At 48.9% G+C, this 71,302-nt stretch overlaps 3 protein-coding genes across 3 annotated transcripts; all 3 read left to right on the forward strand.

The window, feature by feature from the left end:
* The first annotated feature begins 26,219 nt into the window (after window positions 1-26,219).
* LOC134057242 (olfactory receptor 14J1-like) lies at window positions 26,220-27,152 on the forward strand. The gene has a single exon (XM_062514239.1). It carries the CDS (start codon window positions 26,220-26,222, stop codon window positions 27,150-27,152), a length of 933 nt encoding a protein of 310 aa, XP_062370223.1.
* Window positions 27,153-47,468: 20,316 nt separating this feature from the next.
* Window positions 47,469-48,413, forward strand: LOC134057363 (olfactory receptor 14J1-like). Its single transcript, XM_062514352.1, has one exon. The coding sequence runs from the start codon at window positions 47,484-47,486 to the stop codon at window positions 48,411-48,413; it is 930 nt and encodes a 309-aa protein (XP_062370336.1). The 5' UTR covers window positions 47,469-47,483.
* A 15,682-nt stretch (window positions 48,414-64,095) lies between these two features.
* On the forward strand, window positions 64,096-65,052 carry LOC134057243 (olfactory receptor 14J1-like). Its single transcript, XM_062514240.1, has one exon. It carries the CDS (start codon window positions 64,120-64,122, stop codon window positions 65,050-65,052), a length of 933 nt encoding a protein of 310 aa, XP_062370224.1. The 5' UTR covers window positions 64,096-64,119.
* The last annotated feature ends 6,250 nt before the right edge of the window (window positions 65,053-71,302 follow it).

The raw sequence follows: 71,302 nt of genomic DNA on the forward strand, positions 1-71,302 counted from the left end.
TGATGGACAGCAGGGTGGACATGAGCCAGCAGTGTGCCCAGGTGGGCAATGGCACCTGGCCTGGATCAGGAATGGTGTGGCCAGCTGTGCCATCACTGATCTGTCCCCAGCTTTGCACACAGACATTGCTGCTGCAGCTCCAGAGGAGGGAATACAAGGAGCATCTGCCATGAAAAGACTTTTTGCATATCCTTTATTTCATTTAAAATGATCAAGAGCACAGCTCTGCATTGCCACAATCTGTGTGTCACAGTAAAAAAAAAATTTGGAGAGGAAAAAAGGAGAGATGGCAGAAACAATGGGCTTGGTTTATAGACAATATTAAAAACTGAAAATACAGATAAAAAACAGGGAAAAAAAATCCAAAGAGAACTAGCAAAGATTACTTTTATTACATGAGCTATGCAGAAATTTGCTACAACTTTAATGCTTCTTAAATTGTCCAGTCATCAGTGTCCACAGTGCAGCCTTGAGCTCCTGGTTCCTCAGGCTGTAGATGAGGGGGTTCAGGGCTGGAGGCACCACTGAGTACAGAACTGACAGGGCCAGATCCAGGGATGGGGAGGAGATGGAGGGGGGCTTCAGGTAGGCAAACACTGCTGTGCAGATGAACAGAGAGACCACGGCCAGGTGAGGGAGGAAAAGGGTGGAAAAGGCTTTGTGCCTTCCCTGCTCAGAGGGGATCCTCAGCACAGCCCTGAAGATCTGCACATAGGAGAAAACAATGAACACAAAACAACCAAAAGCTAAACAGACACTAACAGCAAGAAGCCCAAGTTCCCTGAGGTAGGAGTGTGAGCAGGAGAGTTTGAGGATCTGGGGGATTTCACAAAAGAACTGGCCCAGGGCATTGCCATGGCACAGGGGCAGGGAAAATGTATTGGCTGTGTGCAGCAGAGCATTGAGAAAGGCACTGGCCCAGGCAGCTGCTGCCATGTGGGCACAAGCTCTGCTGCCCAGGAGGGTCCCGTAGTGCAGGGGTTTGCAGATGGACACGTAGCGGTCGTAGCACATGATGGTCAGGAGGGACAGCTCTGCTGAAATGAAGAATACCACGAAAAAGAGCTGAGCAGCACATGCAGAGTAGGAGATGTTCCTGGTGTGCCAGAGGGAATTGTGCATGGCTTTGGGGACAGTGGTGCAGATGGAGCCCAGGTCAGTGAGGGCCAGGTTGAGCAGGAAGAAGAACATGGGGGTGTGCAGGTGGTGGCCGCAGGCTACGGCGCTGATGATGAGGCCGTTGGCCAGGAGGGCAGCCAGGGAGATGCCCAGGAAGAGGCAGAAGTGCAGGAGCTGCAGCTGCCGCGTGTCTGCCAATGCCAGCAGGAGGAAGTGCCTGATGGAGCTGCTGTTGGACATTTCTGCACTCTGGGCATTGGGTTCTGTCATGGAGAAAAAGACAGTGAAGTGATAGAGGACACACCTGTAACCAAAATCAAAGCCACTTCCCTGACATCCTCTCCTCTCACACACACTGACACAATTTACATTTTAAGAGTTTAAGAGTAGATTTGTAAACTTCCCTCATATCTCTCCTAGTATTTCTTGATATATGAAATCTCACCATTTCTGCTGCCATCAGGGAGACCAGAGCATGTTCTGTGAGGCAGAGTGATGAATGGAGGGAGTAGGAAGATGATCCAGCATTCTGACCAGTTCAGAGTTTCTCTAGGCTTTAACCTTGTTCAAGTGGAGGGTCATTATCCTCCCATGTTTTCCTTAAAAACTCTCAGCTAGTCCTGAGAGCAGAGGGATCCACCACAACCCAGCACCATAATTGTAGCCAAGGACTCCTATTGCTCATTTTACCAACCCAACAGCTTGTGAGTAGCAGAACAGCTCTGCCTTTTGCCATTCATCTTATAACTCAAAGATGCTTTTGGAAAGGTTGTCATCCATGATTAAAGCTCCAAGTTTGGACTGAAATCTCAGGGAGAGTTCCAAGTGTCCCAGTGATGGCACTGGAGTAAGGGAGCTGCAGCTCCTTCCCTGGCTGCACTGACAGCATTGCCCACAGCCGGGCACTGGGGACAGCGTCACCCTGAGCCAGCTGTGCCCCCTCCCAGAGCCCCCAGTGCCGGGCAGCTGCTCCCAGCCCTGTGCTCTGCAGAGGGAACTGGGCCCGGGGCTGCAGAGCTGCCCCACGGCTCTGCTGCAGCTCTGCCTGCACAGGAGGGGCTTCACGCCTTGGAGCCCCAGCCCTGAGGGCAGAGGCTTGGCTGGGGGACAGGAGGGAGGGGGCTTCTTCAGACCGAGGGGCTGCACTGCTGAGGGGGGCTCCTCTGGACATCTCTAAACTCCCCCTGCCGCAACATTTCTGGTTTTTATTTTCTATCAGTGCCTGATCTTCTCTCTGCTTCCTGCAGGTTTTCCTCCTGGAGATCCTTCCCTGTGCCTGATCCCTCCCTACCAGCACTCACACACCCCAAATCTCTGTGCACTCTCCTTGTCCCTACAGAACCCTGCCTGTCTGCAGGGCACTGGCTGGGGGCAGGTTCTGTTTGCAGGAAGGGGAAAGGACAGGTCAGACTGAGCCTGATGGGTCCAGCACAGGGGATGCTGGTGCTGCCCCAGGGCAGAGCGGCTGAAAGCACATTAGGAAATGCCTGTGATCGTATTGATCACTAAAAATAACAGTTTGCATGTCTCAGGCATTTTTGAAAATTCATATTACCTTTAATATTTATCCCCTCCCTCCCTGCCATTCTCCTATACTAGGAAACCAAATACAATATCTTAGGAATCTTCTCCATTTGTACCAAAACCTTGTCTTGGAAATATTCTATGACATATCAGAACACCTTATCATGTCAGAGCTTCATGAGCATTTCACCTGCCCTGCACCAGAAATACTCAGAGTTGTACTCACAGAGTCTGTGGGCATTGGGATGTTGCAGCTTTAGGAGATCACTGCAGGAGCTGCAGCTGCATTGTCCTGCAGCCAGAGGCTTCCTGTGTCCAGGGCTGGGAGTGATTCTGCCCCAGGCACTTGGGAGCATCTTCCCAGCCCTGACTGATTGAAGCTCTCTGTGCCTCTGTGCTGTGCCTGGGGTGGCTGCAGGCAGTGCCCTCAGCCCTGCTGGGCTGGGAGAAGAGCTGCTCATCAAGAGAAATGGGTTTTTGAAGGTCTTCTTCATTGCCAGGACTGTCCTCTGTGCCAGGATCCCAGCCCAGCCCAGCAGCACAGACACAGCACAAGGACTTTAATGAACCTCTCTGGGATTTTGTGCTGAGACCCTGAACATCAGTCCCTGAGAGAGAGGTGGAGAAACCTCTCAAGAACCCAAAGTCAGAATCAAACTCCAAAGATTCTAAAAGTTTTAATGGGTCCCACTGAGGGACACAACTGAGAAAGTGTGCCCAGGTTGCAGTCAGAGCAGGAAATTGGAGGCAGTGATGACAGGAGGGGACAAAGAGAAGCCAAGTCTTGGTGGCCTGGGGCACAGCAGGGTCTGTGCCACCAAGGGCTGTGAGCAGACACCTTGTCCTGAGCCACTGGGGCCTTCTGGCACAGCCCCAGCAAGGCTGGGCACTGTCAGCCCTTGTCCTGCCCTCAGCATCCCCCCACATGCCAGTGGCCTCAGGGATCTGCTGGGGCCTGTCCCTGGGGAGCCTTGGTCAGGAATGGTCCTGGGGGCTCCTTCATGCTCCCAGGGACTGCAGGTTTTTCAGAGGATTTGGGGTTTTGCTCTTGCCTTGGACTCTCTGAGAGCTTTGTGCAATCATGGCCTCCAATTCTCTGCTGTAATTAGTCTCTTGAGAGACTTTCTCAGTAACAACACTCAGTGGGGCTCATCAATGTTACAAGTTACTTCAGTTTTTTTGAGGTACTTTCCTTTGTCCTTTCTTCTATGAGTCTCTGAGAGTTTTTTGGGCAATCGTGGCCTCCAGTTGTCTCCTCCAAGGAGTCCATGAGGATCCAGTGTTGGGGATGGACCTTAGTGGATCCTGTTAATTCTTTGAGAAACTTTGGCTTTTTCTTATGCCTTGGACTCCCGGAAAATTTTGTGCAATCTCCTGTCTGGCCCTGAGGTTCAAGGCATCAGCACCAAATGCACCACGGGGCTCACTGGGATCAAACAAGTCCTGAAAAACCATGGCTCTGCCTTGATTTCCCTCTGGTCTGGTGCTGTTGATCAGGAAGTTTTTCAAATCCAGTTATAGAGAATTATTTCAATGAACTTCTAAGAAATATGGATTCCTAGTTTAGAGAGTGTATTTTATTGCTGTTCTCTTTAGAGCAGAGGTGATTGCAGCATTCTGTGGTTGAAATGGATCTAGGGTCTCTCTTAAGGAGTTTTATCCTGCTCAGAGAAGCTGTGCCTTGAGATCTGACCCAGTATGGACCAACTTGCTCCACATTTCCCAATGATTTCAGGAATCAGGACTTGACACCAAAATTCTAGAGAGTATGTTTTATGTTTGTCCAGCTGGGACACGTGGAGGGGATAACTCCTCCAAACCATGCATACCTGGTCAAGACAGGTTCCAGGTAGAAATACACATTGATCCCACCAGCCCACACCTCCCTGCCCACCCATCTCCACCTTCTCTCCCTTTGTATTATAATTAGCTGCCACACCTCCTGGAGGTCGTGTCCGGCAGTGGTTCCAACTCTATTACCTCATGGCAGGTGGTGATGGCATATCCTGCATGCCTTTTGCCATTCAGGACATAGCTGCTTCTGTCCGTGAACCAGCCCTCTGCATCTCCCATAGGAACATCCTTCAAATCCAGGCAGCTTGGGTATGTTGCTTTGATGGTTTCCAAGCAGTCATGGTGTACTGGTTCCACTGTGTTCCCAGTGAGGAAAGAAGCTGGATTGACAATGTTAGTGACCACAATCTCCACATCATCCTGTTCCACCAGTATGGACTGGTATGTCAGGAACCTCTGTGGAGAAAGCCAGTACCTGCCCTTCACTTGTAATACTGCAGACACTCTATGGGACACCAACACAGTCATCTTTTTGTCCCAAGGTGAATTTTCAATATTTAGCACTGGATATTTAGCACTACTGCTGCTACCACACACAAAGGCATCCTGGCTACCCTTTTGCAGTCCCATCCAATTGCTTGGAGATGTAGGTGACTGCTCTGTGATATGAACCTGAATCTTGTGCCAATATTCCCAGGGTGATTCCCTGTTCCTCATGAGAAAACAAAAAGAAAGGCTGACTCACATCAGGGAGTCCCAGAGCTGGAGCTGACCTCAGGGCCTTTTTCATTTGTTCAAAGGCTCCCATGTCCTTTTTGTCCCATTGCAGATGCTTCTGTCTGGAGTTGATTACTGCATACAGGGGTTTAACATGCAGCTCCTACTTACAGATCCAAAGGCAACACTACCTGGTCGTTTTGAGAAAAGTTCTCAGTTTCTTCCAATCTGTAGTTTTGTTGTCTGGCATAAAGCCTTCTTTTTGGGCTTGCCCCTTTGCCTCACACTGATTTTATACCCCAAGTAAGTGTCTTCTTGCTGCATTGTCCGGGCTTTCTTTTTAGAAACTGGGTACCCTTGGAGCCTCAAAATTTTAAGAGACTTATAGTCCAAGCCATGCAAGTATCTTCTGTCTCAGTGGCAATCAGGATGTCATCTACGTATTGTAGCAGTCTCCCCTTCCTGCGTGGTGTTTCCCAAGACTCGAGATCCTTGGTGAGTTGGTTACCAAATATGATGGGGGAATTCTTGAATCCTTGAGGCAGCACAGTCCCAGTGAGCTGGGTCTTTCATCCACTTTTAGGATTTTCCCATTCAAAGGCAAATACCTTTTGTCTGGCTTCACAGAGAGGGAGGCAAAAGAAAGCATCTTTGAAATCTAAACCAGTAAACCAGGTTAGTTCTGGTGTCAATGCTGTTAACAAAGTATATGGGTTTGCTGCTGAAGGATATAAATCCTCTACTATTCTACTGAGTGCTCTTAAATCCTGGACTACTCTGTATGTTCCATCAGGTTTATGAACCAGTAATATGGGAGTGTTGAAATCAGATTTGCATTCCCTTAACAGACCCCATTGCAAGATTTTTTTTGTCACCGTCTGGATTCCCTCCCTATCCTCTCTTCTCAAGGGATATTGTTTTGTCTTTACTGCTCATTGTCCCTCTTTAAGCTTTACCCTTACTGGTGATGCATTTTTAGCTCTTCCTGGCTTCTCAGTGACCCACACACCAGGGCTCACCTGCTCGGTGAGATCTTCACCCATTTTTAATTCGATGGGAGCATCAACTAAAAGTCAACTCATTATTTGAATATATTGTTGAGTATACACTTCCAGAGCAATCCCCCCTTTTCCAAATCTGATTGTTGCATCCAATTATTCAAGCAAATCCTTTCCAAGGAGTGGTGAATTAGGCATGTATAAGAATTTATGCAAGCTTAAATGTTTTCCCAATTTATATTTTAGTGACTCACAAAAATAAGCCTTTTCAGCTTGGCTGGTGGCTCCCTTAATTATATTGTGATCTTCTCCCACTTGAGTTAGAGCTGTGTTTAAAAGTGAATGTGTTGCCCTTGTATCAATCAGAAATTCTATTGCTTTTGATTTTCTCTTTCCCCTAGCTTTGTTATAACTGGATCATAAGCTAGGGAAGACCACGCTGGTTCTTGTCAGTCTTTATTTACATTTGCTACCACTCATGCCCCTTTGTTTCCCTTCTCCCAGCTTTCTGGGCATTCATTTGTTCGGTGGCCTCATTGCTTAGAGATTGCACATTGGTTTCTCCCCAGGTGGGGAGGGGAAGCCCCTTTTAAAAATTGTTGTCTTCCCTTTTAACTGCTGCAATCACCCTTTCTCGTTTCCCTTTATTCCCTTCTTCTCAATTGCTAAACACCCTCCAGTCTTCATCCAGTAATATTTCTAAGTTTCTTCCTTCAGTGGGTTTTAATTTTTTATGTCTTGTATCAGTGGCGGATTGACCTAAAACTAAAATTAAAACTAAAATAAAAAGCTAACTGCTGTACTCCAGTGTCTGATTCTGGGTCCAAAGGTGTACTGTGACACATTGTGTCTCTCAGCCTGTCTAAGAACTCAGATGGTGACTCAAAGGGACCTTGTTTAATGGCACACAAAGCTGACCAGTTAATAGATTTGGGGATGGCTTTCTCTATTCCCTTTGCAATCCACTCCTGATATTCTTGTAACTTCTGTCTTTCTGCCATTCTATTCACATCACCCTTTGGATCCTGGAGGGAAAAAAATTCCTTTACATCCTCCCCCCATGTCTTATAGTGCTCCTCGGCCAAATCCCCAAATACCTTTAGAATCAGCTGTTTCTCTGTTTCTGTCATTCTATGTAACAGTAACTGTAAAATCATTTCAATCCAGGTTATTTTTTTTACTATTAAACAGAAGTGTCCAGCTATACTTGCAGGGTCCATTTTTCAGTCCTTTAAATTCTTTATCCAAATTTCCAAATCATTGGTATTGAAGGGAACCTTCAGTAACATCATGGCTCCATCTGGTCCCACTGCTTCTCTAAGAGGTGTTTGCAAAAGTATTGGTTGTTCCCTAGGTTTGCCCTTGTATGGGAGGACACTGGACTGCCTGGGAGCGTTGGAGTTTGATCTGGTGCCCTTCCTGGGCTCCCACCCAACTCCAGTGATTGAGGAGGGGACATCATCCAGATCAGACTCTTCTTCATCATACACCTTGTTATATTTTTAGTGCATGTCTGACCAAGACTACAGGCTGAGCAGCATTGTTTGAATTTATGCAGGACCCTTCTGCTTTCTCTTTCCATTGCTAGGATCAGTAGGTCTTGTAGAAGATTAATACCACAATCCTTTTGCCATTCTGGGTGGTTTTATAAGGTGAAAAACATTTCTGCATATGATGCCTCATCTCATTTTCCTTCCCACCTTAAAAAATAACATTAAGTGCAACATGGTGTTATAGTTTGTGCATCCATTTAATGGCCCCTTTGCCTCATCTTCTAATGTATGCAGAGGCCACCACTGATGACAATATTTTATTAAAACCCCTTTGCTCTCCATTCCTCTTTTCCCCACAACTTCCTTCCAATGGGGTAGTATGCATCCTAAAGGGCTCCTCCTTGGCACTTTTTTGCTTTGCTGGGTCCTCCTGATTTATCTCCTTATTTCCCTTATCTCCTCTCCCAAAACTCTGCTGGTAATGTTCTTTCACTTCCTCCCAGTGGTCCTCAAAAACATGCCAACCCTCGGGGATTGAATTACTCTTTCCACAGATCAACTCCACAGTCTCACACTCCACATGAATGAATTCCTGAATATGATGCCCTGGGTCCAGGGTACACCTGGGCCATGTAGGCACCCACCTCCTAGATGTGCATTACCACTTCCTTTTACACCAATGGCACCGTAGGAGGACCCAGGCTGGAGGCCACCTTGGTGCCCAAATTGCTAGTCCACATGCAAGGCAAGGAACTCGTCTAACCCTTCTAGGTTCCCTTTTGATTAGAGGTTGCTCCCAATCAAAAGCCAGATAACTCTCTCTTGAATCTGAGACTATTCCTCCTGAAGATACCTGCTCTAACTGCTCCATCCTCCTGTACCACCCGTACAAGTTTCCCTTGGTCCCTCAAGAAATCCAGGGGCTCAAGCTGAAACCACCTGAAAAGGGCTTCCTCGCTTGGTCGAGCCTTCATCCCTCTCTCCCTAGTGTCCCAAAAAATCACTTCCCTGTCATTGAGAGTTATAGACACAAGAGGGCAGAAATACCTCCAAAACAACAGAGTCCTCAGAAAAGAACAGAAATCCTAACCCACTGCAATTACAGTCAATCACACAAGAGGGTAGTGTGACATCAAAGGTATTGCAAAAGTCCACCTTCGAAAACATAGAAAACGTTACCCAAAATCCAAAATCTCCACCACCAAAATTAGAGTGATGCAAACACAAAACACCAATCACCATGAGCAGGTGTCCCTAGTGTCTTAGTGGCCTCCTTACCTTGGTGCCCCCCCCACCAAAAGAATTAATAAAACGTACTTCTAGGGCGTATAGGAGGTTGGCTGTTTGCTTCCACAGTGAGGGAGCAGGGAGTGGAGATCCCCTCCAGAAAAAAGTCCAGGGCACACTGGGATGTCCATGTCCAATGCACTCAGCAGCCAGACAAAGAGCTCCTGGCTGGCCTTGCCAATTGATTTCAGGAATCAGGAGCTGACAAACAAAATTGTGGAGAGTATGTTTTATTTCCAGCTGGGACACGTGGAGGGGATATCTCCTCCAAACCATGCATACCTGGTCAAGACAGGTTCCAGGTAGAAATACACATTGATCCCACCAGCCCACACCTCCCTGCCCACCCATCTCCACCTTCTCTCCCTTTGTATTATAATTAGCTGCCACACCTCCTGGAGGTCGTGTCCGGTGGTTTTTGGGATGAAGGCCGGGTGTCTTCCTCAGTGATCAGTGTTTGACCTCTCCTTCTGGGCAGGTGCAGTGCAGGTTTGACTCTCCCTCAGGTCAGCTTGTCCTGCTCAAAACCACCCGTCTGCTCCTGGCTGGTTTCTGGAGCCACAGGTTTCTGCTTTGTTGGGTTTGTGCAATAGCCAGGTCTTGCTTTGCTGAGTTTCCACAATATATCTTATCTTAATGTTTTTTTTTCCTGGCAATTAAATTCCTGTGTGGTTTGTTCCATACTGTTTCTGCCATGTGTTCTATTTCCCCTCCACCAGCTTAAGCATCTTATAGGCTTCTAAAATTCTGAATTTTCAAAATCATATATATTCCCCATCTCAATTCCTTATTTTTCTTCTAAATGATGAAAATTCTTTTGCTTTCTAAGATACCTATCGCACTCTCTACGACTGTCTTTAACTAGTTGATTAGATAACACCATAGGCAGCCATTCTTTGGGACAGTTTCAAATTCCAGAAAATCATAACCAAGAACAAAAAAAAACCTAGTATTTAAGCAAACCAGAACTAAAACCTTCTATGGGTTGACACAATCAATTTATAAACCTGGCTGCAGTAGGAGACCACCCAAAAAGTACATCCCACCAGTGGTGAGATGTGTCTCCCTCCAACCTTCTAAGGCCTCCTTATAGTCTGTGTCATGGTGTATTTCAATCAAGGTCTTCTTGCCCATATTTTTAATTTCTTTAAGAATTTCCTGAAGATCTCTCTGTTTTAGTAGCTCTTTAACTAGAGTGAGATTCATTCCTATGGGCACAGGCAATACATCCTGCTCAGCTGTCTGGTTTGCCTTTATATACTGATGTGATAATACAGGTACCCACTAGGAGAAATTGCATCCCTCAATTTTGACAAAGTTACAAATGCACAAATTAGATTGTGTTTCATTTATAACGAGCTTGTCCACTATTATGGTGGGGCACGTTGTTCTGAGGCATACACAACCCTATACATAATCCTGTATATAATCCTATGTGTAAGAACCAGGTTGTTGGGTTGACTGAATGGATTTCCAAGTGACAGATGCTTTGTTCTGTACCCAGGCAGATATCTCAGTCATCGTTTACATTTCCTCCACATATAAACCCCAGTTGTTTTCTTGTGGCACACAGCCCTGTGTTAATAGTCTTCCACTTCCCTTTAACCTCTTGTGCCCACATTCTGTGTTCAGGAGGATGTAGCACAGTTCCCTCATGGTTTAATTCTAAAAGCCTTGGTTTCACATCCCTCTATTTTAAGCCTGAATTCAGAACAGTTATTTAAGCATGTGTCACGCCATTCCTTACCAATTTGAATGGGTTTTAGAGGTCCCTGATGGAATGCATCCTGAACAAATGCAAATTTGCATCCCCAGACATCTCTCCCAGAGATGTTGCATTTGTGACTTTTAGCACCTGCCACGGAGAGCTGTGAGAGTCAAAGTCAGAAGCCTTTCCCTGACACATAGAAATGCCAGTCACAATGTATAGAGGAGGTCTTGCACTGATGTCTGCTGTAGCTGTAGCCGTGACTGTGATCCTGAGAGCCACAGCTTCCCAGGGTGCACCTGCTTGATTCTCCACGGTGACTGTGAAGCCTTTTTAATCCCAGTGTGATGTACCTATGCCGCTTGTTCTCTGACCTTGATGGTGGTGAAGGAGGTGAGGAGCACCTGGTAGGGTCCTCTCCACTGTGGTTCCAAAGTCTTTTCTGTAAGAGACTTCACATACACATAATCTCCAGGTTGCACATTATGGGCTGGTCCATCCAATCCCCTACACCGGCTTCCTTATACATGATTCCTGATATTATTGACTTGTTTCCCTAGGGCCACCATATATTCTGTTTTACTTTCTTCCCCTATGTGTGCTGATATTTCCTTCTGTATTGCATAAGGTCACCCATACAGGATCTCAAAAGGACTCAGCCTTTTCTTTGTCCTTGGTTTAGTTCATTTGTGTAAAAGGGTTAAAGGAAGGGATTGAGGCCAAGGCAGATTGACCTCCTGTCCTAATTTAAGAATTTGCTGTTTGATGAAATGATTCATCTTTTCCACTTGTCCACTTGACCGGTGATGACATGGGGTATGTAGTGTCCAATCTATACCTAAAGTACAACTAACCTGCTGTACCACCTTTGTGATAAAATGGGGTCCTCTATCTGAGGAAATGGCAGCTGGAAACCCCAAATTGTGGTACTATCTGCTTAACTAATACTTTGACCACTTCTTGGGCCTTAGCAGTTCTAGTAGGGAAAGCCTCAGGCCATCCTGAAAAGGTATCAGTTAATACCAGAAAATAACAAACCCTTCTTTTCTTGGGAGTTCTGTGAAGTCTCTTTGCCATAATAGGCCAGGTACATTCCCCTCCCCAATTTCACCCATTTCTGGTTTTGGAGAGCTTTTAGGATTAGTCTGGAGGCAGAGGTCACACTGTTGATTTACCTGCTATACCATAGTGTATACATTTCTAGCCATGATGTTCTGACTGAAGTGTTCATACAAGTCCTCTGCTCCCCAGTGCCTTTTCCTGTGCTCTTCCCTTATTACAGACCATATTGGATGGCTAGGTATGATTACCCTTTCTTCTGGAGAATGGACCCAACCACCTTTACTCTATGTCCCATCCAAATTTGTAATTAACTTCAGATCCTCTTTGTCAGAATTTGGTTTACACGCAAGGGAGTTTTTCCCATTTGGGATTAGAGCTCTTTCCAATTTTACCTCTCTTTTTGCTGCTTCTTTTGCCTCCCTGTCTGCCAGCTCGTTTCCTTTTCTAATTCTGAGTTTGCTTTTTCATGTGCTCTGATGTGCATAACTGCTGTTCTCTTTGGGAGCTGTACTGCCTCCAGCAATTTCAGAATTTCTTCTGCATCTTCAGTGTTCTTCCCTTGAGAGTTCAATAGTCACCTTTCCTTCCAGATTGCTCCATCAGCATGCACAACTCCAAAAGTGTACTTTGAATCCATGTCTATGTTCACATTCTTACCTTGGGCCAATTCCAAGGCTCAGGTCAAGGCGATTTTTTCCCCCTTTTGTGCAGAGGTATTGACAGGCAGTGGTTCCAACTCTGTTACCTCATGGCTGGTGGTGATGGCATATCCTGCATGCCTTTTGCCATTCAGGCCATAGCTGCTTCTGTCCCTGAACCAGCCCTCTGCATCTCCCATAGGAACATCCTTCAAATCCGGGCAGCTTGGGTATGTTGCTTTGATGGTTTCCAAGCAGTCATGGTGTACTGGTTCCACTGTGTTCCCAGTGAGGAAAGAAGCTGGATTGACAATGTTAGTGACCACAATCTCCACATCATCCTGTTCCACCAGTATGGACTGGTATGTCAGGAACCTCTGTGGAGAAAGCCAGTACCTGCCCTTCACTTGTAATACTGCAGACACTCTATGGGACACCAACACAGTCATCTTTTTGTCCCAAGGTGAATTTTCAATATTTAGCACTGGATATTTAGCACTACTGCTGCTACCACACACAAAGGCATCCTGGCCACCCTTTTGCAGTCACATCCAATTGCTTGGAGATGTAGGTGACTGCTCTGTGATATGAACCTGAATCTTGTGCCAATATTCCCAGGGTGATTCCCTGTTTCCCATGAGAAAACAAAAAGAAAGGCTGACTCACGTCAGGGAGTCCCAGAGCTGGAGCTGACCTCAGGGCCTTTTTCATTTGTTCAAAGGCTCCTATGCCCTGTTTGTCCCATTGCAGATGCTTCTGTCTGGAGTTGATTACTGCATACAGGGGTTTAGCATGCAGCTCCTACTTACAGATCCAAAGGCAACACTACCTGGTCGTTTTGAGAAAAGTTCTCAGTTTCTTCCAATCTGTAGTTTTGTTGTCTGGCATAAAGCCTTCTTTTTGGGCTTGCCCCTTTGCCTCACACTGATTTTATACCCCAAGTAAGTGTCTTCTTGCTGCATTGTCCGGGCTTTCTTTTTAGAAACTGGGTACCCTTGGAGCCTCAAAATTTTAAGAGACTTATAGTCCAAGCCATGCAAGTATCTTCTGTCTCAGTGGCAATCAGGATGTCATCTACGTATTGTAGCAGTCTCCCCTTCTTGCGTGCTGTTTCCCAAGACTCGAGATCCTTGGTGAGTTGGTTACCAAATATGATGGGGGAATTCTTGAATCCTTGAGGCAGCACAGTCCCAGTGAGCTGGGTCTTTCATCCACTTTTAGGATTTTCCCATTCAAAGGCAAATACCTTTTGTCTGGCTTCACAGAGAGGGAGGCAAAAGAAAGCATCTTTGAAATCTAAACCAGTAAACCAGGTTAGTTCTGGTGTCAATGCTGTTAACAAAGTATATGGGTTTGCTGCTGAAGGATATAAATCCTCTACTATTCTACTGAGTGCTCTTAAATCCTGGACTACTCTGTATGTTCCATCAGGTTTATGAACCAGTAATATGGGAGTGTTGAGATCAGATTTGCATTCCCTTAACAGACCCCATTGCAAGATTTTTTTTGTCACCGTCTGGATTCCCTCCCTATCCTCTCTTCTCAAGGGATATTGTTTTGTCTTTACTGCTCATTGTCCCTCTTTAAGCTTTACCCTTACTGGTGATGTTTTTTTAGCTCTTCCTGGCTTCTCAGTGGCCCACACACCAGGGCTCACCTGGCCAGTGAGATCTTCACCCATTTTTAATTCGATGGGAGCATCAACTAAAAGTCAACTCATTATTTGAATATATTGTTGAGTATACACCTCCAGAGCAATCTCCCCTTTTCCAAATCTGATTGTTGCATCCAATTGTTCAAGCAAATCCCTTCCAAGGAGTGCATGTGGTGAATTAGGCATGTATAAGAATTTATGCAAGCTTAATTGTTTTCCCAATTTATATTTTAGTGACTCACAAAAATAAGCCTTTTCTGCTTGGCTGGTGGCTCCCTTAACTATATTGTGATCTTCTCCCACTTGAGTAAGAGCTGTGTTTAAAAGTGAATGTGTTGCCCTTGTATCAATCAGAAATTCTACTGCTTTTGATTTTCTCTTTCCCCTAGCTTTGTTATAACTGGAGCACAATCTAGGGAAGACCACGCTGGTTCTTGTCAGTCTTTATTTACATTTGCTACCACTCATGTCCCTTTGTTTCCCTTCTCCCAGCTTTCTGGGCATTCATTTGTTCGGTGGCTTCATTGCTTAGAGATTGCACATTGGTTTCTCCCCAGGTGGGGAGGGGAAGCCCCTTTTAAAAATTGTTGCCTTCCCTTTTAACTGCTGCAATCACCCTTTCTTGTTTCCCTTTATTCCCTTCTTCTCAATTGCTAAACACCCTCCAGTCTTTATCCAGTAACATTTCGAAGTTTCTTCCTTCAGTGGGTTTTAATTTTTTATGTCTTGTATCAGTGGCGGATTGACCTAAAACTAAAATTAAAACTAAAATAAAAAGCTAACTGCTGTATTCCAATGTCTGATTCTGGGTCCAAAGGTGTACTGTGACACATTGTGTCAGCCTGTCTAAGAACTCAGATGGTGACTCAAAGGGACCTTGTTTAATGGCACACAAAGCTGACCAGTTAATAGATTTGGGGATGGCTTTCTCTATTCCCTTTGCAATCCACTCCTGATATTCTTGTAACTTCTGTCTTTCTGCCATTCTATTCACATCCCCCTTTGGATCCTGGAGGGAAAAAAATTCCTTTCCATCCTCCCCCCATGTCTTATAGTGCTCCTCGGCCAAATCCCCAAATACCTTTAGAATCAGCTGTTTCTCTGTTTCTGTCATTCTATGTAACAGTAACTGTAAAATCATTTCAATCCAGGTTATTTTTTTTACTATTCGACAGAAGTGTCCAGCTATACTTGCAGGGTCCATTTTTCAATCCTTTAAATTCTTTATCCAAATTTCCAAATCATTGGTATTGAAGGGAACCTTCAGTAACATCATGGCTCCATCTGGTCCCACTGCTTCTCTAAGAGGTGTTTGCAAAAGTATTGGTTGTTCCCTAGGTTTGCCCTTGTATGGGAGGACACTGGACTGCCTGGGAGCGTTGGAGTTTGATCTGGTGCCCTTCCTGGGCTCCCACCCAACTCCAGTGATTGAGGAGGGGACATCATCCAGATCAGACTCTTCTTCATCATACACCTTGTTATATTTTTAGTGCATGTCTGACCAAGACTACAGGCTGAGCAGCATTGTTTTAATTTATGCAGGACCCTTCTGTTTTCTCTTTCCATTGCTAGGATCAGTAGGTCTTGTAGAAGATTAATACCACAATCCTTTTGCCATTCTGGGTGGTTTTATAAGGTGAAAAACATTTCTGCATATGATGCCTCATCTCATTTTCCTTCCCACCTTAAAAAATAACATTAACTGCAACATGGTGTTATAGTTTGTGCATCCATTTAATGGCCCCTTTGCCTCATCTTCTAATGTATGCAGAGGCCACCACTGATGACAATATTTTATTAAAACCCCTTTGCTCTCCATTCCTCTTTTCCCCACAACTTCCTTCCAATGGGGGAGTATGCATCCTAAAGGGCTCCTCCTTGGCACTTTTTTGCTTTGCTGGGTCCTCCTGATTTATCTCCTTATTTCCCTTATCTCCTCTCCCAAAACTCTGCTGGCAATGTTCTTTCACTTCCTCCCAGTGGTCCTCAAAAACATGCCAACCCTTGGGGATTGAATTACTCTTTCCACAGATCAACTCCACAGTCTCACACTCCACATGAATGAATTCCTGAATATGATGCCCTGGGTCCAGGGTACACCTGGGCCATGTAGGCACCCACCTCCTAGATGTGCATTACCACTTCCTTCTACACCAATGGCACCATAGGAGGACCCAGGCTGGAGGCCACCTTGGTGCCCAAATTGCTAGTCCACATGCAAGGCAAGGAACTCGTCTAACCCTTCTAGGTTCCCTTTTGATTAGAGGTTGCTCCCAATCAAAAGCCAGATAACTCTCTCTTGAATCTGAGACTATTCCTCCTGAATATACCTGCTCTAACTGCTCCATCCTCCTGTACCACCCGTACAAGTTTCCCTTGGTCCCTCAAGAAATCCAGGGGCTCAAGCTGAAACCACCTGAAAAGGGCTTCCTCGCTTGGTCGAGCCTACATCCCTCTCTCCCTAGTGTCCCAAAAAATCACTTCCCTGTCATTGAGACTTAGAGACACAAGAGGGCAGAAATACCTCCAAAACAACAGAGTCCTCAGAAAAGAACAGAAATCCTAACCCACTGCAATTACAGTTAATCACACAAGAGGGTAGTGTGACATCAAATGTATTGCAAAAGTCCACCTTAGAAAACATAGAAAACGTTACCCAAAATCCAAAATCTCCACCACCAAAATTAGAGTGATGCAAACACAAAACACCAATCACCATGAGCAGGTGTCCCTGGTGTCTTAGTGACCTCCTTACCTTGGTCCCCCCCTCCAAAAGAATTAATAAAACGTACTTCTAGGGCATATAGGAGGTTGGCTGTTTGCTTCCACAGTGAGGGAGCAGGGAGTGGAGATCCCCTCCAGAAAAAAGTCCAGGGCACACTGGGATGTCCATGTCCAATGCACTCAGCAGCCAGACAAAGAGCTCCTGGCTGGCCTTGCCAATTGATTTCAGGAATCAGGAGCTGACAAACAAAATTCTAGAGAGTATGTTTTATGTTTGTCCAGCTGGGACACGTGGAGGGGATATCTCCTCCAAACCATGCATACCTGGTCAAGACAGGTTCCAGGTAGAAATACACATTGATCCACCAGCCCACACCTCCCTGCCCACCCATCTCCACCTTCTCTCCCTTTGTATTATAATTAGCTGCCACACCTCCTGGAGGTCGTGTCCGGTGGTTTTTGGGATGAAGGCCGTGTGTCTTCCTCAGTGATCAGCGTTTGACGTCTCCTTCTGGGCAGGTGCAGTGCAGGTTTGTCTCTGCCTCAGGTCAGCTTGTCCTGCTCAAAACCACCTGTCTGCTCCTGGCTGGTTTCTGGAGCCACAGGTTTCTGCTCTGTTGGGTCTTGCTTTGCTGAGTTTTCACAATATATCTTATTTTAATGGATTTTTTTTCCTGGCAACTAAGTTCCTGTGTGGTTTGTTCCATACTGTTCCTGCCATGTGCTCTATTTCCCCTCCACCTGCTTAAGCATCTTATAGGCTTCTAAAATTCTGAATTTTCAAACCCATATATACCATGTATTTCAAAACCATACCCTGTCTCACTAGACCACACTTGGAGCCTCTAGACCACACTGGAAGCAGGTTTGGGCACATCAGTCCTTACTGGTTTCTACTGGGAGCTGCTGCCAAAGGACTCAGGGGCTCAGGGGTGGCTCCCAGTACTTACTGGTTTATACTGGTGCCCTCCCAGTCCATGCCTGGGAACAACAGCAGGCACTGGCAGCCGGGCAGGACCCCGAGGCCCAGCTAGCCTTCACTGGAGCCCTGCTGAGCCGCTGCTTCTCCAACTTCTCAGCCTGGAACCTGCACTCGCCAGGAGCTCCAGCAAGGGTGAGGCCAGTGCTAAAGGAAGGAGAGGGATTCCCTGTAAAAATTCCCAGAACTTTATGGGGAAATCCAAAAGCACCACATTTTCCAGCCTGTCCCTCACCTAAAGTGGGAGGTGGTGGGCTCTGTTGGGTTCAATGCATAGACCTGGTGCCCCTAAATCCCCATTGACTTTAATGGGTAGACCTGAACTCCTGGGTATTCACATATTGGTGTGTCCCCCACTGCCCCCCTGAGATTTTGGGGTGCCCCCTTTGCCACCCCAGAGCTGGAGCTGGTGCAGAACTCTGTCTTCACCAACCCCACAGACCAAAGCACCTCAGTGTACCTGTGCTGCATCCTCTCCTGAGGTAACTCAGGCCTCCCTCCCACCCCCGGGGCCCTCACCTGGAGTTTTGGGCTGCCTTCTGAATACTGGGGTCCCTTTTGGCACTCCCCCACTGCTGAGGGTCATCTGTGTCCACACTGACTGGGCTGTCATCTTCCCCCAGCCCATCAGGGTAAGTTGGGACACTTGAGTGCCCCAGAAGTTCCCTGGATATCCCCAAAAATTATCTGGGTACACCTGGGTACTACCCAAAAGCTCTTGGATCCCCCCGGTAATCACCTGGGTACACCTAGATCCACCAAAAATCACCTGGATACACTTGGGTACCCCCAGAAATATTCTGGATCATCTCAAAGAACACCTGGATCCACCTGGTTACCCCTTGGAAACCTGGATCACTGAAAAACCCCCAAAACTGGTGATGCAAACATCCTCATGGCTTTGACTGGGTGGACTTGATGCCCCTGAATCCCCAATGACTTTCATGGACAGATCAGGTGTCCCTAAATCCCTTTTGATTTCAATGGGGTAGATCTGGAGTCCTGTTCATCCTCATTTATCTCTCCTAATCCCTCCCAGTGGTCCCACTTCTGCCCCAGTGCTCCCAGTAATCCCAGTGCCCTGCCTTAGCTGCTCCCAGTGCTCCCAGTTTAACCATGAACCTTCCCAATCAAATGCTATTATGGGGTAGACCTGGTGTCCCTCAATCTCCAATGACTTCAGCCAGTCAACCTGATTTGCCATAGATTTTGGTGCTCAAAATCCCATTTTTGGGGTGAAAATGGAGAGTTTTGGGCTTGCCTGGAGGCACAACTCCAGAAAAGGCTGCAGACATGAAATAAGGCATTTGGGATTGGCTTCCAGGAATTCATCCAGGACTTCTTCAGTCTCAGCACCATGATTCTGGAGTGGAAATTCCTGCAATTCAGCCCTAGATTTCCCCCAAATTTACCCAGTTTTCCAAATTTTACCACTAAATTTCAAAAAAAATCCCCACTGACTTCAATGGATAGACCTGGTCTCCCTAAAATCTTCATTAATTTCAATAGGGCAAATGTGATGTCCCTAAATCCATATTGACTTCAACAGGATAGACCTGGTGTCCCTACATCCCTATTCAATTCAATGGAGCACTGCTGATGTCTGAAAAATCTCTATCAGGAGATTAAAATTACAACAGATGGGGCAACTGAGACATGTTGAAAAAATGCTTTATTGCTTTATTGCATCAGTCTCATTGAAGGGTGAGATATTAAAGGTGTTACATCCAACACCAAAATATCAGAAGCCATCTAATTCTTAGTTACAATGCCATATGTCAGGTTTTTAGCCAATCCAATACTTCTATGAACTTTGCTAGTGTCTTTTGACACCAGACATTAATTGCTTTCCTTCCCATGGCTTTGCTGCAGTGTGTCATTTTTCAACTAATCATAAAACACTTCACAAACCTTCACTGATGCATCTTAAGCTTTTAGCTTTATAACAGGTTCTATTGCTAATCTTTATAATCTTTTACTATCTTACTTAACATACTGCTTTGCTTACATAATACATATCTCTATTTGCTTAAAACACATTTCTACTTAAACTACAAACTTATATTCTGGTTTTGTGTCTATTTTATTTAAATGCTCTAACTCTCCAATTCTTCTCCAAGGTCTTAGGTCAAACCTTGGATCCATCTCTATCTCTCAGCCTGTATGCACAAGGCTCTGGGAGCTCTCCATGCCTGCATTTCCCACACCACCTGTCATCTCTGCCTCCAATTTCCTGCTCTGACTGGAACCTGGGCACACTTTCTCAGTTGTGTCCCTCAGTGGAACCCATGAACGATATCATAAACTTTGGATTTTGATTATGACTGAATTCATGAGAGGTTTCCTATCAAACCACGGTTCTGCCTTGATTTCCCTCTGCTCTGGTGCAGTTCATCAGGAAAGTTTTCAACTCCATTTATTGAGAAATATGTCAAAGAACTTAGAAATCTCCATTGGTATTATCAAGGCTGCATTTTATTACTGTTGTCTCTAGAGCAGAGGTCATTGTAGCATTTTGTGATTGATACTTGTGAGAAATGGATTTGTAAAGGATTCTCAAAGCCTGACTGAAAGCTCTCACAGTCTTGTTCATGTGCATGCAAACTCTGAGATAAGGTGTGCTGACTTAGAAAGGCCATGGAATAGAGAAGGCATTGTAGAGAGAGAGATTGAACTAGAAACAAATTTCAAATGATGGCCCTGCAAAAAGACCAGATATTTTGGAGGATTTAAACTGTAAAAGATGCATTGTGGCAAGACCACATGGGATACAATAATATTTGATTTATGTTAGAAATATCAGCTCTACTGTCTGGCAAAAGTTAATAGGTTGAAAAATATTTATTTATTGCATTGCAATCAGGAAATACATTGGCTTCTGATAGACTGGCATGTAGTTTTACCTCTCTTATATTTCACCCTTTACAAGACTGATAATGTAATAATATCTTTCAGAAGAATTCCTCACACTTGCCTTGTCTGTAGAGCTGGGGTGTTCCAAGAGTGCTGAGTCCCTGGACATCAGTCACTGAGAGGGAGCAGAAAGAAAACTTGTCAAGAACTCAAAGTCTTACTCAAACTCCAAAGTTTCATGAAGTTTTAATGGATTCCACCGAGGGATATGACTGTGAAAGTGTCCACAGGTTCCAGTTAGAGCAGAACACTGGAGGCAGTGATGACAGGTGGGGACAAACAAGGGAAAGGTGTCTGTGATGCTGAGCAAACCTGGATGTGTCTCAGCAATGCCAAGGGCCAAGGGCTGAGCCCCAGCCCCTGGCAAGGCAGATCCTGTCCCTCCCTCCTTGCTCAGGGCTCTTCCCGGGGCACTGGGCTCTGGGGATGTGCAATGCCAAGGGCAGCACCATGGGGCGGCCCCTGCCAGGCTGCTGAGCAGGGACAAGGAGGCAATGAGGCCCCAGCTCTGCCATGGGATGGAAATTCCTTTCTCCTCGTGTCCTGTCTGTGCTCTCCTCTGCTCTCTTCAGTCTCCACTCCTCTGGGCACAAAGCTCATTTGTCCCTACATAGTGGTCGTTTGCTTGTAGCCTCCAAACACCATCTTGAGAGATTTTTGGACCCTCTCCACACTGCTGGCAAATTAAAACATTCTTCTCATAATCTAACCAAATCAACAGAGGGCAAGGCAGCCAAATAGTTGTGTCCTGGATACTTTTGTCTGGGCACAATTCTTGGCTAGTGCCTACATACAAAAATGATGGTCCCCATTAAATTTTAAAAAAATTGTAAGTTTGGTCTGTCTCAATATCAGTGGTTAATTCTCCCTTTGCAGCTTCAGGGAATGAAGCCATGTTACCCCAGTTCGCTCCCCCAAATTCACGTTTATTTATATTTTCAGACCCTGTGGCTGTAGGGTGTCCTTGAGTTTCAGGCCAGGAGGAATTGTTTTGCCTGATCAAAATGTGAAGATGGTAAACTGACATTTTCTATGGCATTTAGAGATATTCACTGATGCAGTACAGGATTTGAAAAATACCAAGGCTAAAACCTTAAGGCATCACAGTTGTCACTGAACCAAGGGGCCACTGTGACACTTTGCAGCCCCACGAAACCAAGGAGTCCATTGTGACACTGCAGGGCCCCATGGAACTAAGGATTCATGGAACAGTGTGGGACCCCATGGAACCAAAGGTCCATTGTGACACTGGGGCCTCATGGAATCCTGGAGGCCATGAGGACACTTTGAGGCCTCGTTGAATCGAGGGGCTCTGAAGGGATTCATGGAACCAAGGAGACCCTTGTGACACTGTGAGTCCCCATGGAACCAAGGGTCCATTTTGGTGGCACAAGGCACCAAGGAGACCCCTGTGACACTGCAAGGCCACATGGGAGCAAAGAACCACTGTGACACTGTGGAACCTCTTGGAAACAAGAGGCCAGTGTGACACAGCTGGGCCTCATGGAACCAAGGATCCAATATGACACAGCCATTGTGACACTTCAGGGCCCCGTGGATCCAAGGGAACAGGGAACAGGTCAGGTTGGATTGGCCTGACTGCTCCAACTGCCCTTGGCATGTCAAGGGTCTCTTCTCATGTTGCCCTGAAACACTGGGGCTCTGGGATTTCCTTCAAATGGAAAAGAACTGTCCTTCCCATTCAAGAATCCATGGCCAAAATGAGATTCCCCCTCCAAAATTCTCAATATGCAGGGATTGCTCCCATACAAAAGCTGCCATTACCAACAAGTCTGGCTGCCCTTGTCTTCCTTAGAGCCAGCTCTCACCTTCCTTCAAACCCTGGGGCTCGGTGCTTTCCTTCCTAAGGAAAAGAACCATCCCTCCTGTACAAGCACCCAAGGCCAAAATGGGAACTTTTCCTCCCAGATTTCTATCCTCAAGGGTTTCTCCCACAAAATGCTCCAAGGACAGATAGGTCTGTCTGGTCTTGACCTCTGCAGTTTCTCAGCCCCTGAAACACTGGGGCTCTGTGGTTTCCTTTCTGTGCAGACCATTGTGATATTGAGGGGCCCCATGGAACCATGGAGACAAATGTGACACTTTCAGGAGTTGTGAAATGACACTTTGTGACACCATCAAAACCCCTTGGAACCAAGTTCATCACTGAGGCACTGCTGGGCTGCATGGTGCCAAGGGGCCGGTGTGAAGCAGCAGGGCTGTGTGGAACCAAGAGGCCATTGTTGCATTACAGGGCCTCGTGCAGCCAAAGGGGAACTGTGATCCTGCAGGGCACCGTGGATCCATGGAGAACATTGTGGCATTGCAAGGCCCCATGGAATCATGGAGACAATTGTGACACATGGAACCAAGGGGACATGGAACAGCTCTGGCTGGCCTTGGCCTCCTGGGGGCCACCTGGCCGGTCTGGCTCATCCTGGCATGTTGAGAGCTGCCTCTCATCAGTCCCTGGAACACTGGGGCTCTGGGCTTTCCTTTTGATGTGAAAGAACCATCCACCTTTCCAGGTGCGCAAGGATAGAATTGGCACTGCCCATAAAAAGTTCTCCATAGACAAGGGCTACTCCCAGCCAAAATCTGCCAGGACAGACAGCTCAGGCTGGCCTTGGCCTCCTGAGGGCTGTCTCTCATCTACCACCACACACTGGGACTCAGTGCTTTCCTTCCAGTGGAAAAGAACTGCCCTCCTTACCAAGCTGCCAATGCCCAAAACTGGGATTCTACCTCCAAAATTGCATCTGTCCAAGAACTGGGTCCAGACAAAAGTAGCTGGGACAGACAGGTTCTCTGGTGATTTCCTTAGAGCAGAATGTTTTCATTTGCCAACACCTTGGAGAGGGCCCAGAGATCACCAGGCAGCAACTCACAGAACAAGAGGACACAGCCTCAAATTGTGTCTAGGGAAAATTTGGCTGGATACTAGGAAAAAAGATTTTGATGGAAAGAGTGATAAAAGTACTGGAATGATCTGCCTGGTGAGGTGGTGGAGTCACCATCCATGGATGTGTTAAAACAAAGACTGGATGTGGCAATTTGGGCCAGGGTCAAGTTGAGGTGTTAGGGCATGGGTTGGATTTGATGTTCTTGAAGGTCTCTTCCAACTTTCTCAATTTGTGAAATCTCTAAATTCTGTGAATTCTGTGAATCTCCCAAGTTTGGGTTTGGAGGCAGCAAGAACATGACCTCTGTATCAGGACAAAACAGCTCTGTGTTTAGTGGAGTGGAGACTGGGGACAGAAGAAGAGAGCCCAGGGAGTGATTCAAGGGAGGTTTCATAGATGGAGGATCCTTTAGACATAGCTGAAAACAGGGTGAGAAAAAAAGAAAGAATTAATGCCAAGAGCAGCTGGGATGGTCCAGACTGGACCCAAGGTTAAAGAAATTTCTCTCTCAGTGCAGGTCATTGGTGCAGCACATCCCCCAGAAGGAGTCTGGAGCAGCCCAAGGCTTTGTGTGTGCAGGCAGAGGCAGGCAGGACGCAGAGCTGTCAGCAAAGGAAGGGGCCAGCCAGGTGGGGCAGCCGGGGGATGAGGACAGCCTGCAGGGACAGAGGGGCAGGGCATGGACACCGTAGGACAGCCTGGGCTGCAGAGGGCACAGGGATGGGCAGCAGCTGAAAGGCCCTGCCAGAGCCAAGTGCTGCAGCACTTTGGCCATGGCTGCTGGCCCTGGGCCCTTGGCCAGCAGGGGACAAGTGAGCCTTGCTGTGCTGGGGCCTCATTGCCTCCTTGTCCCTGCTCAGCAGCCTGGCAGGGGCCGCCCCATGGTGCTGCCCTTGGCATTGCACATCCCCAGAGCCCAGTGCCCCGGGAAGAGCCCTGAGCAAGGAGGGAGGGACAGGATCTGCCTTGCCAGGGGCTGGGGCTCAGCCCTTGGTCCTTGGCATTGCTGAGACACATCCAGGTTTGCTCAGCATCACAGACACCTTTCCCTACTTTGTCCACTCCTGTCATCACTATGCCACCAGTGTTCTCCTCTAACTGGAACATGAGGACACTTTCACAGTCATACCCCTCAGTGGAATCCATTAAAACTTCAAGAAACATTTATAGTTGTATTTTAACTTTGAGTTCTTGAGAAGTTTTTGGAACACTCTCGAAGAGACTGAGTCTGATGTAAGTAGAACCAAATTCCCAAGAGGGTCATTAAAGTCCTTGTGCTGTGTCTGTGCTGCTGAGCTGGGCCAAGCTCCTAGCACAGAAGCATCTCCCAAGGCAAAACAAGGAAAGCTTCAAAAAGGGCATTTCTGCTGATTTGCAGCTCCTGTCCCAGCCCAGCAGGGCTGAGGGCACTGCCTGCAGGCACTGAGGGGACAGGAGCCAGGCACAGACAGGCTAAAGGCAATCAGGACTGGGAAGACATTGAGCTGAGACTTCACTTGGGGAAACATCTTCACAGGCCTGGACATGGTGAGTCTGTGGGCGCAGGGCAATGTCCCCTGTGCTCCTGGAGGGATCTCCTGCAGCCAGCACAGCCCACAGCCTGGGGGATGTGTCAGGAGGACTCTGCCAGTGCTGCTGCCAGGGACGGCTGCAGGGGCTGAAGCTGGGGCTGCAGCCAGGGCTGCCCAGGGCTGTCCTGCAGAGCAGCTCCTGCAGCCCTCAGGGCTCTTGGCCAGCCCAGGGCATGTGCCACCTGCCAGGGACAGCTCTCAGCCTGCCTGGCAGCTCCCCATGGACTGTGGGCAGAAGTTGGAGGTGGAAGGAGCCACCCCCATCAGGGCAGATTCCTCCTGCTCTGGAGATGCTGCTGCATGGCCAGGGCTGCTCTCAGCTCTCTCCTCAAGGCAAGGCAAAGGGGCTGTCAGGTGTGTCTGTGTCCCTGGGACACCTGCACTGTCCCACGGGGCATCAGCAGATGTGCCTCAGATCTGCCTCACAAAGTGCCTCCTCCTCAGCCTGCTCTGCCTACAGACAGCAGCAGCAGCACCTTGGCTTGCAGCATCTCAGTTTGTCTGAGCTGCCCTTCAGGCCCTGCTGCCAGGGAGATGCCCCTGGGCAGTGCCCTGTGCTGGGAGGGTTCTGCAGGGCAGAGCTGAGCCCCCAGGGCTGGGCTGGGCTCTGGCAGCACTGGCAGGGACAAGCCTTGGATAGAGGGAAACAGCTCCCAGTGGGCAGATATCCATGATAGCAGAGAGCCAGACCAACCCTGGATACCCTCCCTGGCCGTCTGCACAGGGAATGGGAGAAGGATTAAATAGACTGACTTCTAAAGTGGAGGCTTTCGAAATCCACTTTTTTTGTCCTGCACACTTTTAGTGTGATTGCCCTGAATTAGAGCAAGGTGAAAAGAACAAAGGTCAGCTGTGGGGGACCAGCAGTTCTGAGTGCACGGGGGCACAGGGAGCCCTGTTTTGTCTTTGCGCTCTGCAGTGTTCTGGCTGAAAGTGATGCTGAAGATGATGCAGTAACTCAGCAGCACAATCCAGCAGTAAATAAAAATAAATAATTGTTTAGTGAAATTTCCCCAGAGGAAATGAAGTAGTTAAAAGGGGATTCCAAATAAAATGCCATAGGACTGACCCAAAGTGGTGGGTCCCAGGCTGTCAATGTCTTCTTTCAACAGTCCCTGATGCCCAGAGTGCAGAAATGTCCAACAGCAGCTCCATCAGGCACTTCCTCCTGCTGGCATTGGCAGACACGCGGCAGCTGCAGCTCCTGCACTTCTGCCTCTTCCTGGGCATCTCCCTGGCTACCCTCCTGGCCAACGGCCTCATCATCAGCGCCGTAGCCTGCGGCCACCACCTGCACACCCCCATGTTCTTCTTCCTGCTCAACCTGGCCCTCACTGACCTGGGCTCCATCTGCACCACTGTCCCCAAAGCCATGCACAATTCCCTCTGGCACACCAACAACATCTCCTACTCTGCATGTGCTGCTCAGGTGTTTTTTCTTATGCTATTTCTTGCAGCGGAGTATTTCCTCCTGACCATCATGTGCTACGACCGCTACGTGTCCATCTGCAAACCCCTGCACTACGGGACCCTCCTGGGCAGCAGAGCTTGTGCCCACATGGCAGCAGCTGCCTGGGCCAGTGCCTTTCTCAATGCTCTGCTGCACACAGCCAATACATTTTCCCTGCCCCTGTGCCAGGGCAATGCCCTGGGCCAGTTCTTCTGTGAAATCCCCCAGATCCTCAAACTCTCCTGCTCACACTCCTACCTCAGGGAACTTGGGCTCATTGCTCTTAGTGTCTGTTTAGGACTTGGCTGTTTTGTGTTCATTGTTTTCTCCTATGTGCAGATCTTCAGGGCTGTGCTGAGGATCCCCTCTGAGCAGGGAAGGCACAAAGCCTTTTCCACCTGCCTCCCTCACCTGGCCGTGGTCTCTCTGTTCCTCAGCACTGGGGTTTTTGCCTACCTGAAGCCCCCCTCCATCTCCTCCCCATCCCTGGATCTGGCCCTGTCAGTTCTGTACTCGGTGGTGCCTCCAGCCCTGAACCCCCTCATCTACAGCCTGAGGAACCAGGAGCTAAAGGCTGCATTGAGAAAATTGATGAGTCGGTATTTTCAGAAGCATTAAACTCTCTTCTGCTGCAGAACTTTCAGAATTTAACTCTCTAAAATCTCAGCCTTTTTTTTCCCTGTATTTGTCCATTTTTTCTATGATATTTTTTTTCTATTGTAATGTTTCTTACAAAATACTATATTATTAATCTTTGCATTTGTACATTACTATCTACCCTTCTTTGGAAACACAAATCTTGCAGGAGGTCTGTTCCCTTTGCCTTTAAATAAAAACTGGCCCTGTCCTCTGAGTCCAAGATGCTTCCCCAGCCTTTCTCTGTCTGCACAGGGGCAGTGCCTGTGAGCAGAGGTGGAGGGATCAGACTCCCAGCACAGCAGCACAGCCAGGGACAATGGCCCTGGCTCTTCCCACACCTGCTCTCCCCAACTCCACCCTCTCCTTCCCAGCCCTTCTGTGGCTGTAAGGCCGCAGTGCTCCGGCAGCTTGGGCACTGTCCTGCTGTGTGTCCGTGCTGTGACCGCAGGCAGGGACAGCCCATGGGCACAGCTGGGACACAGCTGGGCTGCAGCACAGCAGCTCCATCAGCAAAGGGCATCTCCTGAGGGCAGGCCAGGAAGGCTTTGCCCTCCTCCAGAGCTGCTGTCAGCAATGTGCTCCAGGAATGCCCTGGCAAAGCAGAGCCCAGTGCCTGGGCCAGAGGGGCAGTGTGCAGGGGGCACACAGCAGTGTCCTGGCACAGCCAGAGCTCCTGGGATGGACCTGAGGGAGCAGCAGAGCAGGGCCTGGGCTGTGTCTTTCTTCTGGGCACAGCCTGGGAAGGTGCCCCAGGGCAATTGTCCCACACCAGCCCCTGCCACCACCAAACCCAGCACTGGACTCTGCCCCACCTGCAGGAGGCTGTTTGTCCCTGCATGGAGGGACACCAAGTGAGCAGGCCAGCAGGCCATGTTTGCTCTGTACTGAGGAGATTTCAGCAGAGTGCTGTGTTTGTGTGGGGAGATGAACCTGAGTGAGCACAAACACCATCATCAGCACTCGGGGGTGGCACAGTTCTGGGGACACAAACAGTGCCTTGACGCCACTTCACTCTAGAAAAACACCTGAACTCAGTATTGGGCCATGGTTAGGACTGTATAAAGACAGAGAAACATCCAGGGCAGGGAAGCTCCAGGAAAGAATGCCCAGAACAGCCAAGGACTGCACAGAGAGACCATTGGGGTGGGGAGAAATCAGAGCTGCCTCCCTTCTGAACCACCCCAAGGACCTGGACAGAGCTGTGCTGTGTTCTGGGCACTGACCTGGAACTGAGGGATGTGGAAAAGGCCTCTGGTGTCAGGGATGTTGACAAGGCTGGGCAGTGTCACTGTGAGACCTCTCTCAAACCCCTTGGAAAGGGCAGAGCCATCCCAGAGGGTCCTGGGCACTTGGGAAGGGCAGACATGGAACCAGTCTGCAAACAGGGCAGGGAGGGACACTGGGACAGTCACAGACTGGTCAGGCTCAGCAGGGAAGGGCATGTGGCAAATCCTCCTGCAGCCATTGCAGGCACTGGCAGCACAAGGCAGGGATTGCAGAGCCCCCGTGGGAGGGAAAAGAAGGGGATGTTGTGTGCCCAGACTTCAGCCAGGCCTGTGACATGGTCTGCTGTGCTCTCCTCAGAGCCAGACTGGAGAGAGCTGGGCTGCAGGAGTGGGACATGGGGTGTCTGGGAATTTGGCTGAACAGTCAGGGTCAAATGTCACCCATGGGACAGAGTCCTCTTGGAGCCACTCCCTGGTGACATCCCTCAGTGACCAGCCCTTGACCACCACCGTGGAACATTTCTTTTATCGCTACAATGGCATGAAATGCACTTTCAATTCCTTTGTTTGTGGATATTCCCATGCTACAGGGAGCCTGTGACCAAACTCATCCAGTTAATGGTGACAGCGGAACATAATTGGGCAAGATGATTGAGTTGGGTAAATTTGTCTTGATGTCAGGTATCAACCAATCCAGTAGAAAAGGCAGAAAAAAACTTATGCATCTAAAGAAAGGCAGTTTGAAGTGGAAAAACCCAAATCCAACAAAAAAACCCTACCAAAAAATGCTGTCCAAATGTACGCACAGCAAGACAAAAATCCCACAAACAAACCAACCACATAAAGCAAAGGCCAAACAGAAGGTAAGCAAATCCAGGGGAAATCTCCTATCAGTGGAAAATGTTTAAACACCTTGTGACAGGAGAGGATTTTGTCTATATCAGTGCTGTTTGGAAAGAAAAATGTCTCTAAATAGAAATCAATCCCCTACAGCCCTTGCCCCCCATTTCTCTCAGTTTATTTCTGATCATGGTGTGACATGGAATGGAACATCCCTTGGGTCAGTCCAGCCCAGCTGTCCCATCCCTGTTCCCTCAGGAACACTTACCCACCCCAAGCCCAGAGGTTGGAGGGGGTTGCAGACACCCCTCATGCAGGGTGAGCACTGTGACAAGGACAGGAGAACAGAACAACATTTACTCTTATCAAGGACAGTAGAACAGAACAGCACAGCCTTGGAGAAATGGATAAAGGATGTAGCTGAGGCAAACAGAAGCCACACAAAATTGCAAGCAGGATGCCAGCTTATCTCTACAAGGCTGATAAAGCAGAAATTATGCAAAACAAGGAAATTGCCATTTTTCAAAAGCAGGGATTGAGGAACAGCCCCCTCACAAGGACACCAGATGTTGAATACAGACCTCACAGAAACATATAAGGACTTGTGATAAGGGGTATAAATATGTCAGCTAAAGTCAGAGGAGTTGGGGATAGCTCATGAATACATTATCAGTGTGTCTGATATAATCTCTCTTCATTTGATGCTCAGTGCACTTGAATGGATGAATAATTGCCCCTGAGTGACCACCATGGTATAATAAAGAATATCTGTTTCCAAATACTCAAAACTGTGTTCAGGAGTTTCTATCCCGTGGGTTTCACTATAAGTGATTTCCTTGACTCCATTATGGCCCTTGCACGTTTTCACAATGGCCCCTTGGTTCCATGAGGTCCTGCTGTATGACCATGGACCCTTGGTTCCATTAGGGTCCTTATTGTCAAAATGGCCTCCTTGGTTCTGCACTGCCACAATGCTCTCCTTGGTTCCACGAGGCCTTGGTGTGTCACAACATCCCCTTGGTTCCATGAACTGCCATGGTGTCTCCACGGTCTCTTGGATCTGCAGTATCACAAAGGACAGTTGGTTACAAGCAGCCCCACAGTGTCACAATGAATATTTGGTTCCATGGGTCCCCACAGTGTCACAATGGCCCCTTGGTTCCCCAAAGCCTCACTGCATAACAATGGCCCCTCAGTTCCACGAGGTTTTGTGCTGTCAAAAATGGTCTACTTGGTTCTGCAGTGTGAAAATGGCTGCTTGGTTCCATGAGGCTCCTCAGTGTCACAGTGTTCTCCTTGGTTCCATGAAGTTCCTCAGTGTCACAGTGGTCTCCTTGGTTCCATGAGGTTCCTCAGTGCCACAGTGGTCTCCTTGGTTCCATGAGGTTCCTCAGTGTCACAGAGGTCTATTTGGTTCCATCAGGCTCTGCAGTGTCACAATGTCCCATGGTTTCCATGAGCTTCTGTCCTATCAACCGCGTCCTTTGTTCCAGTGAGACCCTGCAGTGTCACAATGGCCCCTTGGTTCCATGAGGTTCCGTGGTATTGCCATGGTCTCCTGGGATCTGCATTGTCACAATGAACAATTGGCTCCATGGGACCCTGCTGTGTCACAATAAACCCTCAGTGCCATGAGGTTCTGGAGTGTCTCAATGATCTCCCTGGTTCAACGAGGCCATGGAGTGTCACAATGGCTGCTTGGTTCCATTGCTTCCATAGTGTCAACAATGGTCTCCTTGTTTCTGCAGTGTCACAGTGGACCCTCGGTTCCATAAGGTTCCCAAATGTCACAGGTCTCCATGGTTCCATGTGGCCCTGCTGTGTCACCACGACCCCTTGGCTCCATGAGTTTCTGTGCTGCCAACAATGGTTCCTTTGTTCCAATGAGGTGCTGCTGTGTCACACTGGACCCTGGGTTCCATGAAGTTCTTCAGTGTCACAAGCGCCCCTTGGATCCATGAGGTCCCACAGTGTCACCATGGTCTCCTTGGATCTGCATTGTCACCATGGACCATTGGTTCCATGTGGCCTCGCTGTGTCACAAGGGTCTCCTTGATCCCCTAATTCCCCTCAGTGTCACAATGGAGCCTTGTTTCTGGGAGGCTCCGAGCTGTCACCATTGTCTCCTTGGTTCCATGAGCCCCTGCTGTGTCACAAGGGTCTCCTTGGTTCCACGAGGATACAAAAGCTTTGCATAAACATTGAGCAACACCTGCTTAACACAGCTGGGAACATCTGTCTGCATTCCAAAGAGGGGTTAAAGGTGAGAATGGCACCAGCAGCTTCCATCTGCAACAGAGACACAGGGAAATGACAGGGACAGAGAATTCAGCTGAAAGAGTCAGAGAATTCTGATAACAGAGATCATTTCTGGTCACACTGTCCCTTGTAGAAAGGTGACATCATTCCAGGCAGCCTGTACTGAGCATGTGGTTCCTGAGTGGGGCTTTGTTGTTTAGGAAACCTGCTCAGGCTTTTCCATTCTTTCCTCACAAACAGGAAAACTTCTCCAATTATGTCCTCTAAGGAGCCCATGATGAGCCTGTGTTGGTGATGGAAGCTCAGAGGGACTGACATTGAAACTGCATGAAAAACAGAAACTCCCCAACAACATCTCAGTGTTAGAGAATTTAGGCATTTCTTTATTCCGGCCAGGGTGTTTTTGTGGCCAGCATGTGCAACAGAAATCATTCCAATCACACTTGCCGGCGTTTCACCGTGAAAATCATTCCATCACACATGGTTCTTTAATAGGCTTTTCACATATTTATTTATACAGACAAAACCCTAAGAAATGCCTGTTTCTGAAAAAAAAAATACTGACCTTAAATTGCACAGCTCTTAAGATTGGACCTCCTATTGATTATTGATTCCTTTGCCTTTGATGTGAATTAACCCCTCATTCTTTCACTGTCTTCCAATCTTTTCCCAGACCAGGTGTCTCCACCCACACTGGGGGTGATGTTCATTAATGTTTGTTTACCTCCTGTGTATCTCCTGTCTATTCCCAATCTGTAGATGTTAAACTCATCAGGTCAACCTCAGTGAACAGAGTCTTTTGAAGAGAAATTTCAATTCCCCTTCCCCTGGGCAAAGGCAAACCAACCCCTGACTGAAGTTACATTAAAAAAAGTTAAAATTTGTATCATGTCCAACAATTCCATTAGGTTCCAGCTAACAATGCTCTCCTTGGCTCCATGAAGCCCCACAGTGTCACAGCTTCCCCTTGGTTCCACAAAGCCCTGCAGTGTCACAAAGTTCTCTTTAATTCCATGAGACCCCACAATGTCACAGTGGCCCCTAGGTTCCATGTGCCCCACACTGTTCCATGAATCCTTAGTTCCATGGGGTCCTGTAGTGTCACAATGATCTCCTTGGCTCCATGGTGCCACAATTGCCACGATTTCCATGGTACCAAAACTGCCCCTTGGTCCCAGGAGGCCCCAGAGTGCCCCAATGGCCCCTTGCTTCCATGGCACCGTGTAGTGTCACAAGGGTCTCCATGATTCCATACTGCCCTGCAGTGTCACAAAGGCCCCTTGGTTCGATGAGGTTTGGAAGAGTCACAATTCACTCCTTGGTTCCATGAGGCCCTGCTGTGTCACAATGTCCACGGTTCCATCAGGTTCCACAGTGTCACCATGGTGTCCTTGGATCTGCAGTATCTCAGTGGTCTCCTTGGTACCTGCCAGTACTGGGCCAGTGCCTTTCTCAATGCTCTGCTGCACACAGCCAATACATTTTCCCTGCCCCTGTGCAAGGGCAATGCCCTGGGCCAGTTCTTCTGTGAAATCCCTCATATCCTCAAGCTCTCCTGCTCCAAATCCTATCTCAGGGAACTCGGGGTCATTGCTGATAGTGCCTGTTTAACTTCTGGATGTTTTGTGTTCATTGTTTTCTCCTATGTGCAGATCTTCAGGGCTGTGCTGAGGATCCCCTCTGAGCAGGGACAGCACAAAGCCTTTTCCACCTGCCTCGCTCCCCTGGCTGTGCTCTCCCTGTTCCTCAGCACTGCCACATTTACCTACCTGAATCTCCCCTCCATCTCCTCCCTATCCCTGGATCTGTCCCTGTCAGTTCTGTACTCAGTGGTGCCTCCAGCTCTGAACAGGAGCTCAAGGCTGCACTGTGGAGACTGATGAATGGACAATTTAGGAAGCATTTCAGTTGTAGAAAATTTCTGCATAGCTCTTGTAATAACTAATCTTTGATAGTTCTCTTGGTTTTGTTACTGTTTTTTTTTATTTCCTTCACTGTTTTTTTCCTCTGTTTTCAGTTTTTAATATTGTCCATAAACTAGGCACCTTGTTTCTGCCATCTCTCCTATTTTCTTTCCTATCCACCTTTACTGTGACCCACACACTGTGTCAATGCTGAGCTCTGCTCTTGGTGGTGTGACATGAAATAAAGGATATCCCAAAAGCCTTCTCATGACAGATGCTCCTTGTGTTCCCTTCCCTGGAGCTGCAGCAGCAATGTCTGTGTGCAGAGCTGGGGACAGATCAGTGATGGCACAGCTGGCCACACCATTCCTGATCCAGGGCATGTGCCATTGCCCACCTGGGCACACTGCTGGCTCATGTCCACCCTGCTGTCCATCACTGCCCCAGGTCCCTTTCTGCCTGGCCCCTCTCCAGCCACTCTGTCCCCAGCCTGGAGCACTGCAGGGGTTGTTGTGGTCAAGGTGCAGGACCCAGCTCTTGGTCTTGTTAAACCTCACCCTGTTGGATTTGGGCCCTGGATCCAGCCTGTCCAGGTCCCTCTGCAGAGCTCTCCTACCCTCCAGCACATCCACACTCACACCCAGCTTGGTGCCATCTGCACATTTGCTGATGGTGCACTGTGCTCCCTTCTCCACATCATCAATAAAGATGTTAAACAGGACTGGGCCCACACTGATCCCTGCAGGACACCACTGCACACACGCTGCATGTGGCACCATTCCCCACCACTCTCTGGGCCCCGATGTCCATCCAGTTCTTAGCCCAGGGAGGGGTGAACCGCTCCAAGCCACAGGCTTCAGCTTTTCCAGGGAATGCTGTGGGATAGGGTGTCAAAGGCTAAAGTTCAAGTAGACAACATCCACAGCCCTCCCTGTATCCACCAGGCCCTGTCAGAAAACTCCTGGTGGGCAGGAGCTGGGCAGGAGGCAGCCGTGTGCCCTGGCAGCGAGGCAGGGCAGGAGCACCCAGGGCTGTGGGACCAGGACATCAAGGACGTGGATTATCCAGGGCACTGGGGCCTGGTTTGGGTTGCCCAGGGCAGGAAAGATGTCTGGCAGCTGGAGCAGGGTGAGGGAAGGGCCTCCAAGGTGGGGCTGGAGCCCTTTGGCTGTGAGCAGAGGCTGAGGGAGCTGGGCTTGTCCAGCCCGGAGCAGGGAAGGCTGAGGGGCTCCTCATCCCAGCCTGGCAGTGCCAGCCAGGAGCTGATGGAGAACACAGAGCCAGGATCTTCACCGGGGGGCCCTGGGTGGAGACAAAAGACAGTGGGTGGAAAGGGGGAAAGAGGGGAGATCAGACAGGACATGTGGAAAACCTTTGTTCCCATGGGCTCAGACAGGTTCTGAAATGATGCTCTGTCTCTGTCTTTTGGGATTTCCAGATTCAGACCAAATCCAGCCTTGAACCACTTGGTCTGACCCAGTTTCTGCAGACTTGATAAAATATTTTCCATGTTAATCCCAATTTTGGAATGGGCCAGAGCAGATTTTTATGGGACAGGAGCAGTCCTGGTGATGTTGGGGACCTGCAGCTTGCGAGGTTCATGACCACATGTCATAAGTTGGGGCATTTAAGTACTTGAAGAAACGTCCAAGTTTTCCCACCAGGAGAAAACAGGAATTTCCTGGATGTGTACTGATGGCAAGAACAGAAATCCTGCTCTTTCCCTCTACCTGTGTTACCACTGTACTGTCTATTATTTCATATCCCTCTTCATTTGGATGTTTCCACCACTCCTGTTTAAATGGCCGTGTCTAAGGATGACTCTTCACTAGACCAGCTGGTTCTGTGGCCTTCCCATTGCTCCCAGATTTCCTTCTCCAGTTGTTCTCTGGTCATTCCACATCAGTCAACATCTTAATTGTGTTTACATCTGTCACAGAATCAGCTTTTTCTAATGTCTTTGTCTAAAATTGTTCCTGCATGGAAATCCCTTGTGCATGGAAGAAATATTAGGCACGGCTTTGATATTGCAGAGATGAGGGAAGAATTTTGATCTTTATTAAATTTTATAGTTGGTACATTATTTTACGTTGGCCATGAAGAGAAACCTTTCTGTGCCTCTGAGTCTCAGCAGTTCCTGACCCCCAAAGGACACAAACCTGATGAGTTGTGGTGCCCACTGCACTGGTGGCTCTTGCACCTCCCTCCATAGGCACAGCAGAGCTCCCTTGTCCCACAAAGTCCCTGGCAATGCAGGGATGAAGCAAACAGGACAGGCTGTGGGGATCAGGGGCAGGGCACGGCCAGGGATTTGGGGTGGTTGTGAGCCCAGGGCAGGAGCCGGCCCTTGGCCTTGCTGAAGCTCATCCAATTGTCCTGGGCCCATGGCTCCAGCCTGGCCAGATCCCTGTGCAGAGCTTGCTGCCCTGCAGCACAGCCACACTCCCAGCCAGCTTGGGCTCCCCTGGACACTGACTCAGGGTGCCCTCCATGGCCTGGTCCACATCAGCAAGGAACACATTGAACTGCCCTGGCCCCAGTCCTGAGCCCTGGGGACACCCCTGCATGTGGCTCCATTGCCCAGCACTCCTTGGGCTGCACTTGTGTTTGCCATGGAGCTGGGCCTGCCTTGGCTTCTGTTTGCTGACCCCAAATGAACATCCCTCTGTGTCTGGGGCAGCTCCTTCTCCAAGGAAAGCAGCTGGGACTTGGTGCCAAGGAGCTGAAAGCTGCAGGCACAGCCTGGACTGGAGGAAGCTCAGATTTGCACTGGGCTGCTCTGAGTGCCAGGGCTTGGATGAGGGAAATGGTGGGGTGGGGGCAGGGACAGAGTGTGACTGATTGTCAGCCATAAAGGGTCTGGATGTTCATATCTGTTCAGAGTGCATGAGGAGGTGCTGGGGTCAATATCAACTGGAAATTGCTGAGATCAATCTATAAACTGGAAAAAAAATAAATGGGAAAACCATATATTCTTGCTCATTGTTTTTAAATGAAATATGTTACAAATTGAGTGAAAGCTTAGACAAGGCCTGCCTTTTGGTCAGGTTTGTGGCAGTAGCTCTCTTTCAGAATACCTGAACCCCAAATTGTTCTTGCCTACAAGTTCTAGAGAATGGAAATTTAAGTGTATTATAAAATGAATTATTTACTGAATGTACTCAAGATTAACAGATAAGAGACTTGAAAAGGACTACTTACTGCTCAGCATAAACAGAACAAGTACAGGTAGATAGAAACCCAGTGCACAATAAAGTTACCTATATTACAGCCAGTGAAGAAATAGCAGAGATCAGGAGTCAATGGAACTTACCACTGAACTGATGAGGGAGTGCACATGGAGCCCTTTCACTCAGCTTCCAGAAAAGGAACCACAAAGATTCAACATTCAGATTTGGGAGTGAAGCCCTACCTGTTTCCAGGGACTATGCAGAAGAGTTTTGTATGGTGAAAATTTTGTGTATATTTGACAGTTTCTACAGTGAAGTGTGTGTCACTCAGAAATTCAAGGCTTATCTCCCTCCCTTCATTCTGCTCTCAAGGCAGGATGTTCATGGGCAGCTGGGAATTCCACCTCCCTGGCACCAGAGATAACTCAGCACAGGACAGATGTCCAGCCTGGGTTATGTCAGCAATTGCTGAGAGGGGGAAGATGCCCTGAGTGATGGCCCAGCTGATGGACAGAACAGATGAGCTGTGCTGTGCCACAGGGGAAGTCCTGCTGCAGGAACCTCCTGGAACCAGGGGGGTGTTGTGACATTGTGATGGCTCCTGGAACCAAGGAGAGAGACCATGGTGACACCAATGAACCTCCTGGAACCAAGGAGAGAGACCATGGTGACACCAATGAACCTCCTGGAACCAAAGAGAGAGACCATGGTGACACCAATGAACCTCCTGGAACCAAGAGTACATTGTGACAGACCAAGGCCTCATGGAAGCAAAAAAGCGTTGTGACACCAATGGTTTGTCAGGACTTGCTTGATCTCAATGAGCCCCGTGGTGCATTTGGTGCTGAGCCCTTGAACCTCAGGGCCTGAGAGGAGATTGCACAAAGTTTTCCAGGAGTCCAACTCAGAAGAAAAACCCAAAGTGTCTCAAAGCATTAATGGGATCCACTGAGGTCCATCCCCAACACAGGATCCTCTTGGACTCCTTGGAAGAGAGAACTGGAGGCCAGAATTGCCCAAAAAGCTCTCATACAATGAGAGAGGAAAAGACAAAGGAAAGTTCCTTAAAAAAACTGAAGTACCTTGAAGCATTAATGAGCACAACTGAGTGTTGTTACTGAGGAGCCCTCTCAAGAGACTAATTAAAGCAGATAATTGGAGGCCATGATTACACAAAGCTCTCAGAGACTCCAAGGTAAAAGCAAAACCCAAAGTCCTCTGAAAAACCTGCAGTCCCTGGGAGCATGAAGGAGCCCCCAGGGCCATTCCTGACCAAGGCTCCCCAGGGACTGGTCCCAGCAGATCCCTGAGGCCACTGGCATGTGGGGGGATGCTGAGGGCAGGACAAGGGCTGACAGTGCCCAGCCTTGCTGGGGCTGTGCCAGGAGGCCCCAGTGGCTCAGGACAAGGTGTCTGCTCACAGCCCTTGGTGGCACAGTCCCTGCTGTGCCCCAGGGCACCAAGACTTGGCCTCTCTTTGTCCCCTCCTGTCATCACTGCCTCCAATTTCCTGTTTTGACTGCAACCTGGGCACACTTTCTCAGTTGTGTCCCTCAGTGGGACCCATTAAAAGTGAAAGAAACTTTGGACTTCGATTCTGGCTTGGAGTTCTTGAGAGGTTTCCTAACAAACCACAGCTCTGCCTTGATTTCCCTCTGGTCTGCTGCATTTCATGAGGAAAGTTTCAATTCTACTTATGAAACTCCTTATTTCCCCCACAGCAAACAGACACACTCTTCAGGTGTGTGCCAGCCCAAGGTGCCACCAAAACCACTGCAGAGCTGCCCTGGGCCAGCTGTGAGGGTGGATCATCATCCCAACCTGCACTGGGCACTGCCAGGGGCTGTGGCCATGGACACTGCACTGACCCCACTGCTGGGTTTGGGTGCCACGGCAACCATGAGAAGTTCAATTTACCTTGGAAGCAGTGGGGAGGACTGGGACATACTGGGGAACACTGGGAATGCTGAGGGGGAATCTGGGTGTACTGGGATGGACTGTGGGGGTTCACAGAGACACACTGGGACATACTGGGACTAATACAGGGCAATACTGGAGCAAAGTTTGAATACTTTGAGTGATACTGGGTTATACTGAGACAAACTGGGGACACTCTGAACAGTGTGGGGATGACGGGGGACACTGGGGCGTACTATGGATGACACTGGGGAGAACTGGAAGAGAATGCAAATGAACTCAGGTGTACTGGGAGGGCCTGGAGGGGCGCTGGGGCTGTATTGAACTGTGCTGGGGATGAACTGGGCTGTACTGGGAGGGACTGGAGGGGTTCAATGTGCTGCTCCCGCCCCCGCCCATCACTGCCCGCAGCCAATCAGCGCCGGGGATCGGGGACTGGGGGCGGTGCCTGGTGACGGCGCCATCTTTCCTTTTTGCCTCTAACTCCCATCATGCACCGCGGCCCGATAGAACTCCATTGGAGCTGGGACTACAACGTCCATCATGCCCCGCGCTCCACAGAACTCCGCTATCTGCCCCTCCCGCACCCCCCATGTCCCATAAACGTCCCCCACACTCTCCAGGATCCCGAAGTGCCCCCTCTCCATCCTCTCAGAAGCCCCCAAAAGCCGCTCCGGATTCCCTGGATGCTCCCAGCCCCACAGATTCCCGTTACAATCACTTCTGGGAATTCATCTCCTGTCATCTCCCGCGGCCCCACAGCACCTCATAACACAGGTTCCCGCTTAAAATTCCTGCCATGCCCCGCGCCCTAAAGGGCCCCGTTAGAACTCCCCAAGCTCCCCCCCAAATGCTCCCGAACCGTACACGTTCCGCCGTGATCACCTCCAGTCACGGCTCGCTCTCAAAAGTGTCCCCTAGGTGCCTTCCCGGACCCCAAATGCCCCGTCTGAGACACTTCCGGGACTACAGCTCACATCATGCTCCGCGGTTCTCGTAGAGTGCTATTGCAGCCGTGACTTCATCTCCCATCATGCACCGCGCCCCGCAGAGAGACATCGCAGCTGCGCCTTCAACTCCCGTGATGCTCCGCGGCTCCATTGAACAGTATTCTACCCGCGCCTACAACTCCCATCATGCCCCGCGCCCCAGAGAGCCCCGTTCGAGCCCCCCAAGTGCCCGCCCGGACCCCGAAGGGCTCCACATTCCCCTCCCTGACCTCCAGGTTTTCCCCCTGCACCCCCAAGAGCTCCCCCGGACGCCGAGGTGTCCGTCAGAATCCCTCAGTGCCCTGCCCAGTGCCCACCCGGCTCCCTCAAGTGTCCTCCAGACCCTCAAGTTATCTCTGAATTGCTTCCATAGACGCAAATCATCCAAAATGTATCCCAGAAATGTCTCCATGGACCCCAGAGTGGCTCAATTTGCCTTGAATGACAAAATTATAAAAAGGATTACAAAAAGACTGATAAAAAGACTAATTAGCATAAGGAGGGAGAACTCGAGAGCCAATAATTAAGGGAATTGTGTTACTTACAAACTGTGACTGGTAATATCTCTGGTTGCTGAAAATGGATATATTTTAATATAAATACAAAAAAACCTAGGTGATAAAAATATTGTGACTTCTTATAAATAGAAAAATTATTTTTATTAGATTTAATTATTTTTAATTTTATAAAATTAATAAAATTTCCTTTTATAGAGGAAAATATTTATAATTTAATTATTTACCTTATTAAGTATAATAAATTTATAGGGAATTTTTATGTTTCTGGATATCAGTCCCAGATGAGCAATGTCAGACACATTGAGGGTGAGGGTGAGGAGCAGGTTGTCTAAACAGGGTCAGCCCTGAAAGGGATCATTCTTCTCTGTGCCCAGATCTCCTAAGGAGACATTCAGCATCAACATCACCTGGGGAATGATCTATCATTTTTCTATCTCCTCTGCAATGAGCTGAAAAATAAAAATAATATGCCCTTGATTAAAACCAAAAATCATGAGGTGCACTTTGAAATCTCCCTCCTTAACAGAACTCCAAAGTGACTGCAAGCAGCTGCACAAGCCCTGGAGACTTGAAGACAATGGAAGGAAGACAAAGAGCTCCCAAGGCCTTTGTGTATTTTGATGATGCCCAGATTTGGGGATTTGGGGCTGATGGCAGGAGCCTGAGGCACTGAGAGAAGGTTGAAGAAGCTGCTGCAGGAGTCAGCAGCAAAACTGCAAGTGCCTTGGAGCATCAGTGGCCGCCATGAGTGAGGGCAGGGAGTGCCCAAGGCTCCCCAGGGCCTGGGGAGAGCAGATCCTTGAGGGCAGGATTGCAGGAGCCAAAGGCTGTGAGCAGGGAACTGCAATGCTGAGCAAGGCCTGGGCTGGCTGGAGGAAGCAGAAAGGCCAAGGCTGAGCCCAGGCCTGGGACAGCAGGGCCTGTCCCTCACGGGTGGCTCGGGGCTGTTGCTGGGGCAGTGGGATGGCAGGGGCAGCAAGGACAAATGGCATCAGCCTGTGGGACACTCCACATGCTCATGGGACCAAGGCACAGGGTGACACTGTGGGGCCTCATGGAAACAAGAGGCCATGGTGAGCCTGCAGGGCTGTAACACCCCAGAGCAATGAAATGCTGGGGGTAACCAAAGGTTCCTTTACTTGAGTTTGGTGCACAGGAGAAACCCCAGCCAGATATTCTCAAGAGGTCAAAGTGGCACAAAACTTTTAGTGGCAAAGTATAGAAAATCAAGGAATTCTGGAAAATGATTTAATATAGAATCCAATTCAACATAAAACTCTTATCATGGCAGGAACTTCTTTAACTTTGGCCATTTAAACTTAGAAACCTTTAAACATTTAAATTGTTGAGGTAGCCAAAACTGTTCTATATAAAGGACATTAGAAGGAGAAGAAAGAGAGAGAGACCGAAGGACAGAAGCTCTCTACAAAGACACACACACATGGCTACCAACTCCTAGGGTTCCAGTGTGGGTGAGACACAGACCCCAGGAGAAGGCAGGGTACGCACCATGGGCTGAGCTCCTGCTCTGTGTTCTCAGCCCCTGGCCCTTCGTGGGCCTCCCCCCAGGTGGGACTTGGGATGGCTCGGGCAATGAGAGCCTGGGTCAGCACCAGCCCACTGTGGGACTGACTGACAGCTCATCCCGAGGTGTCTGGGGACATGGATCTCATCCAGCCTCTGACAGCGACCATGGTGACACTGCAGAACCTCATGGAACCATGGGTCAGTTGTGACAAGGACAGCAGCAGATCCAAGAACACCATGGAGACACTATGGATCCCCATGGAACCAAAGAGACCACTGTGACACTCTTGTGCCTCATGGAATCAAGGGGACCCTTGTGAAACTCTTGACCCCTATGGAACCAGGGGTCAAGGATGAAGCTGTGGGGCCCCATAGAACCAAGGAGTCATTGTGACATTGAAACAAGAGGAATTAAAATTAAGATTTCAGGGTAAAAATACAGGAGGATGCTTTGACTAGAAGGAGGCTAACAAGATTCTAGGAATGCTTAACATTCTCTGTCTTGACAGGAATGGGAGAACAGAGCAATGCTACAAATTAAGACAGAGGAGCAAGAATGTTTAAACAGGGTGGAAGAATGAGTCCCCTTCCAGATAAGTGGGAGTCCTTCGACCCCTGAGCCAGCAAAAACTGGTCTCAAGGTCTGGAAAGAGACCAAAGACTAATACACACACACACACACAGACACACACACACACAAAGAAGGGTTTACTTCATCCTAAGGACCCCCAGACGACCACCAGAGCGACCAACAAGGAGCAGTGCCCAGTCGCAAAGAAGTGTAGGGCTAATATTAATACAAAGCAGGGACAGGTGGAGTTATGAATTGAATGTGTATTAGGTGCACTGTGCAATCCTAATGTGTAGAGAATAAAAAGAGAGGCACAGGTCACTGAAGGTGTGCACATTTTTGGAGCAGCTATCCCACATGCACCTCAGCACTATATAAAATACATACCCAGAACTTCCTTTGTGAGTTATAGAGTTTTTACGCACATGAATTTGGCTGACCTCGCTTCCCCCCTGAGATTTTGGGGTGCCCCCTTTGCCCCTGCAAGAGCTGGAGCTGGTGCAGAATGCCGTCTTCACTGACCCCACAGAACAAAGCACCTGAGTGTACCTGCACTGCATCCTCTCCCGAGGTAACTCGGGGCTCCCTCCCACTGCTGTGGCCCTCACCTTGAGCAACCCCCTGAATGTTGGGGTGCCCTCTGACAGGCCCCCAACACCAAGGGTCATCTGTGTCCACATCAACTGCCACAATGCAGTGGTGGCTGTGATCTTTTCCCAGCCCATCAAGGTGAGTCAGGACACCTGGTGGCATCAAAAATCTCCTGGATCCCCCCAGAAATCACCTGGATACATCTGGGTACCCCTTGGACACCTGGATCACAGAAAAACCCTGGGGCCTCCTAAAACTGCTATCCCCAAATCCTCATTGCTTTTTCTGGGTAGACCTGGTTTCCCTAAATCCCTATTGACTTTAATAGGTAGACCTGGTCTCTCTACATTCCTATTGCGTTCAACGTGGTAGACCTGGTGTCCTGACAGTCTTTTATTTCAGTGGGGTAGACCTGATGTCGTTCGATCCCCAACTACCTCAAAGGATATATTTGATGTCCCAAAATGTTTGCTGCTAAAACCACCTATTTTCTGATAGCAATTCCCACACTTTAGGCTGAAAACAGAAATTTTTCTGCTTACATGGAGGCACAGCTCCAGCATAGGCCACAGGTGGGGCATCAGGCATTTGGGATTGGCTTCCAGGAATTCATCCACAACTTCCAAAGCGTCAGCACTGTCAACCTGGAGCAGAAATTCCCAGAATTCAGCCCAAGATGTCTCCCAGATTTACTCAAATTTACCCATTTTAGCACCAGGTTTTGGCAAAATCCCCATTGACTTTAATGGATAGACCTGGTGTCCCTAAATCCCATTGACTTGAATTGGGTACATTTGGTGTCCCTAAATCCCTATTGATTTTAATGGGGTAGATTTGGTGTCTTGAAATCCTTATTGATTTCAATCGGCACATCTGATGGACAAATAATCCCCACCAGGAGATGATTACTGTAAATGATGGGGCAAGAGAGAGACATTGCAAAACATGGTTTATTGCCTCGTGGCAGCAGTCTCAAAGAAGGCTGAGACATAAAAAGTCTTAGCTCCAATGCCATAATATCAGGAGCTGCTTCATTCTTAGTTATAATGACTTATGTAAGCTTTTAGCCAATCCAATACTTCTAGGAACTTTGCTACTGTCTTTTTACACCAGTCATTATTTGCTTTGCTTCCCATGGCTCTGCTGCAACGCATCATTTTTCAACCAATCATATAACACTTCACACACTTATACTGATACACCTTAAACTTCTAGCTACCTTTATTACAGCTTCTACTGCTAAACTTGAAAATCTTTTAAGATCTCACTTAACATAGTGCTTTGCTTACATAATACATATCTGTTTGCTTAAAACATATTTCTGCTTAAATTGCAAACTTATATTCTTGATTCATGTCTATTTTACTTTCAGCACTCTAGTACTTCAAGCTTACTCCAAGGTCTTAGGTCAAACCTTGGATCCATCTCTATCTCTCAGCCTGTATGAACAAGGCCCTGAGAGCTCTCCATGCCTGCATTTCCCACACAACTTGACATCTCTGCATCCAATTTCCACCTCTAGCTGGAACCTGAAGACACTTTCTCAGTTGTGTCCCTCAGTGGGACCCATGAACAGTATCAGAGACTTTGGAGTTTGATTATGACTGAATTCTTGAGAGGTTTCCTATCAAAGCACGGTTCTGCCTTGAATTCCCTCTGGTCTAGTGCAATTGATTAGGAAGGTTTTCAACTCCAGTTATGGAGAAATGTGTCAAAGAGCTTCTTAGAAATCTCCATTCCTATTTAAAAGTGTGTATTTTATTACTGTTCTCTCTAGAGCAGACGTCATTGCAGCACTGTGTGATTGATATTTGTGAGAAATGGATTTGTAAAGGAATGGATATGGAATGGGTGGGGATGGTTTGGCCTCCTGGGGGCCACCTGCACAGTCCAGCTGATCCTGGCATGTCATGGGCTGCCTCTCATCAGCCCCTGGAACACTGGGGCTCTGGGCTTTCCTTCCTGTGGAACAGAACCATCCCTTTTTCCAGGTGCCCGGGGCTGGAATTGGCAATCCCCATGAAAAGTTCTTCATATACAAGGGTTGTTCCCAGCCAAAATCTGCCAGGACAGACAGCCCAGGCTAGCCCAGGCCTCCTGAGGGCTGTCTCCCATCTACCACCACACACTGGGACTCAGTGCTTTCCTTCCAGTGGAAAAGAACTGCCCTCCTTACCAAGCTGCCAATGCCAAATCTGGGATTCTACGGCCACAATTGCATCTGTCCAAGAACTGGGCCCAAACAAAAGTAGCTGGGACAGACAGGTCTGGATTCCTTGTTCTCTGGTGATTTCCTTAGACTATGAGCAGAATCTTTTCATTTGCCAACAACGTGGAGAGGGCCCAGAGATCACCAGGCAGCAACTGACAGAATGAGAGGACACAGTCTCAAATTGTTTAAAGGGAACAATTGGCTGGATACTAGGAAAAGAGATTTTCACGGAAAGAGCGATAAAAGTACTGGAATGGTCTGCCTGGAGAGGTGGTGGAGTCACCATCCATGGATGTGTTAAGAAAAAAGTCTGAATATGGAACTTGTGACTATGGTCAAGTTGAGGTGTTAGGGCATGGGTTGGATTTGATGTTCTTGAAGGTCTCTTCCAACCCACTCATTCTGTGAGTTTTGTGAATTCTAAGAATTCTGTGAATCTCCCAAGTTTGGGTTTGGAGGCTGCAAGAACATGACCAATGTATAAGGACAAAGGAGCTCTGTGTTCAGTGGAGGGGAGAATGAGGACAGAAGAGAGCCCAGGGAGGGATTGAAGGGAGGTTTCATAGATAGGGGATCCTTCGGACATAGTTGAAAACAGCCTGAGAAAAAAAGAAAGAATTGATGCCAAGAGCAGCTGGGATGGTTCAGACTGGACCCAAGGTTAAAGAAATTTCACTCGCAGGGCAGGGCTGTAGTGAAACCTGGCATCCAGAAGGAGTCTGGAGCAGCCCAAGGCTTTGTGTGTGCAGGCAGAGGCAGGCAGGACGCAGAGCTGTCAGCAAAGGAAGGGGCCAGCCAGGTGGGGCAGCCGGGGGATGAGGACAGCCTGCAGGGACAGAGGGGCAGGGCATGGACACCGTAGGACAGCCTGGGCTGCAGAGGGCACAGGGATGGGCAGCAGCTGAAAGGCCCTGCCAGAGCCAAGTGCTGCAGCACTTTGGCCATGGCTGCTGGCCCTGGGCCCTTGGCCAGCAGGGGACAAGTGAGCCTTGCCGTGCTGGGGCCTCATTGCCTCCTTGTCCCTGCTCAGCAGCCTGGCAGGGGCCGCCCCATGGTGCTGCCCTTGGCATTGCACATCCCCAGAGCCCAGTGCCCCGGGAAGAGCCCTGAGCAAGGAGGGAGGGACAGGATCTGCCTTGCCAGGGGCTGGGGCTCAGCCCTTGGCCCTTGGCATTGCTGAGACACATCCAGGTTTGCTCAGCATCACAGACACCTTTCCCTTGTTTGTCCCCACCTGTCATCACTGCCTCCATTGTTCTGCTCTAACTGGAACATGGGGACATTTTCTCAGTTGTGTTCCTTACTGGAGTCTGTTAAAACTTCAAGAAACTTTGCAGTTTGAATATCACTTTGGGTTTTTGTGAAGATTTTAAGCACAGTATGGGGGACTGTGTCTGATGTAAACAGCATCAAAGCCTCAAGAGGGTCATTAAAGTCCTTGTGCTGTGTCTCTGCTAGTGAGCTGGGCTGGGCTCCTAACACAGAGGCAGCTCCTGGCAACCATGAAAAGCTTCAAAAAGACCTTTCTGCTGATTTGCAGCTCTTCTCCCAGCCCAGCAGGGCTGAGGGCATGGCCTGTAGCCATCCCAGGCACAGCACAGAGATCTTCAATCAGTCAGGGCTGGGAAGATGCTCACAAGTGCCTGGGGCAGAATCACTCCCAGCCCTGGACACAGGAAGCCTCTGGCTGCAGGACAATGCAGCTGCAGCTCCTGCAGGGATCTCCTAAAGCTGAAACATCCCAATGCCTGCAGACTCTGTGAGTACATTCTCTGATTCTCTCTCCTGTAGAGCAGCCAGGGGTGCCCAGGGCTGTCCTGCAGAGCAGGGTCCTGCAGCCCAGGGTGCTGTGCTGGGCAGGGACTCTGCTGCCTGCCAGGGACAGCTCTCAGCCAGCCCTGGGAGCTGCTGACAGCACTGGGGGACAAGGTCTGGGTGGAGGGAGACAGCTGGTGAGACTTGGAAGTGTTCTCCTTGTGTGGTGAGGATGGTGCATTGATCAGGACTGACTCCAGCACGACATTTAACTACAGAACATTTCCAAATAGATTATAAAGGGAGCACAGCAAGTCAGGGGCTGCATAAAAGGGAAAATCCTGATTTTATAATCTACTGCTCAGGGTTGCCTAGATGGAAAATTGAACATTGATATTCATATGTGTGTTCAGGTTGAGAACAATAAGAACAATTTCTCTCAGGTCTGAATAAACCAGGCAAAGAAAGAAATCAGCACAGGGTCCCTTACAGGCACGATCAGTGTTGCTTTTCCAACCTCCTCAGGGTTGCTCTGACTTTGCCATCAGAGCCTGCAGAGGCAGAGCTGGCCCTGGCAGTGCCCTGTGCTGGGAGGGGTCTGCAGGGCAGAGCTGAGCCCCCAGGGCTGGGCTGGGCTCTGGCAGCACTGGCAGGGCCCAGCCCTGGGCACAGGGAAGCAGCAGCTGGCAGGGAGAGCTCCAGGCAGCAGAGCCCTGGGCAGGCAGTGGGGGGAAAGTGACACCAAGCTGGGCTGGGATATTTCAAGTCATCTCCAAACCAAACTATTCCATTATTACTGTTCTTACAGATCCTCATGCCAAGACACAGCAAATGTCCAATAGCAGCTCCATCAGGCACTTCCTCCTGCTGGCATTGGCAGACACGCGGCAGCTGCAGCTCCTGCACTTCTGCCTCTTCCTGGGCATCTCCCTGGCTGCCCTCCTGGCCAACGGCCTCATCATCAGCGCCGTAGCCTGCGGCCACCACCTGCACACCCCCATGTTCTTCTTCCTGCTCAACCTGGCCCTCAGTGACCTGGGCTCCATCTGCACCACTGTCCCTAAAGCCATGCACAATTCCCTCTGGCACACCAACAACATCTCCTACTCTGCATGTGCTGCTCAGCTGTTTTTCTTTGTGTTCTTCATCTCAGCAGAGCTGTCCCTCCTGACCATCATGTGCTACGACCGCTACGTGTCCATCTGCAAACCCCTGCACTACGGGACCCTCCTGGGCAGCAGAGCTTGTGCCCACATGGCAGCAGCTGCCTGGGCCAGTGCCTTTCTCTATTCCCTGCTGCACACAGCCAATACATTTTCCCTGCCCCTGTGCCATGGCAATGCCCTGGGCCAGTTCTTCTGTGAAATCCCCCAGATCCTCAAACTCTCCTGCTCACACTCCTACCTCAGGAAACTTGGGCTTCTTGGTCTCAGTGGCTGTTTAGCTTTTGGTTGTTTTGTGTTCATTGTTTTCTCCTATGTGCAGATCTTCAGGGCTGTGCTGAGGATCCCCTCTGAGCATGGAAGGCACAAAGCCATTTCCACCTGTCTCCCTCACCTGGCTGTGGTGTCTCTGTTTATCACCACTGGCACATTTGCCTACCTGAAGCCCCCCTCCATCTCCTCCCCATCCCTGGATCTGGCCCTGTCAGTTCTGTACTCAGTGATGCCTCCAGCCCTGAACCCCCTCATCTACAGCCTGAGGAACCAGGAGCTCAAGGATGCCCTGAGGAAACTGATGATTGGATCAATTCAGAAATAATAAACTATCTCTCTTGTACTGCTGAGCATTACAAGCTTAGCCTTTTAAATGCATTTTCCCAAATTTTTGTTGGTCTGTTTTCTGATTCTTTTTCTACTATTGCAGTGTCATTTGTAAAATCCTGTATTATTTCTCTTACCATAAATGCATTAATATCTCCCTTTTGTATTGAAATAAAAAGACTTTCAGAAAGTTTGTTCCCTTGGCATTTCAATGTATATAAGTTATTTCCCTGACTTGTATGTTCAGGATGCTTCCTGAGCCATTCTTGGTCTCTGCAGGGGCAGTTCTTGTGAGCAGAGGTGGAGGTTTGAAGTGACAGAGAGGGAGGCCAGAGGGACATCAGTAAAGCTCTGGGAGCTCCCAGGGTCAGAGGGAGCTGGGGAAATGGGGCGTTGGAAAAGTCTGCCAGGGAACCAGCACAGGTCTGTGTTAGGGTAGGAGAGCTGCAGTGGGGGTGACCAAATCCTTGGGGGGCTGGGACCACCCCTGGCAGCAGCAATGAGATTTGTGTGCCCTGGCTGTGCCTGCTGTCCCTCCCAATGAGGCCCATGAGAAGACACCAGTTCCTCCCAGCCCCAGGGCTCGTGGCCTCCTCCCCAACCCCAGAGAGCTTTGGAGGGCTCCTGCTGCTCTCCTGCCCTCACCATTCCCACCCCACATCCCACTGCTCAGGACAGCCACGAGCATCCTGTGAGGCCACTGCTCCCCATTCCCAGGGGATGGGCTCAGGGCTTGTCTGTCCTGCCTGCCACAGACCAGGCAGGGCTTTCACAGCCAAATTCCACACTCCATTTCCACCTGGACCCACTGGTGCCTCTGAGTTCTGCTTCCCCAACCCGGGGATGCTCTCCTTGTCTGCCCATTCCCACTTGGTCTCTGGGCAGGGATGGCCTCAGTTGGGGGCTGCTGACATCCTCAGCAACCTGGAGGCTGCTGCTGAATTTTACTGGTCCAGAGGCTTGTTCAGCCTTCAGCTCTTCAGTTCAGGAATTCAGTGCCCCAGAGCTCATGAGCATTCAGAAAACCTTAAAAAGCCATGACTCTGAGAAAAAGTTATGTGCTCTACTCTTCTGTCATTAATTTGATCAATTTGAGAAGTCTGTTCAAATTGGATACACTATGTTAATAGTACAAGTGAAAAGATTTCTGTATTGGGCCCTGTTTATCTTTTTCCTGTATGTGGAAGGATATGAGCAATGTCCAATTGATATTGAACTTCCTCATGCACTCTATCAGATATGAAAATCAAGACCCTTTATGGCTGACAATCAATCACACTCTGTCCCTGCCCCCACCCCACCATTTCCCTCATCCAAGCCCTGGCACTCAGAGCAGCCCAGTGCAAATCTGAGCTTCCTCCAGTCCAGGCTGTGCCTGCAGCTTTCAGCTCCTTGGCACCAAGTCCCAGCTGCTTTCCTTGGAGAAGGAGCTGCCCCAGACACAGAGGGATGTTCATTTGGGGTCAGCAAACAGAAGCCAAGGCAGGCCCAGCTCCATGGCAAACACAAGTGCAGCCCAAGGAGTGCTGGGCAATGGAGCCACATGCAGGGGTGTCCCCAGGGCTCAGGACTGGGGCCAGGGCAGTTCAAGGTGTTCCTTGCTGATGTGGACCAGGCCATGGAGGGCACCCTGAGTCAGTGTCCAGGGGAGCCCAAGCTGGCTGGGAGTGTGGCTGTGCTGCAGGGCAGCAAGCTCTGCACAGGGATCTGGCCAGGCTGGAGCCATGGGCCCAGGACAATTGGATGAGCTTCAGCAAGGCCAAGGGCCGGCTCCTGCCCTGGGCTCACAACCACCCCAAATCCCTGGCCGTGCCCTGCCCCTGATCCCCACAGCCTGTCCTGTTTCCTTCATGCCTGCATTGCCAGGGACTCTGTGGGACAAGGGAGCTCTGCTGTGCCTATGGAGGGAGGTGCAAGAGCCCCCAGTGCAGTGGGCACCACAGCTCATCAGGTTTGTGTCCTTTGGGGGTCAGGAACTGCTGAGACTCAGAGGCACAGACAGTTTCTCTTCATGGCCAACATAAGAAATGCAACAATGATATAGTTTAATAAGAATCCAATTTCTTCCCTCTGGTCTGTGCAATGTCAAAGCAGTGTCTGATGTGTCCACCGTGCACAAGGGATTTCCATAGAGGAACAGTTTTAGACAAAGCCATTAGAAGAGGGTGATATCATGACAATTGAAACAGAACTAAGACTGATTTGAAATTATCAGGAAACAACTGGAGAAGGAAATCTGGGAGCAATGGGAAGGCCATAGAACCATCTGGTCTAGTGAAGAGGTGTCCTTAGACATGACCATTTAAACAAGAGATGTGGAAACACCCAAATGGAGAGGGACATGAAATAATAGACAACATAGTGGTAACACAGGTAGAGGGGAAGAACAGGATTTATTCTCCTGCCATCAGTACACATCCAGAAAATTTCTCACCTGGTGGGAAATCTTGGGTGTTTCTTAAAGTACTCAAATGCCCCAGCTAGTGAGATGTGCTCGTGCACCTTACAAGCGTCAGGTTCCCTACAGCCCCAGAGGGTTCCTGTCCCATAAACATCTGCTCTGGCCCATTCCAAAATCAGGAGCAGCATTGTCCTGGGAGCATCAGGGAACTGAGGTTGGGTGAGATCTCAGTAATTCTGACTCCCAAGCTGTCAGAAATTGGGTCAGGTCAAGTGGTTCGAGATTTGGTTTGAATCAGGAAATCTCAAAAGACAGTGACAGAGCATCATTTCAGAACCTGTCTGAGCCCATGGGAACAAAGGTTTTCCACATGTCCTGTCTGATCTCCCCTCTTTCCCCCCTTCCACCCATTGTCTTTTGTCTCCCCCCAGGCCCCCCGGTGAAGATCCTGGCTCTGTGTTCTCCATCAGCTCCTGGCTGGCACTGCCAGGCTGGGATGAGGAGCCCCTCAGCCTTCCCTGCTCCGGGCTGGACAAGCCCAGCTCCCTCAGCCTCTGCTCACAGCCAAAGGGCTCCAGCCCCACCTTGGAGGCCCTTCCCTCACCCTGCTCCAGCTGCCAGACATCTTTCCTGCCCTGGGCAACCCAAACCAGGCCCCAGTGCCCTGGATAATCCACGTCCTTGATGTCCTGGTCCCACAGCCCTGGCCCCTTGTCCCCGTGTCAGGCTCTGGGGTTGATTTGTGGAACATCCTTGGGGAGGCAGCAGCGCTGGGGCAGGGGGGACCCAGGGGGACAGAGGACCCTGCTCTGCATGAGCAGCAGGGAAGACTTCCCTGGGGGGGATAATTTGAGTGGGGGCCGTGGCAGAGTGACCAACCCAGTGACCTCACACAGCCCTGCTGGGTTGTCATAGACTGTTCTGTGATGTGACAGCCTTCTATGAGGGGATTCTTCAGACCACTGAACAAGGAAAACTGGTATCAAAATTTGGAAGATGACCAAAGGACTAAAACGAGCATGCACATAGAGTCAAGGAGAAAAGTTCACTGAGAGGGAGACTATTTACTTCATCCCAAAGACCCTCAGACAACCACCAGAACAACCAGCAATGAGCAGTGTGCAGTCACAAAGAGACATGGAGCTAATTTTAATACTAAGCAGGGACAAGTGGGGTTAGGAAACGAATATGTATTAGGTGTATTGTGCAATCACAGTTTCAGGAGAATAAAAAGAGAGGTACAGGTCACTGAAGGTGTGAGTGTTTTTGGAGGAGCTATCCACCATGCAACTCAGCACTGAATAAATACATGCCTGCTCTTATAACTTATTTTTTGTGGGTTATAGAGAGTTTCTCCATGCTTCATATTGGCGAGCCAGCCAGGAGATCTGTGTCTGGCTCCAGGACCAGTGAAGGAACAGATTCTCTGGTGCATCCCAGGATCTTCCCTGGAGGGAACCTGAACCTCGTCTCGCTCACTGTGGGGACAGACAATGATCTGCTGGCATTGCAGATAAAATGACATGTATTAAATATCAATAACAGGGCTGCTGGTAAGTTGTACAGAGACATCTGAAGTACAACACTGTCACGGTGGGTTTCTAGCAGCCAAACAATGGGACCAGAGACAGAGGGAGAGGAGTTTATCCCCAGCTGATAGCGCGGCCAACAGAGGGGTCTCACTGAGCTGATAGAGCAGCCCACTAGTGACTCTGGGGTGAGTCGAGTGAACCCTTGTTTTTGCTGCTGTTTTGTGTGACTGCTCAGTCTGGACACGTTGAGTTGTTGAGTGTGTCAGTGAGTGAATGAGTGGGTGAGATGTACCTCTGGTACAGAGCGAGCGTGCAGCTCTATCCGCGTTTTCCACCTCAGGTGACTGAGGCGGCCAAAGGAAAGGGAAGAGACCGGGGTCAGTGTGGGGTGAGTGCAAGTGTGGATGGAGGAGCGTTGTGCTTGGATGTGGAGTGGCTGGTGTCTGTTTTAACCATGGCTAGACCTAGACAAACAGAAGGAATCCCTCTCCCTCAGTGGTTTGGGCTGGATCCGTGGGAGTTCATAAATCCCGTGAATTATTGGATAGAAAGGGGAAACAATCAAGTTTATCTGTAAGGAATATGTAGAACTTGAGCAGGAAGAGTGGTACCTTTGTATTGGGAACAGTCTGCATTAGGAACTGGACATTGAAGAGAGAAGAAGTGCAATAGATTGTTCTGGCAGGTGTTAAGCAGCTTTTGGGCTTCTAGAGGTTGGCACAGTGCGTGGTTACTGTTACAGTGTAGGACTTGGGAAAAATGTTGGTATTGTTCCTCTGATAAACAGCAAGCTCTATGCCCTCAGTGTAAATCAAGGCATCGTAACTGAGCTAGTTTTGAACCTAAGATTCTCATGTTGATTTTTGGAAGATCACATTTAATACCTGCAACTTGGGCATGGGTATGGGACGAAGATTGAGAAACATCTGTGAGAAATTCTGAAGAGAGATTTAGGTGGAAACTGGACAGGACAAGAAGGAGGAGATAATGGGAACTGGACAAAATAAAGACATTCTTAAAGCCAGTCCACTGGGTGGACTTATTGCACAGGGTGTATTATTGCAGACTGGAAAGACATTGCTGGACATTGGGGCTCAGAAAACAAGAGAGACCTTATTAGATTCTGCAAGGACTGGTGTCCTTGATAAAAATTAGATGATGGAGAGAAGTGGCCACCCAGTGGAACTTTGGACTATAACACACTATTACAGCTCATGCTATTTCTTAGGAGGGAAGGGAAGTGGACAGAGGTGTCATGTGCTGATATTTTTTGTCCCTTCAAAGTCACCCCAAATGGCAGAGGGATGTGTGGGCTCAGGGCTCCATCTGAGCCTCTGGTATTGGTCCTAGAGAAGGAGAATAAGACTAAGAGAGGAAAGCAGTGTTGTTCAGCCTGCAGTCCAGGGCAAAGATGTACAAAATTGGATGAGGTTTTCCAGACTGTGGCCCAGGAACAAGATCTGGCAGTTGATTTTCTCATGACTCCCCTCATAAGACAGGAAAGGGATGAGGATGAGGATGCAGATTCAGAAGTACCATCAGCCCCAGCCCATTCATCCCCTCGAATCGCTCACCAGAGTAGACAACAGACACACATATGACAGGCACCTCTGTGAGAGGCAGTGGGACCAGAGGGAGGAACGGTATTGCTTAAAGTTCCCTTCTCCACCATCGACCTGAAGGCATGAGAAAAGGTTGCTAAAACTTACTGCAGCCATCCAGCTAAGATGTCTAAATGTCTGTGATATATAATAAAAGAACACAATGCATACTGGAGTGATATGCACTTATTATTGGATGCACTGACCAAGACTGAAAGTCAATAATTTATAAAAATGGCAGGGGATTTGGCAGAAGATTATTATAAAACACAACAATTAGATATGAAAGATTATTTCTCCCTCCAAAATCCACAGTGGGACCCAAACCAATCAGCAGAATTGAGAAAGTTGGAAAGCTATCAGAAATGGATCCCAAAGGGTATGGAAATGGCATTCCCAAACCTATAAATTGGTCAGAGTTCTATGAAATTAAGGAGAGGGCCTCTGAGTCACCATCCAAATTCCTCGATCGATTAAGGGATGGAATGTGCCACCACACATCACTGGACCCTGGGTCTGACACAGGGATACAGCAGCTGGTCAATTTATTCCTGGCGCAGTCTATGGGTGACATAAGACATAAACTTGAAAAGCTTTGGGGGAGGAGATGGGAGGAACTTAGAGACTCTGTGCATGAGGTGTGGAGAGTCTTTAGAAAGTGGGCAGAAGGATATAAAGAAGCAATGAGCAAGTTTGTAGCTGCTCTAAGTGAGAGGGAGAGAGGAAGAGGCAGACAGGGACCACCTAGACAAGGCCTGTCCTGGCTGGGCTGGGACCAGTGTGTGATCTGCAAGAAATATGGTCACTGGAAAAATCAATGTCCAGAATGAAGTTGGGGTGGCTTTCAGGAAAAGGGAGAACCAGGAAAAGGGAAAAGTGATTGCACATGTGAAAGAAGACTGAGGAGGAGTGGTAGATCTAAACCCAGGAGATCCACTGGTTATAAAATTGAAGCTGGGGGGAAAGGGGAAAGAGGTGGAATTTCTGGTTGACACGGAGGCAGCGTATTAGGGTCTGAATAAAACTCTGGAACCTGTGGGGAAAGGATTATGTTACAGTAATAGGACCAACTGGCCAACCTGAAAAAGCATATTTTGGCAAATCATTAAAGTATAGGCTAGGAAAGCAATGGGGCATTCATAAATTTCTATATCTGCCCAATTCCCTGGGACATCTTCTGGGGAGAGACTTGTTAGAACAATTACACGTGACCATTAAATTTAAAAATTAGGAGATTGTTTTGGAGGTAAATGATGAACAGTACATAGAGGCAATAAGTTTAATCTTAGTAGCCATTCAAATGGAGGGAGAAATTAGTGAAGAAATGATAAATCAAGTGTTCCCTGATGTGTGGGCTTCTAAGGTAACAGGGAGGGTGAAAAATGCAACTCCTATAGGAATTTAACTTAAGGAAGGAAAACAACCAGCAAGAATTAAGGAGTACCCCTTGAAAAGAGAGGACAGGTAAGGAATTACCCCGATAGTTGAAAACTTTTTGCAATTAGGGTTGTTACAAAAGAACGTCTCTCTGAGTTCAACACTCCCATCTTACCAGTCCGAAAACCTGATGGGCCATATCAGACAGTACAGCATCTAAGAGCTGTGAACAAAATATCTGCAGATCTCTATCCTGTGGGAGCAAACCCATAGGCTTTCCTAATGTGCTTAACACCAGAGCTGATTTTGTTTTACCATTTTAGACTTTAAAGATGCCTTCCTTTGCCTCCCTCTCCATGAGCACAGACAGAAATATTTGTATTAGAATGGGAAAACCCTAAAAGCGAGTGCAAATCCCAGATAACATGGATGGTGTTGACTCAGGGATTTAAAAATTCTCCTCCATTGTTTGGAGAAAAAAATTGCCAAAGATCTGGAATCCTGGGAGGCTCCCCCAGTAAAAGGAAAACCACTGCAGTAAATGGACGAACTCCTCATAGCCACAAGGATGAAAGAGGCTTGTATTCCCTGGATGGTGAGCGTCCTAAACTTTCTAGGAGTTGAGGGATACAGGGTATCAAAGAAAAAGGCCCAGGTAGGGAAGCAAAAGGTAATTTACCTGGGTTATGAAATTAGTGTGGGACAATGGACTCTAGGGCAAGATCACAAGGGAGCAATCTGCCAAACCCTGAAACCTCAGACAGTAAAGGAAGTGTGGACATTGTTAGGAATGACAGGGTGGTGCTGATTATGGATTTATGACTACGGCGTACGTGTGAAAGCTCTGTATGCGCTCATTACAAATGGGGACAGAGAACTCCAGTGCACAAAAGAGGCCACCCTGGCCTTTCACCAGCTGAAGAATGCTCTCATGTCAGCTCCAGCTCTCGGATTCCCAGATGTGAGTAAACCATTGTTTTTGTTTCTCCATGAGAAGCAGGGAATTGCCCTGGGGATACTGGCCCAGGACCTGGGTCTGTACTGGAGAGCAGCTGCTCACTTCTCCAAGCAACTACACACAGCAGCCAAGGGATGGCTGGGAAGGCTCAGAGCCATTGCAGCAGTGGTGCTGAATATTCAAGAGGCATGCAAAGTCACCTTGTGCCAGAAAATGACTGCATTGGTGTCTCACACAGTGTGTGCAGTGCTGGAAGTAAAGGGCAGGCACTGGCTCTCCCCACAAAGGTTCCTGAAACACCAAGCCACCATGGTAGAACAAGATGATGCAGAGATAATTGTGACTAACATTACCAACCCAGCTTCTTTCCTTAGTGGAAATCAAGGGGAGCCAGTACACCACGACTGCCTGGAGACTATCGAAGCCTCCTCCTCCAGCTGCCCAGATCTGAAGGACACCCCTTGGGATGATGCAGAAACCTGGTTCACTGATGGGAGCAGCTGCTGGGTATGCACTTACCACCTGTAAAGAGGTAACAGAATGTGGACCCTTGCCAATAGATACCTCTGCACAAAAAGCTGAGATAATCATTCCAACATGCACCCAGGAGATCATGAATGGAAAGAAAACAAACATTTATACAGACACAGAGTATGCATTTGGAGTTGTACATGCACATGGAGCCATCTGGAAAGAAAGGGGACTGTTGAATTCACTAGGGAAAAACATCTAACATGTGCAGGAAATTCTTTCTGCTACTGGAAGCAGTTCATCTACCTGAGCAGGTAGCAATGATGCACATTAAGGCACACCAGAAGGTGAGCTCAGAACTGGAGGAAGGAAATGAGCTGCTGGACAGAGAGGCAAAGAAGCAGCAAAAGTGAGATGAGCGTTGAGGGAGTTTTAATTCCAGATGGACAGGTCTCCCTTGAAGGTAAGCCAGTATCTATCAGAAAGCATAGAAAACTAATTAGGGATCAAGGAGGAACATGTAACCAAGAGGGATGCACTGTTATTGCAGAAGGGACGATGGTCATCCCTTCTCATCTGTTCTGGTCATTATTAAGGGAGGAACACCAGAAAACACACTGGGGAGTAGATGCCCTGTATAACTATCTAATTGAAAAAAGTACTCCCAGAAATTTGTACTCTACTGTCATTCAGGTAACCTGGCAGTGTGGCATTTGCCTCCACACCAAACCCAGGAATACACCCAAACCAGAACTTGGCCAAATTGGAAAAGGCCATGTGTTGGAGTGTCCTGGAGAGCTGTTACGATGACTGCAGGTGAAAAAGCAGGAAGGGCCTTTGTATGGGTTCCACAGTGATGTTTATTTCAGCCACACACGTGGATAGTCCAGGGTCAGAGGAAAAGGCAGAGGCAAAGCTTGTGGTGAGGGTCCAGGTTCAAGTCCGTGGGTATTTGGGGTGGGGGGAATCATCAGAGACCAATTACCAGGGGACATGGGGAGGGGGGCACAAAGGTGGGGTTAGGGCATGGGAGCCAATGGGGAAACAGGGTGGGAGTGACTGAAAGACTGAGGGACAGGGAAGGGACAGGGGAGAACAAGGGAACAGAACAAGGGTACATTGGAATTTGCTGTGACAAAAGCTTTTGATGTCTCCCTAAGTGGGAATGCCTCTCAGTGTCTCCACAGCCATGGGCCTGGACAACAGTGGCAAATTGACTTTCCAGAACTCACCAGAAAAGGGGGGTAGGGATATTTGCTGGTGTTTACGGATTCCTTTTCAGGGTGGCCAGAGGCTTTACCCACCAGAACTGCCAAAGCCTGGGAGGTAACCAGGGTATTGTTACAAGAGATAATAGCACACTTCCGAGTTCCAGCTACAGTATCTTCAGATAGAGGGCCACATTTGATTTCAAAAATAGTGCACCTAATCAGTCGTCACCTGGGCATAGACTGGGAGATCCATACCCCATATGGTCCCCAGTCAAGTGGCCAAGTAGAGAAAATGAATCATTAAATTAAGCAGCAAGTTGTGAGGCTGGGACAAGAAGCTAATTTAACCTGGCCTCAATCTCTCCCACTGGCATTGATGGGGATCTCAACCAAGCCAGGAGACAAAGAAAAACTAAGTTCCTTTGAAATGCTTTATGGGAGACCATATGGAGTGCAAAAGGGATTGTCCACTGAAGTGGGGGAAGAAAGGATGATTGCCTGTATGGTAGCCTTAAGTAAGAAACTCAGAGAAATGGAGAAACATGTGGCTGGAACTCAGAGCAGAGGGACAGACGGAGCAGTGCAGGACACACAGCCTGGAGATGATGTGTATGTTAATTCTCTTACAGAGAAAACTCTGGAGCCACAGTGGGAGGGTCCATTCCAGGTGCTCCTTACTGCCTTCCCTGCAGTAAAGATCAAGGAACAGAGTGCCTGGATTCACCATTCCCTAGTGAAAAAGGCTACAGAAGCCCCTTGGAAAGTCATACCAGGTGACAATGAACTGAAACTTAAACTTACTCAAGCAAAATGAGTACATTGCAGTTGAGAACATTCAGTAATTTAACTTGCAGAAATCTAGTCAAAAGACTGTACTTGTATATATTGGTCTAGGCTGTGCATGTTTAAAAACCGCTTGTGCTTCTGTGGAAATTGATGATAACAATGGAATCTTACCTACTAAGAACCATTCTAATATTTATATTTGAAATTTTATCAGGAATGTCAGGTATGCCTTTTGATACTTGGCACCAGTCACATCCCACCAGCTGATGAGATCTAACTACACAATATATCATAAATTATCACCTAGACCCATTGGAATGAACATTGCATTAGGAAGGTTCATTTCATTAGTCATGAAATGCCAGAACTTGACAAAAATGCTGAAAGAAATTCAGAAAATGGGCAAAGGATTCTAGTTACAGTCTAGAATGATATAAAAGAGAAAAGCAAAGTGTTACAAGGAATAAACCGGGACACAAATCATCACAGTGCAATGCACTCTTTGGATGGTCACCAACTACAGCTGGGATTTTGAACACACTTCACCACCCTCTCATTGTCATACTGACATTAGCAGATGTGAGTCTGGTGCTGTCTATTGCAATACTTGTTTGGAATTGGAAGATGTTAAAGTGGAGAGCAGCACTGACTTCCTTAGGGGCAATACATGGAGATGCAATGAGGGATACACGCCGAGAAGAGAGAGCTGTGGAGGTAAACTGGAAAAAGGGAAAGGTATCGATATGATTAACTAAAGGAATTTACTAGTTTTCTAGAAAAGAGTGGACTGAGACAGAGAAATTGAGATTTAAGAATCGAGCATCAAGAAATGCTTTGAGTAAAAGGGGGCTGACAAAAGCATATGGAATTCCTAAACATTTACTGTGCTTACAAGAAGAGGAGGAGAGCAAAGATACAAGATGAGATAAAGAGCTAGAATGCACAAACAGGATGCAAGGACCACAGCATAAAGGGGTTTTTCAGAGCCCTGAAGCAGGAAAACTGGTATCAAAGTCCAGAAGATGATCAAAGGACTAAAAAGAGCATGCACAAGGAGACAAGGTGAAAAGTTCAATGGAGAGGAAGACTGTTTACTTCATCCCAAGGACCCCCAGAAAACCACCAGAGTGACCAACAAGGAGCAGTGCTCAGTCCCACAGAGGTGTGGAGCTAATTTTAATACAAAACTGGGACAAGCAGGGTTAGGAAATGAACATGTGTTAGGTGAATTGCGTAGTCCTGGTTTGTAGAGAATAAAAAGAGAGGCACTGTTGGATCCCAGAAACCTGGGGTTTTTGAGGTTTCTGTGCTGGCAGGCACTGACCCACTGGAGAGCACTGCTTTTGACCTGAGGCCTTCCTTGGAGATGGCTTCTAGATAGGAGTGATGAAGTTCAAATGACGAGTGTGTAGTGAAATAGAAGTGTGTGCTTTCCCATGGTGATGGGTTTTAAATTGGACGGTTTTATAATACAGCAATAGGTATGAGACAAAATGGAGGATCTTTGGTGTTGTCTCTTTCAGTTTTTATCTTCCTTCTTCCTCCTCCTTCTTCATGGGTTTCAGGTAGCAGTTTCTGGTTGGTCATTCAGTGTCACCCTAAGGGACATGGGAATTTAGTTATTGGGTTAAAAGCATCAATGATACAGGTGTTAATTCTCTATTGGACTCTTTAGCTCTAAAAGACCTTGTAGCTACATGTGTCTTCCTTTCCTACAGGAAAAAAGCAACTTTCACCTCCAGATGCACATGGCCAAAATTTGGGAATCCACCTCCAGAATTCCCTATCTCCAAGAACAGCTCCCAGACAAAAGCTGCCATGACTGACAGGTCTGGCTGGCCTTGGCTTCCTGAGGGCTGGCTCTCATCTGCCTTTTGAAACACTTTGCCTCCATTTTTTCTTTCCTAAGGAAAAGAACTCTTCTTCCATTCAGGCACAACCAAAATTGAGATTCAATCTCCAAAAATCCCTGTGTCCAAGGATTTCCCCCAGATGAAAGGTGCCAGGAGAGACAGGTCTGGCTGGCTTGGCCTAAGGGTGGCCACCTCTCATCTTCTTCCAAAGCACCTGGGCTTCGCACTTTTCTTTCCTATGGATGAAAACATCCATCTCGACCACTCATCCATGGCCAAAATTGGGATTCCAGCTCCAAAACTTCATACATTCAAGGATTGCTCCCAAGTGAAAGCTGCCAGAACAGAGAGCTCTGGCTGCCCTTGGTCTCTGGTGGCCGCCTTTCATCTGCTCCTGAAACACTGGTGTTCTGTGCTTTCCTTCCTACAGAAAAGAACTGTCCTTGTCCTCCAGATTTCCATGTCTGAAATTGGTATTCCACCTCTAAAATTCCGTATATCTGGGGATTACTCCCAGACAGAACCTGCAAATAGCAACAGGTCTGGCTGTCCTTGGCCTCTGGTGACTGCCCCACATCTGCCCCTGCAACACGGGGGGTCAGCTGTTTCCTTCCTATGGAGATGGTGGTGACACCTTTGGGACCCCGTGGCACCAAGGACATCACTGTGGCACTGCTGGGCTGCATGGTGCCAAGGGGCCAGTGTGAGGCAGCAGGGCTGTGTGGAACCAAGAGGCCATTGTTCCATTACAGGGCCTCGTGCAGCCAAAGGGGCACTGTGATCCTGCAGGGCACCGTGGATCCATGGAGAACATTGTGGCATTGCAAGGCCCCATGGAATCATGGAGACCATTGTGACACTGTGGGCTCCACAGAACCAAAGGGACATTGTGACCCTGCAGAAGCAAGGAGAATGTTCTGACACTGAGGGGCCTCGTGGAACCAAAGGGACATGGAACAGATCTGGCTGGCTGGGAATCCCACAGACCACCTGGCACGTCCAGCTGAATTTAGCATGTCAAGGGCTGCTTCTCATCTGCCCCTGGAGCACTTGGGCTTTTGGCTTTCCTTCCTATGGAAAAGAACCATCTGTCATTGCTGTTACCCATCGCTGAAATTGGAGCTCCCCCTAAAATATTCCACATATAAAAGGGTTTCTCCAAGGCAAAAGATACAAGACCAGACAGCTCGAGCTGGCCTTGTCCTCAGGAGGTGACCTCTCATGCACCCAAAAAACACTGGTGCAGTCTTCCTTTCTTTCTATGGGAAAGAATCTTGCTTCTTGTTCAGGGGCCATGGCCAAAACAGGCATGTGGACGCCAAAATTCCATATACCTTAGAATTGCTCCCAGATGGAATTATGCAGAACAGAGGGGTCTGGCAGCCTTGGTCTTCTAGTAATTTTCGTACATTATGAGCAGAATGTTTTCAAGTGCGTACACTTTGGAGAGGGCCCATTTATCACCCAAGGTGTGGTTTGGTGGCTTTGGGCACATGACCACAATACAGAGACAAAGGAGTTCTGTGCTCAGTGGACTTAAAACTCAAGTTGAGAGGAGAGCCTAGACTGGACCCAAGGAGAAAGGAATTTCTCTCCCAGGGCAGGGCTGTGGTGTAACACATCCCCCAGAAGGAATCTGGAGCAGCCCAAGGCTTTGTGTGTGCAGGCAGAGGCAGGCAGGACGCAGAGCTGTCAGCAAAGGAAGGGGCCAGCCAGGTGGGGCAGCCGGGGGATGAGGACAGCCTGCAGGGACAGAGGGGCAGGGCATGGACACCGTAGGACAGCCTGGGCTGCAGAGGGCACAGGGATGGGCAGCAGCTGAAAGGCCCTGCCAGAGCCAAGTGCTGCAGCACTTTGGCCATGGCTGCTGGCCCTGGGCCCTTGGCCAGCAGGGGACAAGTGAGCCTTGCTGTGCTGGGGCCTCATTGCCTCCTTGTCCCTGCTCAGCAGCCTGGCAGGGGCCGCCCCATGGTGCTGCCCTTGGCATTGCACATCCCCAGAGCCCAGTACCCCGGGAAGAGCCCTGAGCAAGGAGGGAGGGACAGGATCTGCCTTGCCAGGGGCTGGGGCTCAGCCCTTGGCCCTTGGCATTGCTGAGACACATCCAGGTTTGCTCAGCATCACAGACACCTTTCCCTTGTTTGTCCCCACCAGTCATCACTGCCACCAGTGTTCTGCTCTAACTGGAATATGGAGACACTTTCTCATTCCTGTCCCTCAGTGGGATGTATTAAAAGTTTAAGATATTTTGAGGTTTCAATCTGACTTTCAGTTGTTGACAAGTTTTTTGAACACACTCTCTGAGGGATTGAGTCTGATGTAAACAGCACCAAATCCACTAGAGGGTCATTAAAGTCCTTGTGCTGTGTCTGTGCTGCTGAGCTGGGCTGGGATCCTGGCATAGAGGACAATCCTGGCAACCAAGAAGAGATTCAAAAACCCATTTCTCTTGATGAGCAGCTCTTCTCCCAGCCCAGCAGGGCTGAGGGCACTGACTGCAGCCACCCCAGGCACAGCACAGAGGCACAGAGAGCTTCAATCAGTCAGGGCTGGGAAGATGCTCACAAGTGCCTGGGGCAGAATCACTCCCAGCCCTGGACACAGGAAGCCTCTGGCTGCAGGACAATGCAGCTGCAGCTCCTGCAGTGATCTCCTAAAGCTGGAACATCCCAATGCCCACAGACTCTGTGAGTACATTCTCTGATTCTCTCTCCTGTAGAGCAGCCAGGGGTGCCCAGGGCTGTCCTGCAGAGCAGGGTCCTGCAGCCCAGGGTGCTGTGCTGGGCAGGGACTCTGCTGCCTGCCAGGGACAGCTCTCAGCCAGCCCTGGGAGCTGCTGACAGCACTGGGGGACAAGGTCTGGGTGGAGGGAGACAGCTGGTGAGACTTGGAAGTGTTCTCCTTGAGTGGTGAGGATGGTGCAATGATCAGGACTGCTCCCAGCATGACATTTATCTACAGAACATTTCCAAATAGATTATACAGGGAGCACAGCAAGTCAGGGTCTGCATAAAAGGGAAAATCCTGATTTTATAATCTACTGCTCAGGGTCACCTAGATGGAAAATTGAACCTTGATATTCATATCTCTATTCAGGTTGAGAACAATAAAAACAATTTCTCTCAGGTCTGAATAAACCAGGCAAAGAAAGAAATCAGCAGAGGGTCCCTTACAGGCACCATCACTGTTGCTTTTCCAGCCTCCTCAGGGTTGCTCTGACTTTGCCATCAGAGCCTGCAGAGGCAGAGCTGGCCCTGGCAGTGCCCTGTGCTGGGAGGGGTCTGCAGGGCAGAGCTGAGCCCCCAGGGCTGGGCTGGGCTCTGGCAGCACTGGCAGGGCCCAGCCCTGGGCACAGGGAAGCAGCAGCTGGCAGGGAGAGCTCCAGGCAGCAGAGCCCTGGGCAGGCAGTGGGGGGAAAGTGACACCAAGCTGGGCTGGGATATTTCAAGTCATCTCCAAACCAAACTATTCCATGATTACTGTTCTTACAGATCCCCATGCCAAGACACAGCAAATGTCCAACAGCAGCTCCATCAGGCACTTCCTCCTGCTGGCATTGGCAGACACGCGGCAGCTGCAGCTCCTGCACTTCTGCCTCTTCCTGGGCATCTCCCTGGCTGCCCTCCTGGCCAACGGCCTCATCATCAGCGCCGTAGCCTGCGGCCACCACCTGCACACCCCCATGTTCTTCTTCCTGCTCAACCTGGCCCTCACTGACCTGGGCTCCATCTGCACCACTGTCCCCAAAGCCATGCACAATTCCCTCTGGCACACCAACAACATCTCCTACTCTGCATGTGCTGCTCAGCTGTTTTTCTTTGTGTTCTTCATTTCAGCAGAGCTGTCCCTCCTGACCATCATGTGCTACGACCGCTACGTGTCCATCTGCAAACCCCTGCACTACGGGACCCTCCTGGGCAGCAGAGCTTGTGCCCACATGGCAGCAGCTGCCTGGGCCAGTGCCTTTCTCCATGCTCTGCTGCACACAGCCAATACATTTTCCCTGCCCCTGTGCCATGGCAATGCCCTGGGCCAGTTCTTCTGTGAAATCCCACAGATCCTGAAGCTCTCCTGCTCACACTCCTACCTCAGGGAAGTTGGGCTCATTGCTGTAAGTAGTTGTTTGGTATTTGGTTGTTTTGTGTTCATTGTTTTCTCCTATGTGCAGATCTTCAGGGCTGTGCTGAGGATCCCCTCTGAGCAGGGAAGGCACAAAGCCTTTTCCACCTGCCTCCCTCACCTGGCCGTGGTCTCTCTGTTCATCTGCACAGCAGTGTTTGCCTACCTGAAGCCCCCCTCCATCTCCTCCCCATCCCTGGATCTGGCCCTGTCAGTTCTGTACTCAGTGGTGCCTCCAGCCCTGAACCCCCTCATCTACAGCCTGAGGAACCAGGAGCTCAAGGATGCCCTGAGGAAACTGATGACTGGACAATTTAAGAAGCATTAAAGTTGTAGCAAATTTCTGCATAGCTCATGTAATAAAAGTAATCTTTGCTAGTTCTCTTTGGATTTTTTTTCCCTGTTTTTTATCTGTGTTTTCAGTTTTTAATATTGTCTATAAACCAAGCCCATCGTTTCTGCCATCTCTCCTTTTTTCCTCTCCACATTTACTGTGACACACAGATTGTGTCAATGCAGAGCTGTGCTCTTGATCATTTTAAATGAAATAAAGGATATGCAAAAAGTCTTTTCATGGCAGATGCTCCTTGTATTCCCTCCTCTGGAGCAGAAGCAGCAATGTCTGTGTGCAGAGCTGGGGACAGATCAGTGATGGCACAGCTGGCCACACCATTCCTGATCCAGGCCATGTGCTAGGGGCCCACCTGGGCACACTGCTGGCTCATGTCCACCCTGCTGTCCATCACTGCCCCCAGGTCCCTTTCTGCCTGGCCCCTCTCCAGCCACTCTGTCCCCAGCCTGGAGCACTGCAGGGGTTGTTGTGGCCAAAGTGCAGGACCCAGCTCTTGGTCTTGTTAAACCTCACCCTGTTGGATTTGGGCCTGGATCCAGCCTGTCCAGGTCCTTCTGCAGAGCTCTCCTACCCTCCAGCACATCCACACTCACACCCAGCTTGGTGCCATCTGCACATTTGCTGATGCTGCACTCAATTCCCTACTCTGGATCATAAATAAATATGTTAAACAGGACTGGGCCCAAACTGATCCTGGGGGGACACAACTGCAAACATGCTGGATGTGGAACCATTCCACTCAAACCTCTAGGTCCAGATGTGCAGTCATTTCTTATTCCAGGCAAGGAGAATGAGGGGAGATCACAAAGGACATGTGGAAAACCTTTGTTCCCATGGACTCACACAAGTTCTGAGATTCTGCCCTGTCTCTGTCCTTTGGGATTTTCAAATTCTGACCAAATCAAGGCTTGGACCACTTGGTCTGACCCCGTTTCTGACAGCTTGGGCAGCAGATTTGCTGACGTCCCTTCCAACCTCAGCTTCCTGACGATCCCTGGACAATGATGCTCCCAATTTTGAAATGGGTCAGAGCAGATATTTATGGGACATGAGCCCTCTGGAACTATAGGCAACCTGATGCTTGCAAGGTGCACGAGCACATCTCACTAGCTGGGGCATTTGAGTACTTGAAGAAATCTCCAAGTTTTCCCACCAGGAGAGAACAGAAATTTCCTGGATGTGTACTGATGGCAGGAGAAGAAATCCTGCTCTTCCCCTCTACCTGTGTTACCACTATACTCTCTATTATTTCATGTCCCTCTCCATTTGGGTGTTTCCACCACTCCTGTTTAAATGGCCGTGTCTAAGGACATCTCCTCACTAGACCATATTTTTCTATGTCTTTCCCACTGCTCCCAGATTTCCTCCTCCAGTTGTTCTCTGGTCGTGCCACATAAGTGAATATCCTAATTGTGCTTGCATTTATCATAGAATCACCCTTTCTAATGAATTTATCTCAAACTGTTCCTCTATGTCCCTTGGAAATGACAAGTGCCACACCTTCAGCCCATGGGAGAGAAAAGGGCTCTGAATTGCCCACCCCTGGCACAGAAACCCTGTTCCCAGGGTGCTTCAGACACAGGATTCTTACAGAGGACTCCAGAAAGCTGAGAGTCAGCTCTGCCTCCTCCATGTTCTGTGTCCTAAAGCTGCCTGAGAGAAGAAATTGGGACTTGGCTCCAGCGGTACAATCCCTGCTGGCCCAGGGCACAGTGCCAGGAAAGTCTTTGTGTGCTGAGCCTTTGCTCCAGCCAAGAAAAGCTCCCGGCACAGGGTCACCTTTCCTGCTCCTCAGTCTGACCCCTCGAGTGCCCCAGCAGCAGGAAATGGAGGGATCTGGGCAGCACCAGTGCTGGCAAATGCCAGACTTGGGCTCTGCCATGGCCAGCAATCTGCTGCATCTGGAGTCCTGGCACCCACAAATTACCAGAGCTGGGCAGTGCTGGTGCCTGGAAATGGCCAGATTTTGGCTATTTGGGTATGCAAAGTGCTAGACATGGGGTGTGATGACACTGGGAAATTTCGGGATCGGGGCAGTGGAGGAGAAACCACCACAGAAAACACCACATTTCAGGCTCCAGCTGCTGGTAAGGACCAGATCCAGGATTCTGGGATCAGGACTGCCCCTTCCCTTCCCTTCCCTTCCCTTCCCTTCCCTTCCCTTCCCTTCCCTTCCCTTCCCTTCCCTTCCCTTCCCTTCCCTTCCCTTCCCTTCCCTTCCCTTCCCTTCCCTTCCCTTCCCTTCCCTTCCCTTCCCTTCCCTTCCCTTCCCTTCCCCTCCCTTCCCTTCCCCTCCCTTCCCTTCCCTTCCCTTCCCTTCCCTTCCCTTCCCTTCCCTTCCCTTCCCTTCCCTTCCCTTCCCTTCCCTTCCCTTCCCTTCCCTTCCCTTCCCTTCCCTTCCCTTCCCTTCCCTTCCCTTCCCTTCCCTTCCCTTCCCTTCCCTTCCCTTCCCTTCCCTTCCCTTCCCTTCCCTTCCCTTCCCTTCCCTTCCCTTCCCTTCCCTTCCCTTCCCTTCCCTTCCCTTCCCTTCCCTTCCCTTCCCTTCCCTCCTTCCCTTCCCTTCCCTTCCCTTCCCTTCCCTTCCCTTCCCTTCCCTTCCCTTCCCTTCCCTTCCCTTCCCTTCCCTTCCCTTCCCTTCCCTTCCCTTCCCTTCCCTTCCCTTCCCTTCCCTTCCCTTCCCTTCCCTTCCCTTCCCTTCCCTTCCCTTCCCTTCCCTTCCCTTCCCTTCCCTTCCCTTCCCTTCCCTTCCCTTCCCTTCCCTTCCCTTCCCTTCCCTTCCCTTCCCTTCCCTTCCCTTCCACCCTCCATCACTGACCAGGCTCCCTAGGGAATGCTCACAGCTGCCAAGCTGCCACAGCTCCAGGAGCCTTTGGACACCTCTCCCAGGGATGCACAGCCTCACCTTGTTGGGCTGTGTGTGCAGGGCCGGGGCCTGGACTCCAGGACCCTGCTGGGTCCCTCCCAGCTCAGCCCCTCTTTCCATCCTCACCCTTTGGCTCAGCGTTTGTGTCCCCAGGAGGCACTGGGAGAGCTCTTGAGGCTGCACCAGCAGCAGGGCAGTCCTAAATTTCCCCTCTCTGGGACACCACAGCTGTGGCAGCCCCAGCATTCCCCTGGCTGTGACACCACAGCCTTGGCAGCCCCAGCATTCCATCCCTGGAGAAGCTCCATGGCAAGCTTGCTGTCAACACAACTGACTGGCCACTGAGCACCCCCAGCCTGGCCTGATGTGGATTCATCTGCACACAGCTCGGGCAAGGTCCCCTTGGAGAACTTCACAGTGCCACAGACAAGTGCCCCCATGTGGGTGATTGGTTAGAAGCAAGAGGCCATGGGTCTCTTGCGGGTCTGCACAATCCTAACATTGAGCTCGAATAAGTCTGTGAATAACCTTGATAGTAACAAAAGAAGGAAGCAATGTACTGGAGACTGATAAACACAATGCCTTAATAGGATGTTGGAAAACTGCACGGCTGACCAAGCAGAAGCTTGACACAGTTATGTCCACCAGTGAAATATATCGTGTTGTCGGGTGTTAAGACAGCTTTGTCCAATAATAAATTTAGCTGCTTATGTGTAATTGTTGCATGTCAGATAAGTAACACTCTAAAGGAGTACAGTATTTGACTAATAAACGGAACAAGTTGCTAACTCCTATTGAGTTGTCTCTTGATTCCTGAACCCATTCCCAACAACTGGTGCCCAAACAGGGACACAATCGGCCGATCAAGAAAATGAAGAAGCAGCACTAAGGATCAAAGCGTCCCGGCTGCCGGGGAAAAAGGCGACGACACGGCTGCAAGAGTCAGCAGGTGGTGACTCTGTCAAGCTGGTAAGACTGCGATCTCGGGATGGACAGAGAAGTGCCAATATCTCTGCTGGCAGAATTCCTCGCTAAGCAAGAAGCCGGCATTAGCATGAAAAAGCTCCATGAGCTCTGCTGTTGGGCTAAAGATAATGATAGCCACAAGAAGCCCACGTTAATATTTAGCAGAGAAGAATGGAGAAAGCTGGGTGATGCCTTGTGGGATGCCACATTAGACAACAATGAGAAAGCAAAGGCACTCAGAAGCACTTGAAGGGAAGCTATGGGGAATTTAGATCAATTTTGGGCTGAGAGAAGGATGGCCTTGGCAGCACAACAGCTGCTGACCGCCGAGGAGGGTGAGTCAGCTTGGAACTCTGAGACCCAACTTTTCACTGATATTAGCCCAGCCAAAAGCGTAGAGGTGCCAGTCTGCTTGTCAGCCTCTGAATCAATTGCCTGCAATCACAAGTGCAAGGGCAGATGCAGAAGCTAAGAGTACAGGAGGACCTAGCTGTTGACCCCCCGTGATATCATCTACATCAGAGCATAGAGAAAATTAGGATATAGAATCAGATGAGGAAGGGTCTGACACTAGCTCTGAGGGTAACAGCCCTCCAGTTCCAAGAAGGAATACAAAGTAATCTGATATTTGGGTTGACAAACTTAGTGAACAGATGAAGAAATTGCAACCCGTTCCCCGTGGAGATATTCAGGTAACTACATCTGGTGGCCTTGAATTAAGACCTAGCGGCCAGACAAGGTGGTCTGGTGTCATTCAAGATGCACTATTGGAAGGAGAGTGGCAGGTGGTATCTGCCCTACCACCCCAGGCATTCCCAGTGCAAGCAACCACCTCGGCCAGCCAGGGGCCAGATACACACCCTTTGAGTGGAAACTAATGCAACAATTATGAAATACTATTTCACAGTATGGGCTGCACTCCGAACCATCCAAACAAATGATCAATTATGTGTTTCCATCTAATGTTTTGACACCAGCCGACTGCATGTCTTTGGCCAAGCTATTGCTCACCCTGGCGCAATATGTTTTATGGGAAAAGGAATGGGACTCAGGATGCCAGAAAGTGGTAAATACCCCAAGACAGCCAACTCATCCCTTGAATGGTGTTACATTAGATATGTTAATGGGAAGAGGAATATATGCTTCCACAGCCCAACAGCTCCAATTTCCAAGTGAGATTCATAACACTGCTGCCGAAGAGGCAAAATCAGCCCTCTGGCGTGCACCGTCCGAGAAGAAAACTCCTAGTTATACAGCACTAAAGCAAGGCCTTAGTGAAGGATCTGAAAGCTTTGTCAGTCGACTTGCTGAGGCCTTAGATCATGCTCATGATTTAACCGACGAGCTCCGAGAACACCTGATGAAGACCCTTGAATTTGAAAATGCAAATTCAAACACCAAGGCAGTCATCGCCTCTTTACCACGAACAGCAAGACTTGCAAATATATTAGACAGAATGAGTCAATCTGCTGTGCAACAGCAAGCTGCATTCATTTCTGCAGCCGTGACTGCTGCAGTAAGAGAGCAAAGCCAGTCACAAGTTCTTGCAGCTGCATTGAAACCACTAGGCAAAAGAAAGCCTGGAGTTGGAACTGCTTGCTGCCGTTGTGGACGGGGAGGACATATTCAAAAGCAATGCAATGGAGCAGTATGGTGTGACAGCTGTCACAGTAATACACACGCCACCATAGCTTGTCACGGTCGGGGAAATGGGAAACGGAGCGCGATAGGGAGCCACGCCCCGATACAAGTAGCCCCCACATCCAAACCTTAGTCCCCGCCACCACAGGTAGCATTGGAATCAATCTGGAAACCTCAATAGAAACAACACTAATCGACATTCAGCCCCAAAAAATCCCTACAACACTCAAAGGACCACTTCACCCATCCTTGATGCAGCCGGAAGCCTTGCTGATAGGACGCTCCTCAGCGGGAATGAGGGGAATTCTTGTTATTCCAAGGTTAATTGATGCTGATTATACTGGTGATTATACTGATTTTACAAATTATGGCATACACACTGAGCCTACCGATTTTAATCCCAAAGGGCAGTAAGATCGCACAAATAGTTCCCTTACAAAACATGATGTCTATCATGCAGCAGAAAAAAGCAGTCCTTGTACCCCATAAGAGGAGATGCTGGGTTTGGGTCCACCAGGTCAGCAGCATGCTTGGCCTTGAACATGAAACGATGACCTGTAAGGACCATTACCACAGTTAACGGCAGCCAACAGCTAACGGTCAAAGCTATTTTAGACACAGGGGTTGATGTTACAATCATCTCAAGTGCCACATGGCCGCCAAGCTGGCCTCTCCAACAGGCCAATGTCGCGGTGGATGGAGTCAGAGGACAATCTCCCTCCATGGTGACACCTCAGCCATTCACCTTCATACTGG

This window comes from Cinclus cinclus, unplaced genomic scaffold (assembly GCF_963662255.1).
Source record: "Cinclus cinclus unplaced genomic scaffold, bCinCin1.1 SCAFFOLD_32, whole genome shotgun sequence".
Classification (NCBI taxonomy): domain Eukaryota; kingdom Metazoa; phylum Chordata; class Aves; order Passeriformes; family Cinclidae; genus Cinclus; species Cinclus cinclus.

Bases quoted from the DNA above. Each gene is read 5' to 3' on its own strand.
- LOC134057243 (XM_062514240.1), top strand. From the start codon at position 64,120: ATGTCCAACAGCAGCTCCATCAGGCACTTCCTCCTGCTGGCATTGGCA.
- LOC134057242 (XM_062514239.1), top strand. From the start codon at position 26,220: ATGTCCAACAGCAGCTCCATCAGGCACTTCCTCCTGCTGGCATTGGCA.
- LOC134057363 (XM_062514352.1), top strand. From the start codon at position 47,484: ATGTCCAATAGCAGCTCCATCAGGCACTTCCTCCTGCTGGCATTGGCA.